General features: G+C 41.4%; 1 pseudogene; it reads left to right on the forward strand.

The window, feature by feature from the left end:
* The first annotated feature begins 7153 nt into the window (after window positions 1-7153).
* On the forward strand, window positions 7154-38008 carry LOC148040614 (uncharacterized; annotated as a pseudogene).
* Window positions 38009-72089: the final 34081 nt, after the last annotated feature.

The following is a 72089-nucleotide window of genomic DNA, read 5'->3' on the forward strand; positions in this document are numbered from 1 at the left end:
TTTCAATCTCTATACAACTTCACAATCCCTTTTAGATTCAAAATCCTATGACCAAGATGATAGCTTAGTCAAGTAACACTTCTAAGGTGATAGCTTAGACCCAAACACTTCATCCAAAAGCTTCAGTGATTGTAATGCATCAATCTTTGCATAAACATTATATGTAGGAGCTTAAAATAGGCATGCCAGGGACCATATACCACACTTGAATCAAATCACTCCTCCAAAGAACTGTGAATTCTCTAAGCAAAGGCTTCCAAACCCTTGTATTTTTAGGATAAAACTATTGTACTCTTTCACCTATAGCAGTAGGAAAAGAGAGATCCAAATCTGCCCAAAAAATGCCCCTTTTTGGATACTCAACATGCTATAATTACAACACTTCAGCCCTACAAATCTCTATGTAATACTAATATAACAATCCCATATATCACCCCACTTTGTGCCATACATACATAGAAATTTTCACTTGTGTTTGGTCTTCATTTTCCTTTCTTTTCTAGTGTTTGAGTTCTTACAAAAAGCATGTCAAAATTTGGACTCCCCCTATTGTGAGACTTGCCTTGTCTATTGGCACCTAGAATAAGCCCATCTTTTGCATTAAAAATGTAGGGTATCCTTGGAGACATTGGACACATCAAACATCACTTAAACTTTAGTCCTAGATACTAAAATGATCACTTTGATGTTTGGCAAGGGATACATGACATATTTAATTGAACTCACGTGTGAAGGGATACATGACCACTTTGATGTTTGGCAAGGGATACATGACATATTTGATTGAACTCACATGTGAAATGGCTTTTAAAAACCCTTCACATACACTAGTATATCAAGTACAACTCTCATGGACATTGACATACACATCCCATAGTTATACACATGAAATCTTGGTAGGAATAGATATCTTTTAAGATTTCAACTTGTAGACACGCAATGTCATGACATGCATGCCTACATTCATAGACTACTCATGATCAATCCTACCACCCCTCTAGTTAAGCTCTAAGAAGTCTCTAGATTAACGCCTTTACTTTTTCTCTTTTCGTGAATAATAATATTTGTATTTTGTATAAACTGAATAAGAATCCACATGTGAATTCCAATTAGTCTTTTTTCTGTGATAATTCTCACTAGATTATTCAATTGTGTTTTAGGAATCTCTCCCTTGCTGGCTCATAAGCCATGACCCTATTAAAATATTATGACATCTCATTAGTTTAGAACATTGGCTATCTCTAGTTCCTCTGCATAGATACGTAAAAACCTAGATATGTTCATTTCAACAATTTATTTAAAACTCTACAATTACTTCTTGCAAATCTTTGCTTACTACCTCTTCATGTTTGATAATCTCATATGTGTAGATAAAATCCCTACTTGATAACTCTTACTCTAACAACCTCTTAGTATGGTTTCTTGTATTTCACTTCTGGAATTGGCCTTTCACATTAGGTTTGCCAATTTTTAGGGAGGGGAGCTAGAGTGTTAGGCCTAAAGCCAATGGGATCTTGATAATATGAATTTATAGATGAGAGACAAAAGAAACTATAGGCAATAGAAGCATGCAAGAGAGAAATCAAAGTATATCTTGTATTACTTGCAAATAACCTTTGTTTCAATATTTGTACAACTTCACTATCATTTTCAAACTTATAATCCTATGACCAAGATGATAGTTTAGTCAAATAACACTTATAAGGTGATACCTTAAACCCAAAAAATTCAATCTTAAAGACTATGATACATTAATCTTTGCATAGACAATGTATAGAGGACCTTAAAATAGGCTACCTACAATCCTATGACACACTTGAATGAAATCATCCCAAAGAATAGTGAATTCTCTAAGCCAAGTCTTCCAAACTCTTGTATTTTTAGCATAAAGTCCTTGTACTCACTCACCTATAGTACTAGGAAAAGAGAGATCCAAATCTTCCCACAAAATCCCCCTTTTCGAGCACTCAACATGTAAGAGAGCACCATAATCAAGGAAAAACCATATGCAAACTTAATTATAGGACTTCAACCCTACAATATGCATCCACCATATATAGCAATTCTTGCCTTGCTTTCCTTTGTTTTTCTTATGTTCAATTTCTTACAAAAATTATGTCAAAAGCTAGAGTCCATGCCTATGATTTTTGCCTTGTTTGTTGGCACCCAAAACATGCCCATTTTTTGCACCAAAAAATTCAAGGGTAGCCTTGGAGACAATGGATATCTTAAACCTCACTTAAACTTTGGTCATAGACACTAAAATGACCACTTAGATGTCCAAAAAGGGATATATGATATATTTGATTGAATTGACATGTGAAATGATTTAAAAACTCTTGGCATCCACTAACATATCAAACACAACTCTCATGGACAATGATAGACACATCCCATTGTTATACATATTAGATCTTGGTAGGAATAGGGACTATGTAAGGTTTCAATTCATAGGCATGGAGTGTCATGCCACCATGAAGGTACTCTTTCACAATTCCACTTGTATATGTGCCATGGTGTTGTAGGAGAGCCTAGATTCGATTACAATAATAGTGAGGTTGATTACTTGAGTAACAACTATCTTACATACCATGTGGAGGAGAAGATATGTTTCCAATCCCCTCAAATATCAAAAGTAGAAGAGATGAATATGCTAGAAAGGTCAAGGACGAGACCCGATGCTCCGAAGGAGAAATATAAGGGCGAGTCCAATACAATGAATTTAATATGCATAGGGGAGGCTATGGATACCCCCATCAAAGATCTAGGATGGAGAATAAGGAGAAAGAAGTAAGTTCTAATAGTACCAAGGATAAGAAAAATGCAAAAGAAGAATTGAATATGTCAAAAGAAGTTGAAGTGATCTAGGAGAAAGTTCAAGACATGTCATTTTCCATTACGAGAGAGCTGATCAATTTGTGACCTAAAGAGGGATCTACTTGGCAAGAAGGTGCATGCAACATATGATCAACTCATGGAATTTAATTATCCTAAGTTATAAACTTCTAAAGGAGGTTATTAAATCACATGATCAACCGAATAGGGATAATGCATACACATGGCATGGAGAATTTCTCTTATTTATCTAGTGATAGAGACTTGGCATGGTGGAATCATGTGTCTAGTTTACATTGATAGAGTTGCTCATGTATGTGTGAGCACAAGCCTCTATGCAAAGAGCACACAAAGACTATACTTTGGACATGACACGCCTTGTAGGGTTCGAATTTAGACTTGCCAATCACTAAAGATCAACACTAGGGGATATTGTGTTTGTAATCCATATCTTTTCTCAAGACTTGTGGAAGCTATAAATGCCAATATTCTTTGATCATCTCCTCTACATTGTCTATATTTCAAGAAATCTCAATTTCAGGAACCTATGCTACAAGTTATCATGTTGCCATAATTCAAAGCTAAGAGAAAGGAGAAGGAATAGAGAAAAGCATTGGAGCAAGGGTTGACAATGTTGGATATGGAAGAAGGATCAAAAGAACATTTGGAGGGATGATATGGTAGAGAACATCAAGATGCAACCATTCTAAAGCATCTAGTGACCTTACTCACCAAATGTAGCATTGTAGCATGAGTTAATGATTGGAGTTGTGGGTAGAGAAAAGGTACCAACATAGGTTAAGGGAGAGAGAGGCCAAAGAAAATAAGTTGTTGGGAACATAGTATTTCTTTAATCTCCCAGTGCATGATGCCAAATCTAAATTTCCAAATACTTTTATGTCATAAGATACATCATGAACTACACAAGTGACCATCCCAACATGAGGAATATCTCCCCAAGTAGTAAACAACTTATTACATGAAGTAAGGTACATTCAGGCAATAATAGCAAAGAACCAATAAATATTAGCAAAAGATTAACAACTTATGGCTGTATGTATCTCGATGAGCATACTTTGAACAATGAACATTGGTTATTATATAATTTATTTTGAAGCCATGCCCTTGTCAAAATGCTGGTGGCAATATGGTTTTGCAAGTGGTGGTCACTTGTGAGCCACTGCAGTTTCTTCTTGTGTAGATGTATCGTTATGAGTGTTAGAAATTTATAGTTGAGAGCATCAATGTTTACAATAAAATTTTTACAAGCAAAAGCATCCACGTAAATAGGGATCAAAGTATTGATGCAAATATGCACAAGTTCATGTCCATGTGTGCTAATCATCCTCTTTTGAATATTGGGGCCCAGTAAAATTGGTTGGTGGCTACTCGCAAAAGCATCACGAGGTGTTAATACCGATTCTATGTATCGTAGGGTTTAAGATGAGATAAAAAGAATAGTTGTCACCATAATCATATGGATCATAAAATTTTTACACATTTTAAAGATAAGGTATTCTCTTTTCAAGCTATCCAATATCAATTGAGTCATGTCTTCTTCCAAAGGTTGCTCAAGGGACGACCCACCTCCCATCTTGCAGTCTTGATCTTCATTTCCTACCTTGTTAGATAAGACATGATGTAATGTTGAGATGAGTAGATTATCTAATGTTGATAATACTTATCATCCTTTTCTTACAACGATGCCCAAGCCTAAGTGTAAACTAAGTCTTATTGTGTGTCACAAGTGAACGAAAATCCCCCGAATCTATGGGCACTAGATTGAGACATCTCATCATGATAAGGAATTAAACATGCAAGTTTGATTGGATTTATCATGCTTCTCGATTTTCAATGGAAAAGATGACATAGCATCTCTTAGAGGGCAATTTCTAGCAACACTCAATTTCACATTCCAAATGAAATCCACGATGATCCTAATAATACGTAGGACGAAGCTTGTCAACACGTTGGATATATAGGCCAATAAATGGTTCAATAGAGTATCATGTGATGTTTCCCATTATGACCCTTCTCTCCCAAGTGAGTTACGTAGCTTTTTCCAATACATTAGAATTACATGCATCAGGCTCACGTAAAGAATCGGCCTCCTTGCCTATGTGGCAAGGAGGCCCACCATCTTTTCTCCTTCCTAAGGGCCTAGGCATTTCACCCTCTCACCACCGTTTTACCTCCTTGAGACACCGTGATGTTGGTCCCACCTTGCCCCATTCCTGCTCCATCTAAGTATTCCGTTAGCTCATTGAATGCACGTCCCTCCTCTCTCTCTCTCATCTGCCACATTTCCCTCTGCATATTCCACAATCTCCATATTCCATCTCTCTGCGTCCCTCCCTTTCAACCGCCACATTTCCCTCCCTCTCTATTCTCTCGCAATCCCTACGCCTCCATCTTTTATGTGTGCCTCCCAGCCGAGTCCCCCTCTTCCTCTCACAAACGACCGAGAGGTTTGGAGCTGCATTCGAGTCCATCTGCCCACCACCACAGAGCAAAGGACGTTGGTTGTATAGGTCAGCGTGCTACTGGGACTGCTTGTACATGTAATCTGGATGTGGTGATTTGTCAAAGTTTCCCTTGGTCGATTTTCTTGTCGATGTACATATAGTCTAGATTAGGGCGTGTTTTCTTTTGTTGTAAGCAATTGTGTTGATTCCCTATAACTTCCTACAATTGAATATACAGAATATATCGCAGACTATGATGCATAAAAGTGATGACTGTAGTTGTTTTTTTTTTTAATGAGCTCTATATCGTTCAATGAAGCAAGTAAACCAGAGCATGAATATAAGCTGTAAGAGTGTATGTATTGTGAGCTATAAGAATGTATGCAATGAATGCATATAAGGTACTCACAAAACTATTAAAGATATATAGCATAAAGTGTGCCGAGTTTTAATTTCATGTCATCAGCTATGAACAATAGATACACCACTATATGTAGCTAAACTACATCAATCTATGTATTACAAGAATCAACATTACTCTATCACATTATGGATCATAAAAAAATGTTTGTACTGTAGGAATATATGCTACTGATTTTAAGCTACTACGGTGAAAGTTATGCACATAACTATTAACGATGCAAAGCATGAAATGTAATCAAAGTTGTAACTATATTTCATGTACTATGAGCAATAGATACATCACTATATGTAGTTAGACTACATCAATGTATATGCTACAAGAAATAAAGTTCCTCTATTACATTTCGTATTTGCTCATATAAGAATGTGTATATTATAAGTATTATATTAGGTAACCACAAAATCATTAATGATGCACAACATGAAGTTCAAAGTTATTAATGTATGACACAAGAGAGAGAGAGAGAGAGAGAGAGAGCAAGAGAGAGTCGAGCTTGCACTAATGTATTCCTTTTTTACACTACAATAATATGTAAACTTGTCATACTTTATAGAACAAACAACTTTAGAGGAAAGAAAGATTTAGTCTATATAATAAAATATATTGATGGGATAACTTTACTTTTGTGCAGATACATAGCCCATATTCTCACTCTCTTCTGCTAAATATGGCAAGCCCACAATCCCCAACATTGCCTGTTGGCATATTCAGCACAAAGCATTTACAATGGTAGCTCGTTTATGACGAGAGATCCAAATATAAGGTTTTGAGAAGGGAAATTATTCCATGGTGTCGAGTAAATGATTTTGAACAAGGGGAAGGAAAAAATATTAAATTTCCTACAAATTTCAAAAAGTAATCTCACCATCGACGACAACCAAATGAATTGAAAAACCCATTAGACAACACATGGATAGAGAAGATCACGTAAGTGTATATAATTGTTTTGCTACTTATATTGATTTCCTTATTATTTGACCACACCTATAGCTACAACATTCATTTCCTACAAAAACAGATTTTGGTGTGCTTATGGTCCTAAGGACACTCGAAATGTGGAAGTTTTATGTCCTAATGACATCTTGACCAGTCAAGGACAACCAAGAAAACGCCAACCACGCAAAACAATGGGATAGCTTAACAAGGGTTATTTGTGTCATTTTATAGTGACTCGCCTATCCCATGACACTAGTTGGCATTTATCTCATTTATCAATCCATATCATATTGATGATGCAGATATGATTTGTCATGGCATTGCAATGGAGGATTTAAATGTCAATTCACATTCCTTATTTTCCCCATGGATATCACTAGAGAAAAAAATATGGGTGTCCAGTATGTTATACAAAGGTTTTTCACGGCAACAAGTATTGGAGTGTCACATTCAATATGTGAATCAGTGCCAAAGCAACAATCCAAATCATCCTATGGAAAGAGATGACTTTCTCTCCATCCAAGATATTATGAATATATCTAAGAAGCTTGCCATTGACCAATATCAATTACATGACAATGATGCTGAAAGCACAAAGAGATGGTGCATTGAAAATAAGGAAATGACCTTTGTGTATCAGGAACAAAATCTTTCTACTGATAAGGATTTCATATTGGGGATTCAAACACCATGGCAACGAGATATGTGTGATAGACATGGAAATGGCAGCTTATTAGTAATGGATTCAACATTTGGTACAAACAAGTATAAGGTAATTTATTAATATTATTCTTGCGTACTTATAGTTTTTACTTCTCAAAAATTTATGCATTTTGCTTATATTTGAAACTTGCATTTGACAGTTCAATTTATACACAATCCTTGTATTTGACTCCCACCGAAATGGTGTCCCAATTGCTTGGGTGTTAACCTCAAGTGCAACATTTGAGGTAAACAAAATTTGGCTCACAAAGTTTAGGGATCACATGCTAGATTTTCACAAATCATGGAAGCCAACACCTTTTTTGGTGGATGATGCTAAAAGAGAGATAGATGCTTTAAGGCACATTTCACATGCATGCATCCTTTTGGAAAACATTTAATTCATGGACTAAAAGCATTACATTTTTTACAAATGTATTGTGTGTAGGGTTGTCTTTAATTTTCCTATTTATTTGTGCCTATGGCATGTTCGTCGTTGTTGGTTAAAGCATCTTATTAAAAAAGTCCCTGAATGGCCAAAAAGAGCTGCGATTTTCCAAGCTCTAGGCAATATTATGAATATGAAAGGTGAATGCAAGGCAACAAATGTGGCTATAAAGGAGGAAGCAAGGGATATGATAGATATATTTAAAAAGGAGTTTGAAGATGAGATAAGATTCTTGCACTACTTCAAAACATATTGGGGGCCCAAGATTGGTGAGGACTCCTAATTATCTATTTCAGATTACTTTGTTATATTTTCATTTTTATACATATTTTAAATAGTTGTATTATGTGTGTGTTGCAAGGTATGTGGATACGTGCAGCACGTACACTTCCACATTCCAATCAAGACACCAATGGTGCTATAGAGGCATAACATGGCACTTTAAAGTACAAATTCTTAGGTAGCTCAAAGAGATTGACTGGCAGACGAGTGGATTGGCTCCTTCATAAATTGACAAGTTCAGCTCTTCCATATTATTGGTATGTGCAAGCTATGAAAGAAAGTGGATTTGTGAGAAACAATAACATTGAAAAGATAGTGGCCAACTCATATGAGAGGGCTTTGAATATTCCGGTCGTGTATGTTAGATTCGAAATGAATGGTGCAAGGGCTTCATGTGCGTATGTAAGAAGCATGTCCAAAGACACTATTGAATACACAGTTTATAATGCGGATTGTCAATGGGCATGTTGTACATGCAAGTGGGCAAAGTTGGGGAACATATGTAAGCATCAAATCAAGGTGCTACTTCTTTTAGGGGTACCAAATACTAAAGTGGTGGCACAATGTATGGACTTATATAGAGGCGTGGAACCAAGAGGAAAATTTAAAGGACTTATAAGTAACTCTCATGTGATACAGGATGAGGTTGCACATGATCCTTACACGGCAACCACGCTGCTGGATGTGGATAATCTCCAAGACATGGATACAACTATGATTAATATCTCCCATGAAGACACCCACCCATCCACAACATTGCAACATCTATGCCACGATGTATTTGATTTGGTGGGGGGTGACATGGAGCTTATTTTTGAGGTATGTTCTTCTGTGAAGATGATGTTGAGCCAACTTCGAGCTTTGAAAGCTCTAGAGAAGATATGTGCAGTACACAAGCTTTTGTGCCCACCAATGATGGATTTGGAAATACCATACAACGAGCTAAGCCTTTCATTGAAAAACGGCTAACTAAAAGAAGAGTTTCTAGATTGGTAGAATCACCCACAACATCATCATTCATGGCTCCACCCAAAACCAAACAGCCCTCAATGCAAGAGAAGCTTGATGCTAGAGCCACGAAAGAAGATGAAGAAGCCCATGCCTCCAAATAGGAGGAATGCTACATTGTTATATTCTTATGGTACTCTTATTAAATTATGAAATATTTGAGCTTTTATTCTCTATGTCTTTAAGCATGTGTATTAGCCCTATCAAGTTTTAATGATATATATATATATATATATATAAATGAGAGAAGAGAGAAGGGAGACGTAGAATGTATGCAAGAGAGGGAGAGAGAGAGTTTTGAGTTGTGCATGCCTGCGTCTGTGTGTGCGTGAAGTAAGCTTAAAAAGAGAGAGAGAGAGAGAGAGAGAGAGAGAGGGGGGGGGATTTTGAGTGTGAGAGAATGAGTGAATGAGAGTCAGACAGTAATATTGAATGAAAGTAATATTTGACGCTAGCATTTTAATTGAGCTTGCGACGTGATCTCTCTCGCTCTCTTTCGCTCTCTCTCAAAAATGTTTGTGAAAAATGCCACGCTTGGGTTTTCCCTTATTTACCCCCTTTGCCTAAGTTCCATAAGTTTCTTACCCCCAAAGCCACACATCATGTCAGTTGCAAAATAGACTTAACAAGTTCTACTCCTAACTTAACCACAAAGTTTAGTTCTCAATACTTAAAACTTCTTGTAAAATATGTCAGTGTATTGATTAAGTCACCCATAATCATATCTCGTTATGTCCTATAGGTAGTGTATAAAACTTTACAAGGTACGGATAATCATCTACTTTGAGACCTTAGACCAAAATTCCCGTATTACAATGCATCTATCTCCATGTTTAAAAGTACATGTATCTTTGCGGGAACAACATTTTGAAATATGTTAACACATGAGAATCCATGTTTTCCTTGACATTTACTACCATGCTCGAAGACTCAAGAAAACACTCATTTACAAAGCATTTATCTATGTGGAAAAGTTGTGGGGAATTCAACAATGATGAAAACCCCGAACTGTAGTCTAAGGAAGGATGACAAACCATGATATCTTAACCTAGAAATCTCAACTATGACAGCTACTTCTTTCTCCGACTACTAAGGATAAAGAAATAGATAACAATGGAAAAGGGAAAGGAATAACACAACCATTGAATAATGAAGCTTCATGAATCATTGGTGAAGAGAAAAGAACCAACATAAAGCATATCTTTTTTGCAAAGTAGTAATGCAACTATTGACTAATAAAAAGCATATCTTTTTTGCAAAGTAATAATGCAACTATTGACTAATAAAGCTTCATGAATCATTGGTGAAGAGAAAAGAACCAACATAAAGCATATATTTTCTATCTATGAAAGAAGAAGTGGCAAAGAAGAAAAGCAAGAGCTCCTCATATGTGTGGATTGAGGTTTTCCATCTTATGAAATATCAATCAATTTTTCTTAAGTTTCTTTCGAGTCTTCCAAATAGTATATTTGGATGCAATTTGTAGTAGAAGGGTTTAAAATTATAGCACATCTAGTCTCATATATTTGATTGAGATAAACAAAATTTTCCATGTGAGTTTGAACACTATTGATATAGTGACAATGCACTATTAGTTGCATATATAAACATATAATAGAGCTATATAGTTTTATGACAGTACATGGGTTTTGCAAGGCACATTAAGGGATTAGAGAAGATGTCTACATCTTGAGATGCTAGGTCCCCTCCACATCCTTAAGCCTTCTTATTGTCTAGTGATATATAGATGACAAAACTTTACATTTATATTATTACTCACGATGGTTAGATCAAAATATAACATTTAGTGGAGAGGAAGGGAAATGTGGCGGATAAAAGGGAGGGAGGCATAGAGATGGAATATGGAAATTGTAGAATATACGGAGGGAAATGTGGCAGATGAGAGAGAGGTGCATTCAATGAGCTAACGGAGAGAGGGGCATTCAATGAGCTAACGGAATACTCAGACGGAGCAGGAATGGGGCGGGGTGGGACCAGCATCACGGCATCTCGAGGAGGTAAAACGGTGGTGAGACTGTGAAACGCCTGGGCCCTTCGGAAGGAGAAAAGATAGTGGGCCTCCTTGCCGATTCTTAACGTGAGCCCATGCATCATATGGCACCCCAATCAAAATGATTGGGGAGTTTTCATATTTTTGTCAAGTAGACGGAGCTACAAAAGGAAGCGTTCGGAGGGGCTAACGGAGCGACACTTACGGATGCATTGTGGGTAACCTTCCGACTACACGGCCTCTACCCATGGCAGCCCCTACCCCATCCTCAAGGCCGTCCACCCCACTAGCGGCGACGTGTGCGGCAGTCTCCACCTGAGCAACGAGATATTTCGCCTTCCCCCGCCCCTTCCTCCACGCCATCAACTGCAGTGCTGGTCAAGGTGCCTCGACTGCCACCTGCTTCCCTAATTGATTGGCGTACATATAAACTCGCAATTGTGTGACTACTTGTCTCCTAATTGGCTCTCCTTCACAACAGAAAAGTTCATAGAATTGCTTTCACAGGGCAGTCTCCAATTCCTCGAATACACATCATTTGTGTTAACTAGAAGCACACTCAGGCTCAAAGGCATACACGATCATGTGGGCACTCTTGCTTCTATAGAATTTATTGTGACCTTTCATCTTGCAACAATGCATTTCTCCTCTTCTATGCAACCCATTTAGTCGAATCTCAAAGGGTCTTATTCAGCTCGTATAAGCATGTCTTATGGTCATTTGTGTATATTGTTAAACATGTACAAGACATGATTCTATAGTCTATTAGATCGAACAAAATAATACTAGAAGCAAATCAACAAAATATATAATCTGAAGAAACACTAACATAGTAATCTAGTAAACAAAAAATACCCACATTTACCTTTTAAAAGAGGAGCAAAACTCTTTTCCTTCTTCCAGCTTGGCTATACACCCATGGAACGGTCCTTCGTTGTCCCTCCTTTGAGCTTCTGTCTTGAACTATGAAGGGAGAAAAGGTAACGAAAAATAATATCTTGGTTATTTCTTGGCTCTGAGGATGGCAAGAAGAAGAAGAAGGATGGGAACAAAAAGAAAATTCAAAATGCATAAAAATAATATTTCTAAAAATGCTATGAGAAGAAAGAAAAATACATTATTCTTCTTTGAGTGTGCTTGCACACTGCACACAAATGGTCCTTCAATAGCACATGAGGGTTTTGTTATCCCTTTATGCAAGGTACTTCTCTAACCTAGATCAAGCAAATATAAACTTTAGTAATTGATTCTATTTCTTATCCTTAACTACACCATCTAGATATTACATATATTACTTTAGTTGGTTGTGTAAAGTCATCCTAAGATTATCTAGCCTTGGATCGAGCATGGCCTTCTCCAACCAATACAAGATATAGGCCTTATACCAACGTTAAAAGCGACGAAAATGTTCATAAAGAAATTTTCCCTCGTCGTCATAAAAAGCGTTGTTATTGCCGACGCCATAGAACAGTTGGTATCAACGTCGTTATCAGCGTCACTATTTGCATCGACGCAAATAACGATGCTGATAATGACGCTTTGCGACGATGTTTGCGACGCTAATGGCAACACGTATAGTAAATTTGCGACGCTAATAGCGACGGTAACAGGAAAAAAAATTTGTGGCAAGGCAGCTTGTTGCCCTGCCACATATAGCACTATGTGCTTTATTTGGGCCATACAAAATAGTTTCAGAAATGTGTACAATGCTCGTGTAGATAAAAGCAAAGTATACTTAAATCATAACACTGATACATGAAATAAATACATGATCGCATAATAAAAGCGACCGGTACAATCATGTCAAGATACTACTTCTACATAGAAAATGTCTACACAGATCACGTGACCAAAAAAGAAGGGTGTGTGAGCTCTAGGGATCCAAGGGCGAGCTATACATCAAAACTATCCGAAACCTCATTTCGCCGCAAGGGAGCATCAAACGGACTCTGCAATAAAAGAAACAACTACACATCAGTCCACCATACAATAATGTATTCTAATTAAATATAGTAACTACGGACAAGATAGATGAGTGCTTATAGGGCCGCCACGTCTATATAATCGGTCGATCAATGCAGTGAGACCGTGCCTCTCTGCATATCGAGTCTCAAGGCGGGTGGAATCGCGATTTGTAATGGAGTGCTGTAAAGAAAACAAAATACAACTCTTAGAAACACAATTGTCAGTACAAAGGATATTGCAAAAAAATAAGCAAGCAAAACAAAAGAAAAACTTACAAAGTCCTCCAGATATGTCCTGTGGCCGCCACTCCCAAGATGATGGACCACTCTAGCCTCTAGTCGTACCCTCGCCACCTCGTGCTACTATCTCCAATGCCCTAGAAAATCTGTAGCCTTCTCCCTGAGTCGGCGCCAATTATCGTCCGCGTCTAGCCACTTGGGCTTTGAAGCCTCACTCTTGAGTGCCTTGCGTGCGTCCGATCGTTTGCGTGACATATATGCACCCATGCACTCTATCATCCAGCCCGTAGAAAACTTATCTGCTGTGGCTGGTATACCGGAAACTCCTCATGCAAGGATGCTACTATGTACTCGTTTCTCCCCTCGATATGTTCTTCCAATGATCCAAGATGTTGTGTCAAAAAACTTATTGGCACAACTCTCTCATGCAAGCCATCACCCTCCCCCCTCATCATTCATGATGATGGCTTCAGACCTATTATCTACAAGGTAGGCATACCCCGCTTGGATATGCGTAAGATAGGTCCTCTCCCACCTGCAACCATGCTCCTGGGCATATCCAGGAGACCCCTATACATTTGGTGTACTTATCGGGGTAGTATCTATCGGAGTAGCACCCCTGTAGCACCCATAGGGGTGCCACTTGCGAACGGCTGAGAAAAAGCTAGAGTGAGTGGAGTAGACATCCCCACAGGTGTGACAAATCCCAGAGGTGACGCAACTCCAGCAGCATAATAAGACAGAGACACCGTATCCGTGCCTCCACAGTAACCACCTAAGCCATGCTCTCTCCAACCACCACGAGAGCGAGGAGTAGCACCAGTATCGCGAGTCGACCGTGGGCTCACTGCATCCGGATCTCTGAAGCATCCCCCTGAACCACTCCCTCCGTCTGGCCTAAGTTTGGAGCATTGACCTCGTCTGCTAGAAACTGAAGCATCAGATCGCATTGAAGTAGATATAATAGAGTGGCCTAACGGTGTCCGAGATAGCTCCTGGTCCACCATGTCTTTGAATCTTGTCATCTGATCTAGAGACATACGCATGAAGATCTCTTGTAGCTCCTCATTGGTCATCCCTCAACTCATCCTGATGATCTAAATATCCACAAAGGTCACCTGCACAAACAAATAATGATGTTAGAATAATCAATATAAATCATACAAAGCACGGTAATATAAATCTTTAAAAAATAATCTTACTTCAAATGCATATCTTATGTACCCTTATAAGTGATTCGTCAACAAATTGAGTAGGTGGATGCTCCAAGTATGAAGTATCATATGCTCCCATGTCAATCTCCTGACACAACTCCGCATACACTGGAAGGTCAATAGACATGTCACCACAAAAGGATGAGTCCACCTCATTCTCAAAGAATTCTTGGACTCCTATATTTCCATCATTGTTACCCGATGCTGGCTCTTCTACATGCTCCAAGTTTTCGGTGGCCTCCATCCCTTGCAATATCCATCCCTCTATTTGCATATTGTTCTCATCTATGCTCGGAACATCGCTTTGATCATATACTCTCGCACTTCGGGGAGTTGAAGGTATAACATACCACCATCGAGGTTGTCGAGGGTTTGGATAAAAAATTACATGTTCACAATCACATACAAGAGAGATTTAACTATTGTAACATGTACCATGTCGTAATACAATTAAAAAACACATGAGTTCATGCACATGTTCACAATGGGCCGGCAACACAAATGTGTTGCTCAAATCCGTCCATTTTTTTCAGAATCTACTTCGAGAAATCCATATGGACCTTGTCGAACTATTGCTCCAACTCCTTCAAGTACTACTTTGAACCACTGCACATCAAATAGGATCATGGAGAAGCTACGGTAATCCATCGTGACAATACTTTGCAAGTTTTCAAAATACTCCATCTCATTTATATCCGTTACTTGTCATCAGCTCTCGTTCTCGAACCTTGAAATGATACCACAATCTCTTGTGGAGCGCATTTTGTCAATACTCTCCACATAGAAATGCCATCCGCGTGACCATGCTGCACTATATTTATTTTGTAATGTACATTGAAACACTCAATTAGTTGTCGCATATAAAATATACATACGAAAAATCCTAAACACGTCATCACCTTTAGACTACATCCCCTCGAGAATTCCCACTCCTCGGTTGAGACCTCCGCCCCTTCGTGAGACGCTATGGTGGTCAAAGCTCAATGCAACCATCGCATTGACATAAATCGCGACATCTCCTTCATGCCCTCGGGATATCGAATCAGTCAATAGCATGTACTACGTCAAAATTTAGATCTCACTTCCTCTCGATCTTTCCTAGCTTGTTGGTACCTAGTGAGCCACATCTCCATAGAGGCATGGTGCAACATACAAAAGCGATTCACTTTCTCCTCCATTGCAGTATCCATTATTTTTTCTACCCCATTTTCGACCACCACATCTCCAGTCAGTCTATCATCATCCTTCACCGACCATAGCATACTGTTATTTGACTCCACCATTGGTAGCCATTGTGAAATATGCACTAGTACCTCACACACCAACTAACCTTCACCCATGCTACCTTTTGGCCGAGCTCGTTGTCGCACAAAGCCTTTTAGGGTTTTCATGAAGCGCTCCAAGAAGAACATCCATTGCGTATGGACAGGTCCAGCAATCTCCACTTCATGTACAAGATGCACAAAAAGGTGAAATTGTATCGTAAGCATGCTGGTAGGCAGGTATTTCTCAAAGAGACAGACCGTCTCCATTGCTCCCCGCCTCGCCGATTCAATAGAGGACATCTTAATCTCCTTCTGTGAGATCTATTGCACTAAAGTTGATAACCTGTAAATTGCCCTGCGTATTTCTGGAGTAAGGCATCCTACGATCGCGATCAATAGTACGAACTGCCACTAAAGAGAAATCATTATGAACAATGACTACACTCCAAATAGCAAAATATGCAGGCCACTTTTAATCTTGGAGCCCCAAGAGAGATACCAAAGAAATAGGATTTCTACTGCAAGAAAATCTATCTTGTCATCATCAACAAGATTTTTTTAATTAGGGTTTATATTATCACAATGAAGAAAAGAACACCATGCACAACAAATCTTCATGCAGCATCATGTAGATCTCCCACGGATTTGATAGAATCAACCATATTCTTCATAATCTTCATAATCTCCATCAAAAGAACAAAGAACACAAAGGAATACACCATCTTTGAATGGAAATCAATCACACATTATTCATTTTCAATGTCTTCATTGTTCTCTCTCTCAATCTCTCATATACAATTACACTGTTTTCATAGGATTGACTATCTCTGACTCTCTCTCTCTCTCTCTATCAATAGTACATCATATCCTGACTACAATACTCAATAATAATTCTCAATAATCCTTCTTAGGTCGTGGATACACCTTCCAAAAGGTATATCTGGTATGAAAGGTCACCAGAGACTTCATAGTGTCCTGTGAGATCTGTCTTCTGTCACTATCTTCTGTAACCTTCTGTAAATCTTTAGCAGTTATTTCTTCACTTCAATTAGTTTGGATAGAGCTTCCATTCATCCTTTCCTAAGACAAAAACACTTCCCAAAATATCCACACATCCATCATAACACTCAACAGAAACAACAGAATAGAACCATAGAGCAACAGAAGTACAGAACAACAAAGCTACAGAAGCTTACAGAACTTCACAAAGATCAACAAAACCCATAAAAATCATAAAAACGAAAACAAAACCAATTCAATCTTTCATAAACCTCTTCACACCACTTCAATCATCTCTCAAAACATTCATTCAACCATCTCTAATACCAAAACAGAAACAAAACAGAAGAAAATCAGACCTTACAGAACCAAACATCCTCATCAAAAACCATAAAAAACCCTTCAAACTTATCCAAACCTTTCCAAACACTTCAAAATAAACAACCATTTATCATCAAAAACAACAAAAAATCAGCCCAAAAACCAACATATTTCACACTCAACAAATCCATTCGTAGTACAAACTTGACATATCTTATGCCAACATGGGATTTTAGCCCTAATAATTTGTCATCTTTAGAAAATGTATACCTGAGAGAACATATCATACCCATCGGTGTACGGATAGACTTGACTATTTGCTTCACAATGCGCTCTTCTTTAGTGGATAAAACCCAAGGAGCACGAGGTAGCTGCAAGCGACCATTAGCACTTGACTGTGGCCAAAGCACCTCCATCTTGCCTACCTTCTTCAAATCCATTTGTGCCCCTATAGTGTCTCTCTTTCCTGTGATGTGGTCCCATAGCAAGCTATCCATGTTCTTGAAAATATGCATGGGATCCAACAAGTGGTTGATATATAAGTGGGTCCAATATGGAAACTAGTAGAAAACTAAGAACCATCACATTCTGTTTGGATGTAACTCCGTGTGGACCATTTTCAGCTCGTACCAGCTTTGGGTATTCATACGTGTTGGAGGTCGTCCAAGAAAACCTTCCTTGAGTTCATGACCCTCTGGCACGAAAGCGGCGTGTCCTTGATATACCATTTTCTTCATGGTCCGTGACCTTCAGGAGTCTAACTGTGGCCCACACAATGGATATGCATGTTAACATGAGGTAACTAGACATGTCCCAATACCTCTATCTAGTGAATACAAACTTGAACGAGCTATGATATATATTACCAACGAGAATGAAACCCTACTTACATGAGCATTTTCCAAATCCTGGAAAGTCATGCATCGTCCACATGAAAATGCATCGATTATTGGTGGATCGTCAACCATTGCGCTTGCTCATATCTTGCACGGTGACCCTCTCCTCCCACAAAATCTTAAGCTCACCGACTAATGGATGAAGATACACGTCCATATTTTTAACTTTTTAGCGGCCAGGAATGAATAAGCTAAGGATGAGATGTCCTTTCTTCGTAGAAAGCCATGGAGGGATATTGTAGTTGACAAGGACTATAGGCCACACACTGTAAGAAGTTGAACACAGACCGAATGGGTTCCAGCATCCATTGCAAGACCGAGCCGAAGATTCCTTTGCTCTCGGGCAAAGCCTGGGAAGGTAGAGTCAATGTGGCTCCATGCGTGTGAATCAACTGATATTCATTGAACTCCATCTGTGGACCTATTCTGGAAAGTGTTTAAGAACTTTTTGAGGGATGGTTTGCCCTTGCAAGTCCTATCGATACCTGTGAGTACCACACTTTGGACATGTCTCCATAGTCTCATATTCTCCTCAAATTAGTATGCAATCATTGATACATCCATGGATGCTATTGTATTCCATGCTAAGCTTTCATAAAACATGTCACGAGACTCAAGCATGGTATTTGCAAGTGGTAATATATGATACTTCAATAACCTGAAAAAAAACCATAAAACACATTGAAAAAGTATAAAAAATTTTAATGATAGTGCCAAAAAGAAATCAACAAAGCATACGTACAAGGTACCTAATCAACTCAGTCATAGTTGCATCCCTCCACCCGTATTTTTCTTGCACACTTAGGAGTGCAACGAGTTTCTTCAGGTGAGATACTCGGCACATGGTGTAGATGCTTCCTCTCTAAGCGGATCAAAGGTCTTCACATCCATGGGTATCAATGCATCGATCATTGCCTCCATCTCAGGCTCCAAGATTGTAGGTAAGTCTTGAAGACTACCTGTCTCCTGTGGTATTGACAGTATAGATTGGGTAGTACCTTCCAAGTGGTGGATTGGCTCAAGCACTCCATCCATCATATACCTGCGAACTCTTCTAACTGGCCACAAAGGGTACACTCCTCCTTGGGATGACACGTCACCTCCATGGATAGAAAATTTACCAGCCACACTCAATCTTTTTGTATATGGTATTCAATTAGCTTGTGAATACAATGAATGATTGATATAAACTTTTCTTACCATTTTCTTAAAATCTAAGATCGCTTAATCAATGATCTCAGATTGAAACTCGCCGAAACGTTGTACGTGTTCTATAGCGTCGTACGTGTTCTATAGACAATCGACATTTTCGTCTAATTGCTAGTTTACATTGAGAGCAAGGACATGGGACATGCTGATTAAGATACGCCTCGCGATCTCGAACATCAGGACCTTCATCATTTTCCATTTTGTCTACGTTACGACAAACAATTTATTTTTTTAATCATTCTTTTTTTCTTTCTTAAATTGTTTGAGAATAGATTTCTTCTCTTGTAACTCAGCAAAAATTAACGTATGTAAAGTCTCCACCCACCTATAAATTAACATATGTCGGCGGAGTGTTTCCCGTCTTGCGGTATTGCACCAGACCTCGCTACCACTCTCTCTTTGTTTTTTATCCATTCATTCTCTCCTCTCCTTCCATCTCTCTTTATTTTTCTCTTTCTTTATTATGTTGTATGTTTATTCCCTCTCTCTCGTTCCTTCTTCTTTTTTGTCTTCCTCCCCCTCTCTCATTTCCTTTCACAAAACATATCTCTCTCTCTACTACCAATTTCCTTTTACAAAATATCTCTCTCTCTCTCTACCACTACCACTACCACTACAATAAACAAGAAATGAAGAAAAAATAACAACTACTACTACTACAACAACAAACAAGAAAAGAAGAAAAAACTACTACTACTATAACAACAACAACAAACAAGAAAACTAAACAATAATAAACAAGAAAATAAAAAATATATTACTACTACTACTACAACAACAACAACAACAAACAAGAAAACCACTACTACTACTACTATCACGATTACAACGACTATGTTTACGACTACGACCATGACTACCACTACCACTACCACTACCACTACCACTACCACTACCACTACCACTACCACTACCACTACCACTACCTCTACCTCTATCTCTACCTCTACCTCTACTACTACCACCACTTGTTGAGTGTTGAAATGACTTGTTTTTTGGCTGATTTTTGTTGTTTTTTAGAGCTGAATGGTTGATTTTATGAGATGATTGATTGATTTAGAAGTGGTTTGAGAATGTTTTGGATGATATTGATTGTATTTTGGAAGTTCATGATGTTTATTGGTGGTTCTGTGATGTTCTGATAGGTTCTGATAGGTTCTGTATACCTTCTGTTTTGCTTTGTTTTGCTCTGTTTTGCTCTGTTTTGTTCTGATTGTCTTCTGTAAGGAGGGATGGAGTATTGATTGATGAAAAATGAGATATTGTGAAAGTTTATTGAATGGTTTGTGAGAATTTGGAATGGTTTGAGAATGAGTTATGTGGTTTTGATGATCTTCTGTAACCTTCTGTAGGTCTTCTGTAGAGCTTCTGCTTCTGTTCTGTCTCTGTTCTGTTCTGTACTGTAGCTGTTCTGGTATTGTTCTGTAGATTGTTCTGTATGCTTCTGTATGTGTTCTGTGGAATGTATGTGTGACTTTGGGAAAGTTTTCTAGCCTTGGAAAGAGGTGAATACAAGTGCAAAAGAGCTGAAAGAAGTGGAAGAAGTAGCTGCTAAAGACTCAAGTAAAGACTAGAGTGAAGTGACAGTAGTGAGCTATGAAAAGACACTGTAGAGGCTCTAGTGACCCTTCATATCAGACATACCTCTTGGGAGGGATATCCACGACCTAAGAAGGATTATTGAGAGTGATTTTGAGAGATTGTAGTGAGGATATGATGTATTATTGATGGAGAGAGAGAGAGAGAGAGTCAGAGATAGCCAATTCTACTCAAACAAAGTGATTGTATATGAGAGATTGAGAGAGAAGACTATGAAGATATTGAAGATGAATACTATGTGATGTATTTCCATTCAAAGATGGTGTATTCCTTTGCTTTCTTTGTTCTATTGATGGATTTTATGAAGATATTGAAGAATATGGTTGATTCTATTAAAAACCGTGGGAGATCTACATAATGCTGCATGAAGATTTGTTGTGCCTAGTGTTCTTTTCTTCATTGTGATCATATGAAACATGATAAACAAGCTTGTTGATGTTACAAGATAGATTTTCTTGTAAGAGAATTTCCTTTTCTTTGGTGTTCCTTTTGGGGCTCCATGTTTTTGGTACGCAGCCGGGGAAGCTTGCCATCAACAAGCACCAGAAGAGGCTGAAAATGAAGGAAATGGCATTGCCAAGAAGAGAAGAATTCAATGGATGTTTGTAAAGTTCCTTCTTCCATTGAAGAGTTGGAATTCCTCATAATCAAAGCCACTTTCCACAAGAAGTTCATCCCACAATGGCGGAAACACATCACCATCATGATGCATGCTCTATGTAGTGGACAGTTTCCTCTTCCTGTTGAAGCAGCAGAAACTTGCATCTTGGTGGCAAATTGTTTGGGAATAAACTGAAGAGCAGAAACAGAGAGAATGACCATCCATGGAATATTTTCATTCATTGAGAAGTTTCCAGATAACATCAAGTGGGAGATTGTGAAGAAGCTTCAGGAGTCTTGGTCTGTAGAGGTTCACAAAGACAAGAAGGAAAAGAGTTGGAATTTGTTCGTGGATGCTCAACAGCAAGATACATGGGATGCTTGGTGCACTGATAATCTTCTGTTTGTTCAATTAGCAACCCACTAGAAGTTGGTAGACAGAGTGTTTTTCACAACATACACTGTTGAAACCATCAGAAGCTGGCATTACTATGATGATGGCACCACCACAATGCTCAGACGTATGCATTTTGACACCTTCAGAACCGAATACCTTCCCCTGTGCAGTGGCATGAAAGCAGAATTCAGGGACGTTGAAAAGAAAGAAGTAGAAGAAATGTTGGCAAGAGAGTCCTACAGAGACTGAGGCCTTCTGTTAACCCTCTGTGGAGCACTAACAACATAGTGGAGCCAACCCCCTGATGAATGACGCAATAAAGAGGCAAGCGTTAGAACGAGTCCAGAGGTACGTGAGAAGAGAGAAAGCAAAAATCAGAGCCGAGAGCGAGCTCGCAGCAGAAGCCGCCTTTGACGCCCTTGCGGAACTCTTTACAGAAGTCCCAATGGCACATCAAGCCCTTCCTCCTCCTGCTGGAGGTCCACTTCCAAGCCACATCCATCCTGGAAATATTGATGACAGGCCAGCGAATGTAGTCCCATTGCCAGTTTTTAAGGGAGAGTACAATGAAGACCCCGATCTTCATGTAGCAGAGTTTATGGTAGCCTGTGTGGCTAACAATGCGAGAACCCCTGAGCATTGGTTAGCAATATTTCCCGCCACTTTCAAGGGCGCGGCGTTTCAGTGGTATGAGAGACAAGCAGCAGGAACTTTTGGCACATGGGACGACCTGAAGTTGGCCTTCCTCACTAAATTCAGGCGTGAAGGTTTTGAAGAGCGGATGCGAGAGGAATTTATGAACCTAAGTCAGTCTTCTGGAGAAAGAGTGGAAGCTTATGTCTCACGAATGGAATCCATCCTGGAGAGATGGACTAACCATAATCTAGATGATGGCATTCAGAAGGGGGTGTTTCTTAGAGGATTACAACCAGAAGTCCGTAAGTTTGTGGAGCTGCAAAGACCAGCCACACTGCAAGCTGCAACAGAAGGAGCAAGACTGTATGATGAAGTGGAAGCTCGATTAGCGATGAATTCAGGAAGAGGAGTCCTACCTCCTCTGATGCCAGGAATGATGTACCCACCAAATGCAGTTCTAGGGACTGTTCCCTATCCCTACCAACAGATGCCCCCAGTATCACAGTATAGTGCACCAAATCCATAGTGGCCACAATCCATGCCTCAAATGATGGTTCAACCACAACAACAATGGTCCCAACCAATTTCCTCAATGCCAAATCAACAGCAACAGTGGAACCCTACCAACTGGAGTCAACAGCCAACAGTTTAAACAGGAGCTCTGAATCAGAACCAGAACAGAGATCCCTCTGTACCGGCCCAACCTGTTTATGCAGTGATTACAGAGACTCCTCAAAACCCTCCTGCCAATACGTCCGGAGGAGAAATCTTGAAGGACTACTTATCCAACTCAGTTGCCAACATCAAAAAGGAGTTGATGGATGTGATTACAGAACAACTACAGACGTTGAAAGTGAATACCGCTAGCATATCCAACGCTGCAGGAGCACGAAGAGATGTGATGCGGTCAAATACTTGGTGTGGTAAGTGTCATCAAGCAGGCCATTTAGCCACTGAATGTACACGAAAACCAACCATCCCTGCAGCCTTCTGTTCCTACTGTTTGCGGAAGAACCATACAGAGGACATTTGCTCTCTGAAAGAGATGCATGATAGGAGAAGAAAGGAAGAAGACGCAAGATTCAACTTGTTGGAATCCAAAATTACAACACAAGATATTGGACCCAAGCCTAGAGAGTTTGGTCCTAATTTCGGACCCAGAAGATTTCCCTCTCAAAGTTACAGAGGAAGACAGTTTGGCGGTGGTCAGAGATCAGAAGTGGAATGTTACAGATGCGGAGAAAAGGGACACATCTCACCAAATTGTCCAAATCCTCGAAGGTCAGTGGATTACAAGCCCTTATGCAGTCGATGCAAAGGAGAAGGCCACACTGCAAAGGACTATCCAAGCCCAGCCCCAGTGAAAAACAGTGCTACTGATAGTCCGGCCAAGGCCCAAGAGCCTACCTCCAATTTAGTGGAATTGGAAGTTGCTGCCATAACGCGAGCAAAGCAGAAGGAACCACCTATCCAGAAAGAAAATAACCCTCCAACCAGAACAGTAAAGTTCAATCTTCCACCAGAAGAACAGAACAGAACAGAGCCTAACAGTGCCGTACAGAGCCCTACAGTGCCACAGAGAGTTACAGAGACAGTTGCAGAGACGGGACCAGAGGTCCAGGAGACAGAAGAGGAGGAAGTGCCACAAGTGGCAAAAGAAGTTCCTGTAATTCCTCTGTTGGAAGAAAGAGGGAAAATGAAAATGGGTGTTGCCCCATTCCCTAATCGGTTAGAGAAGCCAGTGGATCCTATTAAGGAATACGATCTGGTCAGAGATCTAGATACCTTTAAACCAAACCTCACATTCCGACAATTATTGATGTTGTCTCCCAGTTGCCGGAAAAGGTTCAAAAGTATACTGACAAGAAGACGTGGTTTAAGGATTGCTCCCTCAATAGCAACAAAGTCCAACAAGGCTCCAGAGCCTGTAAAAGAAGTGGATGTGGCTAATGCTTTCCTAGATCCGGGTACTCCAGAGACTGGCATATGGATAGAAGGTTGCTTTATTTCAAATGCACTGATTGATGGTGGTTCATCAGTAAATATTATGACGGATGTTACAATGAAGGATTTAGGCCTACAAGGTGTGCAACCCACCCAATGGCTCATCAGACTGGCGGATCAGAGTAGAATCAAGCCGTTGGGCATTCTCCCATATGTGAAGACTACAGTGGCTGGAAAAGATTATTGGCTAATCGATCTGGTGGTGAAGCCAAACTCTTATGGTACATCCTATCCTCTGTTATTGGGCAGACCATGGCTTTTTGAAGCCCGAGCAAGGACAGATTGGTTCAAAGGAACCTTGACCTTGGGTAGAGGGCCCAATAAAGTGGTGCTGAAACTGTATGGTTCTCAAAAAGGACATGGATCCACCTCCTTGGAATTATCTTCTGACTCCCCTAATGAGGCTACGGATGGAACATCAGCAGACGAAGATGCTGTCCAATAGATCCTTCCCAAGAAAACAGTGGCACATTCCTTAACAGTGGATACTGTAAGCCGACTTCCAAAAGATGCAAAGCCATTATCAATGGGTGAATACTTCCTGCCTGAACCGGGAATGACTTCTGAAATCACTTCCGATAGTGAGATAGAAGCATGGATGTACTGCTCTCCCTGTTACATGGCCATAGCAGAAACAAAGATAGAGACAGGAGAGGAAACAGAGAATCTGTTCTTCTGTTACAGAGCTCCTACAGAAGCAGAAGCAAAAGCAGAGACAGAGACAGAGACAGAAGAGGATGAATATGATATGGACGAAGAAGATTATGAAAGTGAAACGGAAGAATCTATCCCACCTGAAGAGGATACATTTGACGAAGAAGTTTCAGAGGCATCAGAAGTAGACGAGCTCATACTATGGGACAGAATGGTGATGGTACCATTTGGTCTAGTAAATGGATCTTCTCATCTGCAAAATCTTTATAAGAAATGGATTAAGAAGAATAAGCCGTCTTTCAGCAGTGGCTCATGCCGTCCTAACCCATCCTTGCCAAAGAAAGATGATGATGATGCACCATGCCAACAAGTTCAAATCCCACCAACCCAACAGGTATCAGAGGGTCCCTGTTATGTGACGTTCCTGGATGTGTCTTCAGAAGAGGAGTCTTCAAGCCAAGAGGTAATTAGTTTTGAAACCAAACCCGAAATGGCTCTAATCCCATTTCAACGTCTTAAAGAGCAACCTAAGTCTCCACCAAAAGAAGAAGTTGGTTCTAGTGGGACATCAGAAGAGGACACCATTTCCTTGAAGGAGTCGGATCTGTACCCAGAAGCGGTCCGCGGGACCTTCATCCCTGAAGTAGAAGGTGAACGGCAGTTAACCTTTGTGGATGCAGAAGGCACTGAACGCCACTTGAAGGTGGGTAGAAGTCTCCCAGAAGAGGAGTTGTCAACCTTGCACAACTTGTTGAAAGAAAATTTGGACGTGTTTGCATAGTCCTACAAAGACCTAAAGGGGATTGATCCCACAATATGTCAACATCATATTGACTTGGAGCCTGATGCCAAGCCAGTACGGCAACGACAGAGGTGAATGAACCCGAATTATTCCACATTGGTGAAAGCAGAGCTGCTGAAGCTTTTGGAAGCCGAGTTCATCTATCCAGTGGCAAATAGTGAATGGGTTTCACCCATCATGGTTGTACCCAAGAAGAATGGCAAATTGCGAATATGTGTGGATTTCCGAAAGCTTAATACCAAGATGAAGAAGGATCACTTTCCTATCCCTTTCACAGACCAACTATTGGACACAGTGGCAGGACATGAACTTTATTCCCTTCTGGATGGATTCAGCGGATACAACCAAGTCCAAATAGCAGAAGAAGACCAATCCAAAACAACCTTCACCACAGAATGGGGAACCTACGCTTACCGAGTGATGCCATTTGGACTCTGCAATGCCCCTGCTACTTTCCAACGAGTCATGATGGCCGCATTTCAAAATCATCTGCACGACTTTATTGAGGTATATTTGGATGACTTCTGTGTTTATAGTTTGATCCGTGAACACTGGGAACACCTGGAACAATGCTTTGACCGATGCCGGGAGTATGGGATTTCCCTCAACCCCGACAAATGCATCTTTGGGGTTTCTTCTGGAGTCCTGTTGGGCCACATTGTCTCTGCACAAGGGATATCAACAGACCCTGCAAAGATCGAAAAGATTGTAGCTCTGACAGCACCCACCAACCTCAAACAGTTGAGGGGATTCCTAGGCCATGTGGGTTACTACAGAAGGTTTATAGCCCATTTTGCGACAAAGGCAACTTCCTTGCACAAGCTTCTGAGAAAATATGCAGAGTTTACTTGGACGGAAGAATGTGACAAAGCCTTCCACACTCTGAAGCAGTGTCTGATTGAGGCACCCATTCTACAACCTCCTGATTGGACGAAAGAGTTCCACGTACACACTGATGCATCAATTGAAGGCTTAGGTGCTGTCCTCTGCTAAAAGGGCTCCTCGAAGTTGGATCAACCGATCTATTATGCAAGCCGAAAAGTCACTGATAGGGAACGGAACTATACAGTGACAGAGCTGGAGTGCTTGGCAATGGTGTTTGCCCTGGAGAAGTTTTGCCACTATCTCCTATCCACCCACTTTAAATTTTATGTGGATCATGAGGCCCTGTCCTTCTTGATGAACAAAGCAGATGTGAAAGGACGAATGATGAGATGGCTCATTTTATTCCAGGAGTTCGACTTTGAGGTGATTACTAAGCCTAGTCGTTCCCATGTTCTGGCTGATCATCTGTCGCGTATCCCACAAACTGCAGTTCCCTATTCTTGGTAGAAACTATAACTCCCTGGTGTGCAGACATTGCCAATCTGCTGGTAACCCAATAGTATCCTCCTGGTCTTTCTAGTCGGGAACGGAAGAAGCTTATGCTGGAATCAGCCCTCTACACCCTGCTAGGCGGTGCACTGTACAAGAAAGGCAAAGATGAAGTGCTCAGAAGATGTGTTGCATGATATGAGATTGGGATTGTTCTGAAGGCTTGCCATGACGAGCCATGTGGAGGTCACTTTGCAGGAGAAACTGTCAAGATTGTAGGAGAGAAGGAAGGAGTCTCGCTTGAAGCTTTCTTGCTTGCACAATGCGGGAAGATACACAAGGGTGGAGGCTGAAAATAGTTTTCCTCTTCTTAGTTGTGTAAGCCAAAAGAACTCAAGTACAAAGAAATAGAAGAACCCTATATATGGGTCTCAAACCAAACTCAACTAACTAAGGTGGCATATTAACTGAGCCACGAACTAGAGTAGATAAGGATAGCTATCATGTAGCTATTATTCATGGGCGGTGTACCAACCGCGTCTGCAACTGACAAGTCGGTGACATAAATACACAACAGTCACCCTAGCGTATCACGAGTGGAGCTCGATATCTCAATACTCCCCCTCGAGCTCAATCCCAATTCCTGCACACCAAGTAGATCTCTGAACTTGCGCAGCTTCTCTGCGCCCAATGCCTTCGTGAATATGTCAGCTACCTGATCCTCTGTGCTGACATAAACTAGATCAATAAGACCTAGTAAAACCCTCTCTCGCACATAGTGATAATGCACCTCAATGTGCTTTGTTCTAGCATGATAAACTGGGTTATTTGCCAAGTGTATACTACTCATGTTGTCACAATAAATGACAACTGGTCCATCTGTAGACTGATGCATATCATAAAGTAGCTTATGCAACCAAGCTACCTCACATGCAGCCATTGCTGCACCCCTGTACTCAGCCTCTGTGCTTGACAAGGCAACTGTAGGCTGTTTCTTGCTGCTCCAAGTGACTGCAGCACTCCCAAAAGAGAACACATATCCACTGGTAGATCGTCTATCAGAAATACTACCAGCCCAATCAGCATCAGTGTATCCATACAACTGTATCTGAACCCCAGTCTCATAAAATAGTCCATACTGCAATGTGGACTTCACATACCTGAGTATGCGTCTAGCCGCATCCAAATGTGGTTTCCTTGGAGCCTGCATAAACTGACTTACCAATCCAACAGCATAGCTCAAATCTGGCCTGGTAATAGTCATATAAATCAAACTTCCTACTATGCGTCTGTACATAGTAGGGTCTTCTAGAAGCTCACCTGCATCTGTGCTCAGCTTCACATTTTGCTCCAAAGGAACTGAAATAGGCTTACAGCCTGTCATCCCATATTTGGACAGCATGTCCAATCCATACTACCTCTGCAAGAGCTGTATCCCACTTGGTGATCTAATCACCTCAATGCCCAAGAAATAACACAGCTCTCCCAAATCCTTCATCTCAAACTTCTACTTCAATAGCATTTTCACATGAAGGATATCTTCATCACTGTCACCTGTCATAATCAAATCATCAACATAAATGACAAGTAGCATAATACATTTCTCTGTTTTTCTCACATAAAGTGAGAAATCTGCCTTGGAAATCTGAAAGCCAATAGTGACAAGATACTGTTCTATCTTGTCAGACCATGCTCTAGGTGCTTGCTTCAAGCCATACAAAGCTTTCTTCAACCTACAAACAAACTCAGGATGAACAGCATGCACATAACCTGGTGGCTGCTCCATATAGACCTCTTCTTGCAAATCACCATGCAAGAAGGCATTCTTTACATCCATCTGATGTAAAGACCATCCCTTTGATGCAGCCATAGCAATGACTGCTCTTACAGTTGCCATCCTTGGAACTGGATTGAATGTTTCTTCATAGTCAATGCCATATGTTTGTCCATACCCCTTGACTACTAATCTTGCCTTGTATCTGTTCACAGAACCATCTGCATTGTGCTTCACCTTATAAACACACTTACAGCCAATGGCATTCTTACCTTTAGGCAAAGGTACTAACTCCCATGTAGCATTTGCTTCCAAGGCATCCATTTCTTCATCCATGGCTTTCTCCCATTTTTCTTTTCCCATGGCTTGCTCAAAAGATGTGGGTTCTGGTTCCTGTATCACTTTGACCATATATGCATAGTGAATGGCTGTAAATCCATCATATTTCAGCCTATCCACAGGATACCTAGCTCTCGTAGACCTGCGCAAAGTAGATTCACTCCCAGGTGCTCTCAAAACATCCGTGGTCTTCCTTACTCCAGGTGTAACAATAGAAGGAATACCCAACTCATCATCAATGCTCTATTCTGAGCCACTGGATTCACCATCCACATAAGAGTGACCTGCATTCACATCAAACATGGGCTGATCAACCTTCTCTTTTCCTTTTCGTGATACCTGCATACCACTATCTGCATTGCTTTGAGAAGATTCTCCTGATCTCAATCTGCCTGTCCACGGCGAAGAATGTGAACCACTGCTAGAGGACGCTCCAGGTCCACTAATATTTTGTGACTGCTGCTGTGAATTCTGTGCAGCATTACCATTTTGTGCATCTACATCATCAATCACATTTACTGGTTTATACCAGCTACTCATCTCATCAAAAACAACATCTCTGCTCACTGTAAACTTACGAGTAGAAGGGTTATAGCATCTATACCCTTTTTGCTGCTGCAGAGAGTAACCAATAAAGATGCACTTCTCAACTTTTGGATCCAACTTGGATCTCAACTCATCTGGCACATGTACATAGGCAATGCAACAAAAAATTTTCAAATGAGAAATATCTGGTTTCCTACCAGTATACCTCTCCTCTGGAGTCATCCCATGTATTGCTACAGTGGGAGTCATGTTCATTATATAGACTGATGTAGCAACTGCTTCAGCCCAATAAAAATCTGGCAAGTCTTTTTCATTGAGCATGGCACGAGATACCTCTCCAATATGCCTATTTTTTCTTTCTGCAATTCCATTTTATTGTGGGGTATAACTGCATGAATATTGCTGCTTTATGCCATGCTCCTGTAAGAACTTTGCAAACTCATTTGAGAGGTACTCTCCTCCTCCATCTGACCTTAGGCATTTTATTTGCAGACCTGTTTCTTTTTCAGCCATAGCTTTAAGGGTTTTGAAATGCCCAAAAACTTCACTTTTCTTTTTCATAAAATACACCCAAACTTTTTTGCTATAGTCATCAATAAAAGTGATAAAATAATGACAGCCTCCAAGAGATGCAGCTTTAGTAGTCCACACATCAGAGTGGATTAATTCCAATGGCTTCTCACTCTCTTGAACATGTCTAGGAAATGGTTTCCTTGCCTGTTTTCCAAACTGACAGGCTTCACATACCTTATGCATTTTTGCAACCTTGAATTTTGGCAATCCTACAACAATATTTTGGGCCTGCATTGATTTAAGTCGTTGTACATTTACATGACCAATGCGTTTATGCCAGATATCAATATCTGCAACTACACCGGTCCCATGTGCAAACATTGCTGCACTCAATTCAGACATGTCTGCATCCAACGTAAACATTCTGCCCTTCTTCTTTTCTTTTGCTATCAAGCGACCTTTATTTTTCATATCCTCAACAAAGCATCCATGAGGATTAAATCTGACCTACAAGCCCTGCTCAACCATTTGACCGACAGAAACCAGATTCTTGGTGATATTCGGGACATGAAATACATCGGACAGGTATTTCTTTTTCCCATCCTGCATAGACAAGGGAATTTTTCCAATCTGCACAATAGGATGTGCAGTATCATCACCAGTCTCCACAAATCCTGGTTTTTCCATTTTCCTTGCATCCTCCATCCATTCTGCATGACCTGTCATGTGGTTTGATGCACCTGAGTCAGCATACCATACATCATTGCTTTCTTCTGCACTTGTCACAGAATTGTTCATGTGCTACACCATGAACAAATGCTCATTTCTGTCATCACCATGTCTACTAGAAGATGCATAATTCCCTTGTTGCAGTTTTCCATTCATGATGTCATTCTGCTTTTTATAGCAGTCTTTAGCCATATGACCCATTTTACCACAGTAGTAGCATTCAACATTACTGTTTGCATTTTGACCTCTTTGCCATCCACCACGACCTCTTTGGCTCCCCCTGCCTCTAGAGTTACCACGTCCTCCTCCATAGGACTGGTTTTCTTGAGTTTGCTGCATATTCTGATTTCTGCCACGGCCTCCAAATCGGCCTCCTCTACCTCTGCCTCTACCTCTTCCAGCATTTGAGTAGAAGACAGCTTCTTTTGAAGTTCCTCCTGAAGAAGATGCACCACCATTTCTTTGCTCCTCAGAAATTAGAAGAGCAATCAGCTCCTCAAAATCAGGAAATCTTTCACGAACTGAAATGGATGTCCGAAACTGTGCATAATCCTTTCCTAGACCATTCAAGGTCATAGAAACTAAATCATCATCTTCCACTGGCGACCCGATGGAAGCCAGTGCATCTGCAATCTTCTTCACTTTCATGTGGTAGTCATTGATGCTCATATTTTCTCTTTGCACATTATGCAACTCTTGCTTGAGCTGCATTTTCCTAGCTTGCATATTTGTGCTATACATCTTTGACAAAGTATCCCATGCCTCCTTTGGCGTACTTGCATCCTGAATATGCACAATCATAGAGTCTGAAATGCTGATAGACAGCCAGTACATAACTTCCCTGGCTCTCTCATGCCATGTTTTAAATGCTTGCATTTGCTGTTGATTGGGAACATCAGGAAGAACTGGTTCTTCTTCATTTCCTGCAACAAATTCCCAATATCCTTTTTCCATAAGAAAATTCGTCATTCTAAACTTCCATGCTTGGAAGCTGTTCTTGTCAAGCTTTTCAGTGACAATCTGTGAAAGAGAATCACATGCCATTACAGAACACTGCAAAAAATTCTGTCACTGCAAAAAACACAGCTTCACCCTCACAAGGGAAAATCTGCAAAACTGGCGAAAGTGGTATTTGACCACACAGTCACTTCCTAGTGACGATTTTGCATAAACAGGAACCAAGGATGATTCTGTAACTCCCAATGTCTCTGCGCACAAGCATACGATGCAATTTCTACAGTAATTTTTCACTGACCTGTAGAACAGTGGCTGCACAGCATAAAACTGGCCTTTTCCTGAGTACGTGCAGAAAACTTTCGCCTCCAAAACAGGCCCCGAAATGGCCTCAAATCAAAAAAACAAGGTCGCCGTGGGCTAAAGCCCTCGCCCGCAGCATATACTACCCTCTTGCTTCACCGCGAAGGGCGTCTCAACCTGAGACAATGCACTCCTGCACTTTCCGACTGTGCTATCTGCAGAGATCTGCTCCCAAAACAGAAAATGAAAGCAACACTGCTCCTCTTACCAGAACACCACGAGCTTGGCTTGCTTTCTTGAGCTCCTTATCACGAACAAGGCTCTGATACCATGTCAAGATTGTAGGAGAGAAGGAAGGAGTCTCCCTTGAAGCTTTCTTGCTTGCACAATGGGGGAAGACACACAAGGGTGGAGGCTGAAAACAGTTTTCCTCTTCTTAGTTGTGTAAGCCAAAAGAACTCAAGTACAAAGAAATAGAATAACCCTATATATGGGTCTCAAACCAAACTCAACTAACTAAAGTGGCATACTAACTGAGCCACGAACTAGAGTAGATAAGGATAGCTATCATGTAGCTATTATTCATGGGCGGTGTACCAACCGCGTCTGCAACTGACAAGTCGGTGACATAAATACACAACAGTCACCCTGGCGTATCACGAGTGGAGCTCGATATCTCAACAGAAGCTACAGCTAGGAAGGCTCTACTAGCAGGATATTGGTGGCCTACCATTCACAAAGATTCCTATGATTATTGTAAAAGATATGATGCTTGTCAAAGAATGGGGAAACCCACCAAGACAAGTGCCATGCCACTGCAACCTATCCTTCCGTTGAAGCCATTTGAGAAGTGGGGCATCGACTTCGTAGGTCATATCGATCCTCCCACCAGAAGGAAACAGAACCGATACATCCTTGTATGTACAGATTATGTCACAAATTGGTGTGAAGCTAAAGCTCTAAAGCGGGACGATGGTAACAGCGTGGCCCTGTTCATGTACGAGAATATCATCACCCGTTTTGGCAGTCCCTTAGAGCTAGTAAGTGACAGAGGCACTCATTTTCTCAACAAAGTCATGGAAGAGTTGACAGAGTTGTATAAGATCCGCCATCGCAAGACCACTCCTTATTACCCCAGAGCCAACGACCAAGTCGAAGTCACCAATCGCATCCTCTGCTCGATTCTGACAAAAACAATCACCGCACATCGTCGTGATTGGGACGATCGACTTACAGAGGCCCTCTGGGCATACAGAACCTCCCATAAAGCAGCAACAGGACAGACACCCTTCCAGTTGGTGTATGGTACAAAAGCTGTTTTTCCTGTTGAATTGGAACTACCCTCTTTGAGAGTGGCCATCAAAGAGCGTTTGGGGGATGATAATTCACTGCAACGCCGTCTCTTGCACTTGAAATGTTTGGACGAAATTCGTAGGATGGCTCTACAGTGCATGGAAGCCACGCAAGCTCGACATAAGGCTTACCATGATAGCTTCATCAAGCACAAGGAGTTCAAAGAAGGTGATTTGGTCCTAGCTTATGATTCACGCTTTGGCAAGTTTCCTGGCAAGCTCCAACAGCGGTGGATGGGCCCCTATAAGGTACTTGTAGTCAACCCTAATGGCTCTGTCCAAGTGCAGACCGTTGATGCCTCTGATGATCCCTTTTTTATCAATGGATATCGCCTGAAGAAGTACTTCCCTCCTTGGGGATCTTGACAATTACGGACACTTGATCCTTTCCCTCGTTGGCGCGGCACTGTAATTCTTATGATGCTACTTCTGATAGTCGTTCTTCAATCACTCCTGATGAAATGGACGCAACCCTTTGTCCCCTCAAACCCCCCTTCCAGCCTTGATCTCTTATCCTTTATTTTCCACCAGCATCAGTGGCGAGGTTGGTTCTGACAAATGGTAGTTCTACCATTCCCTTGCTCAAAAAAATTTTTTTTTTAAAACAAAACAAAACAATACATATCGGTCATGGGAGAAAAGGACTGAGGTCCCTGTCATGCCAACCTATTCTTCGAGAAAAGGTGGAAACACCCTCCGGAATAGGGGAAAACAAGAAAAAGAAAAAAAGAAAAAGAAGAAAAAAAAACAAACAAACAAATCTGTTATGAGAGAAAAGGAAGCAATTCCCTATCATAGCAGGCCTCGTTCCAAGAAAAGGTGATCAACACCCTTGGGCGAGAAGCTGACTGTGGAAAAGGTGGTAACACCCAGCAGTCCAGAAAGTGGATTCATTAATTGATATCCCCAGGATCCAATTCCGAAGCTACCTCCCTTGGTATGCTGCGTCCTGGGTCTCTCTGCAAAGTGACTACCTATCCTCTAGCAGATGACATGTTCCTGTCCGATACAACGTTCGATTTGGTGGCTACCTCCCTGGGTACGCCTCTTCAATGACTGATGACACGATCTTCATCGACAAACAATCGAGTGATGTGAGCTTTCATCCTAACCGGATGGAGAAGTGAGTACGGTTGCCCTTTGTAACTATCAACAGAGAGTGAGACAGAGGGTGGGGCGAGAGACCAGTCTTTTCCCTTTAAATCAAATGAGAGGTGAGAAGTGTGAATGAAGTGTTGCACGCACGGGATGGGCCTCTCAATGCACAAAGCACAATTTGTTTCTGTGCACTGCACCATAAGGCTCCCTTGCCTTCCTTCTTGCACCGTATGCCGGCACAGGGCGGGATGCATTGTTGCACCATCAAATGCGCACAAGGCATACAACCTTTGCACAAGTGACCGTGAGGATTACATCAACGGGTTTCAGGAAAAGGCTGCCCTCCTGTATCTACCAACAGAGAGTGAGACAGAGGGTGGGTTGAGTTTGACTGGAGTTTCTTCAATCACTTACTGAGAGGTGCGTTTGAGGGACGTTACGACACTTGGAGTCAGGTATGTTCCAGTTTCCCTGTGCACCCACGGGATGGGTCTTTACCGTCATCACAAGCCACGCCACCCTGTTCTGTACACTGCACTGTAAGGCTCCCTTGTCTTCCTCCTTGCACTTATGCCAGACGGGTTGGACGCACTACTGCACCAACAACTGTGCACCCTGGCATACTCTTTCTGCACCCTTTCCCCCCTTGTCGATTCTTCAATCGGATACGAGATATGGGTTTCAATCCTTATTCCTCGAGTGATATTAGTCATGGGGCGAGTGACTGTTCTTTCATTCCAATTGAGTGACTGTGAGTTGAGTGTAGTATCCCTCATCATCATCGACGAATTTCCTGCGATTCCTTCCATCAGCTACCTCCCTGGGTACTGCCGCATGGTCCCTGCCATAACGGACGTGTGCCGAGCAGATGTCTTGGTCCCTCCAGCGCCAACAACCACACTGGACGTGCCATCGACACTCAACCTTGCTTCTTGACGAAACGGACCAAGTTTTTCTAACCCCACACCTTCTGTTTCTTTGTGACAGTCATGTTTTAAGTGTGGGGAAGTTAGTGGATGGTCTGTGGCGTGGTCCTAGGTCCCTGTTGCTCGGTTAACCCTATCCGTTAAGGTCTTAAGTGTGGGGATGCGTCCCTGCGCGTCTATATTGCATATCCCTCTGCATATGCCTTAACCTGCTCATGCATGATTGCCATGACTTGCTTTTACCCTCATGGGGTCCCTTCCCACCCACCCAGTTATGTTCCACCCACCCTTGTGGCTGTTCCCTTGCAGTTTTCCTTCATTCCTTGATTTCGAGGTCCTACTATGTGAATGCACCCTACGTTCACCAAAGTCCAAATCCACTCTTATAACCATGTTCCTCCCGTTGAATTGACCATTTTTCCTTTTTACCTACCCCTATTCCGGTGCACAGTTTTTGAGTTATTAATTTTTGAAGCATTTTGCGTAATTTCGCCGGTTTTCCATGTGAACGTGCTTTTCTTGCTTCGGAACCCTGCTCTGACATCATAGCCCTGCCAACCACTTTTCCCCTGACATTTTTCCTTTTTACTCCGAGTCATTTTGCTACACGGTTTGTCCACTATTAATTTTCCGGGTGTTTACGACTTTTTCATGCGTATTTTTGACATTTTTCCATGTGAACGTGCCCTGTTTGCATCGGAATTCCCATTTGATTTGACAGCTGTGTCCCCTGTGCCTTCCCCCACCTTTTTCCTTTTTCCTCCATCCTCTTTCAACTTTCGGATTTTTACTTATTAAATTTTTAGTGAGTTTTCGGGCACCTTTTTGGACTTTTTTGCATGTGAACCCCTCCTATTTCCGTCGGAATTGCGGTTTAACATGATAACCCTGTGCCACTCCTTCCTGCGGACATTTTTCCTTCTTACTGCGTGTCATTCCGGCGCACGGTTTGTCCGATATTAATTTCAGATCCCCTTTTCGGGTTTGTTTTTTGGGTTTTTCCCATGTGAACGCGTCTTATCTCAGTCGGAATTATGTTTTGATGAGATAGGATTTTTGAGCACATCTTTCTGCATAGTTTTCCTTTTTTCTACACCTCATTCCGATGCACGGATTTTTTTATATTAATTTTTACTTGCATTTTTGGTTCGTTTTTTGGGTTTTTTGCACGTGACCGCCCTTTACCCCTCCCGGAATCTCCGTCATATATTTTTCTTCTGTTCCCCCTGTCGTCCTGTCCACTTTTTGTTTTTACGCTCTTTCGTTTCGACGTGCGGATTGGGAGTTATTCATTTTTCTTTATTTTTACGTGTATTCGCGCGCCCGTTTTGCGCGTGAACGTGCCCTTTTTTCGATTTTACCCGTCTCCACGTGCCCCGGTCATGTCCGCCTGACCCATATCGTCATCCCGGTGCCATTTCAATCCCGTCACGGTATATTTTTTTTTACCCCGCCCCGCGCATGAGCGCGGGACGGGGGTACGCGCCCATTTCTCCCCCCCCACCCCCTACCCTACCCTACCCTATTCCACCCTTACCCTTTTCTTGGGTACCCCCCACCCCCCTTGTCCCTGCCCATCCTCCCCCCTTGGGCACCCTCCCCTATCTCCCTCCTACCCTCCTTTCTCTCTCCCCGTCCCCCAACCATCTCCCTCCCTCTCTCCCTTCCCTCCCGCTCTGTGTGTCTCCTCCTCCCCTCCATCTCCACCTCTCTTCCATTCCCTTCTCCTCCACCTCTTTCCTCTCCTGCTTCCCCCTCTTTCTCTTCTCCCCTCCTTCCCCTCCCTCCTGCCCTCGCCGGGCGCTCCAGTCGCCCGCCTCCTGACGTCGTCCTGCCAGCATCAAAGCCGCCCGCCCGGCCTCGTGCTTCCGCCCCTGCCCTCGCCGACGTCCTTCGCCAGCTTCGCGGCCACGTCGTCTACCCGCCCCCTGCAACGTCGCCTGCTCCAGCCCGCCTCCGCTTGTGACGCCCACGGCCACACCGTCAGCGCCGTCCGAGACGCCTCCTTCGCCGTCACAGCACTCGAGCTGCCGCCCTACCCTGCGGTGCCCCGTGAGTCCGCCCCCTTCACCCTGCTTGCCGTTGCAGTAGCCGCTCGAGACGCCCCCGTCGTCAGCGCGCCGTCTGCCCGCCTCTCGGCCGCCCTCGTCCTCGTCCGCAGTGCCCGCATCTGCCGCCCTCTGCGCCTGTCGCCTCGCCCCCAGGTCCCAGCCGCTGCCGCCCTCCTCGCGCCCACCCACCCCTGTTGACGCCTACACACCGCCGTCGCGCCGCCGCGCCCAACGCCCGAGCCGCTCCCCGGCCGTGCCACCAACCCTCCCCTCTTCCTCCTCTTCCTCCTCCTCCTCCTCCTCCCTTCCTAACTTAGGTTAGTTTCACTAGCCTACCAGTCATCTAACTAACCTAACATTAGTTGCCCTAATTCACATTAGTTAGGTTCACTAATTTAACCTAACCCCCTAATTAACCTTAGTTAGGTTAGTTCTAACACTAACCCTAACCCTAACTAGGACTACTAACCCTAACCCTAACTAGGACTACTAACCCTAACCCTAACTAGGACTACTAACCCTAACCCTAACCCACCTTAGGTTACCTAACCCCCTTTAGGTTAGTTTCTACTAACTGGACTTATCTGACTTATCCAACCTGACTAACCTTACTTGACTTGACTTGGGCAGACTACCATGACTTACCCAGACTAACCAGACTTAACTGACTTATTTCTAATTGACTTATTTGATTAACATGATTTATGTGATTTCATTAATTTCTCCATTAATTTTTCCATTAAAAAAATTCAAAAAAATTTCTAAAAATTCCCTTTGCTTTTTGCCAATTTTTGGGAGTTTGTCTGCTGGAAATTACCTACCCTAAAATTTCTGAAAATTAAATATTTCCTAATTCATCCCCTAACTTGCCAATAAATGTAGAAAATTCATTTAAAAATAGTAAAAAATTCTTAAAAAATTCTAAAAATTTCTAAAAAATTCCCCTCACCTCCCTTGATCATTTTCCATCTATTCAACCATAAATAATCACAACTTAACACCAAAAAAAATAATAATAAAATAAAAAAAATAAAAATCAACAACCAACACAAACCAAATCCACACATCTGCTAAGGTGTTGTCGTTGTTGTTTCATCAGTGATCTTTACTTTTCCTTTACTGGATTCACTTCTTTTGGGAGACTCTTCCGTGCGCATTTCTACATTATATACACACCCCTTCCAGGTATTTATTTTATGTGCTTTATTTATTTTCATTTCCCCCTTAATCACAAATTAATTGTTAAAATGAACTCTTTATTCACTCACAGTTTCCACGCGCATTCGCACTAAACACACATACTTTTTATTTAAAATAAACCCGCCTTCACTTAGCACGCGCTACGTGCGCTAAAGAGGCACTTCAATTTTTATTTAAAATGAACCAGCCGTCACATGAGCACGCGCTGGCAAAAAAGCGCTCCACATCACCTTAAATTATAATCAATGAACTTGCATTTAGAGACCCAGTCGGGTATCGAAGTCCGGGATTCGAATAAAAGCACCGTTTTAACCTAATAATTGGTAATTTAATTTATAATAAGGAACCGTCGTTTTCTTGCTAAGGTTTATCACCTAATAAAAATTCACCCATTCTTAATAATTTATTAAAATCAACTCTTCATTAAATTAATTCCCCCTCACTGCACTTAATTCCCCTTTTTAATGAACCGTTTCGTGGGATGGGTATGCGTAGTCATTAGAGTTATTTTCCATGGTCCAGTCTTGGTTTATCACCGATGTAGTATTGATATGTGTCGGATATGGTATTGTTTTGGTTTCCTATCTTTGTTACGGTTACGAGTACGGTATGCAGTTTTTTCTTTTATTGCCTGATACGGGGTTCAGGGTGTTTGTCTGATGCATCGCATGAAGCTTTCGGTCGCATTTGTCTCAAGGTCATGTCAAATTTTTTCTAGGATGTGGTTTGCTTGGGGTTAGTTGGTCGAGTCACGTTTTCTTGTTTGGTTATTCTCTTATCCTTGGTTTTTGTCTTTGCTTTGCAGGCATTCTCCTTGATTGTCTGTGTTTGTGGTGTGTGTGTAACCATCTGAATGGCGCCTTCTCATGCTCCTCCCCCTATCCAGTACGTCCCATTAGTTAGTCGGGATTACTCTTCCCTACTTACTTTTGAGCCCCTCACAAAGGCGGGCCTTGCTGCTTTTGTGGCTACTTCTTTTCCCCTGCTTCCAGAGGATCCGTCGTTATGTGATGAGTTCCTGGCCTCTTACAGCAAGAAGACAGGACTAGTCCAAGGCATTTCTATGACTTTGACATCTCGAGGCTTAGGGAAGGCTCTGTCTCTACCCTTCAAAGGTGAACCTTTTGTGTCCACTCGTCAGCTCTTCTCTAATGAAGAGATTCTAAAGCTGTTGCAAAAGCAGACAAGGGAAATCATCGATGTTAAGAAGGTGATAAACTCTTCAAGAGTTTCCTTTTCTATGATCACTGATCCCGTATGGAAGACGATCTGTCAGTTTCTCCAGGACAGGTTTATGCCTGCCAAAATGCCATCCCACTATTTGTCCAAAGAGATTTTTACAGCTTCCAGGATGGTGTTGAAAGGAGTTGCTATTGATTGGAGCACTTACCTCCTCACTAAAATGGATCAGCATTTCGTCAAAGTCACCAGAGGTAATGTTACCAATGTCACATATGGATCATATTTGTCTGCCTTCTTGACCTATTCAGGTTTACAGAAGACTATGCCTCCACCTCCTCCATTAGATCCAGTACCTCCTCCTCCACCTTTAGATGAGTCGGAACCTATTGACATAGAGGATGATGATTCTCCGCCTCCCCTGGTCATACAGCGCAAACGCTTGAAGAGGGTAGCGGATAAAGCTCCTTCCGTACTTCCTTCAGTACCCATCCCTACAACTTCTGGCAGTGAACTCCCTGGGTATCTCACTTGCAATAACCTGTTCAGAGCACATCGAGACGGATCATTGGACATCTCAGTTCCCTCCCTGAACAATCTAGTCTCCGAAGATGCCATTCCTTTCCTCTGCAAGGATATTCAAAGTTCCATTGAGTTATCAGTGACAGCCTGTGTTCAACAGCTGTACGCGTCCTTTTATGAAGAGCTCATGCAGTCCAAAGACCAGTTGCATAAGGCAACATCTGAGTTAGCTTCTGCTAAAGATACCCTAGTAGATTTGTTTAAGCAAATGGAACAGCAAACCCAACTGGTTGCCACCCAAAGCGATGAGATTTCTTCTTTGAAGTCCCAGTTACTAGAGGCTCAATCCTAGGTTACTAGCCTTTCAGAGGAGGAGAAAATGTCCAGAGAAGCGAAGGAGTTCCAAGCTATCTTAGATGAAAAACTTTTAGCTTTACAGATTGCTAATGACACAGTGGCATCCCAAGTCTCCCAAATCCAATAGTTGCAAGATCAACTTGCAAAGTCCCGCTCTGTTCCTCCAAGCCCTCCTGTTCCATTAATTCCTTCTCTTTCACAACAGGACTTGGCTGCTCTTTAGAGACAGGCTACTTTGTGCCCTCTATTCCAAGATAAAGTGGAACGATTGCAGTCCAGAATGGACTTATTATGGTCTACCTTTGAACAGTTTCAGGAATATGTCTTACCAGACCATTCTTTCTTTGTCCACTACCACTTACAGAAGTTGGTCTTCTATATGAAGCTTTCCACGATAGATTTACCTTTTCCAGAGGATGGCTGGAGTGGGGCTTGGTCTGCTGAGTTGTTGACAGAGGTAGTCAGAATGGTCTTTGAAGATTCTGTCACCCCAGAAACCATGTTGATGTCATACATGTATCTACGCGGAGATTTGTTAATTCCAGATGAGGTGGATATGGCATGGTATGTGGGGGATGTGGTCTTACAGGCTGTTTTGTATGTCAATCATTTGGAGTTGCGCATAACTGACATGTTCCAAAGTTATTCCTCCAAAGTGGCTGATTGTCATGATAATTCGTGGCATCCCATGATTGATTCGGTGGTCCTAAATCAAAGACAAAACACCACTCCTACCTTTGCCCAGAGTACTAATCAACTGAGGATGGATCTCTTAGCCTATCTTTCAAAACATAATCCATTTGATGCTACCTTCTTTGATGCCTATCATAGACGATCTCTCTTAGGACCTTCTGTTCCTACCCTCCTCTATTACCAACAAATGGCTCACCGCTATGCTATATATCTTTCCCTTTGTCAATCTAATTCCACAACTATTTTACCCCTTCTTTTCCAACCTTCATCTTTCCCTCAAATTCCCATTTTTACATACTGTTCCTTTATTGAGGATAGGGTATTTTCCCCTTCTCCGCCCTGTTCTTCTCCCTCCATTAATGTACCCTCCACATTTCCTATTTATCAGTTAACACCGTTCCTTAGTGAGTCCTTACAAATTTCTGTCACTCCTTCTTTAACCTTTTCTTCCTTTTATGATTTTTCCTATCCTTCCCTACATCCACTCTTCCTTATTCCACTACCCTCTCCTAACACTTCTATATCTCAACCACCTCAGTTGGTTAGTGACTGTGACGGGTTTGATAATCAGATTTCCAGAAGAAGGGGATGGAGTTCGGATGATTGCCTTAGAGGACCTCAGATCAATTGGCCAGTAATTCCAGGAGAATGGACAGCTTCCAGTCAAGCTTATCAGAACTACGTTCATTTTGCCCAGCAGTATTCACAGTCTGCAAATCCTTCAGTGAGATTAACTGCTCACTTTGCTTGGTACCTGGCGTATATGCATAGGCACTCTCATAATGATTCCAAGCCTATTCCAAAGTTGTGCATGAATGTCAATGTAAGCATTGATTCTCAACAACTGGATATATTGTATTTTCATGCCCTCTGTTTGCCTAGCAGATATTTGGTCTTGTTGGAAAGGATGTGCTGTCTCCAATTTTTTCAAAATCCTCCTAAAAACTTTGTAGATGAATCCTTATCTATGGATCGTTTCCGACAACATCAATCTTTTAAGAGGGATCATCTTCATTGATACCTTTCCAATGTATAATGGAAGCTTTTTAATGCAAAACTCTCTTTTTGAAGAAGTCATTCAGATGGTTGTGTTGTGTATTAGTGTTTGTGTTGTGAGTTCATTTATGTAATACGAATGTGGTGATTTCCTATTGGATTTCGTGTACGAGCTACATTTTGGAGAATTGCGGTGATGGGGTCGTGGTTGGAGAGTTGAAGCTGATGCTGATGAAGAAGAAGCAAACTCTTATATCCTTTACAAATTTGTTGTGATTTTCTTGTTTGATAAGAAGTGTTAATGTATAAAGAGTTTTCCTTTCTTTGTATTTTTATATCAGAAACAGGTTATAAGTTGGGGTCGTGGTGGATGAATTCTTTTTTAGAAGATATTGAAGATCAAAGTTGAGCTTTTCAATGAACTTGTATTTCCTTTTTCCTGGGTCGCGAGGACGCTTCCTTATTAAGTGTGGGGATATGTTGAGTGTTGAAATGACTTGTTTTTTGGCTGATTTTTGTTGTTTTTGAGAGCTGAATGGTTGATTTTATGAGATGATTGATTGATTTAGAAGTGGTTTGAGAATGTTTTGGATGATATTGATTGTATTTTAGAATTTCATGATGTTTATTGGTGGTTCTGTGATGTTCTGATAGGTTCTGACAGGTTCTGTATACCTTCTGTTTTGCTATGTTTTGGTCTGTTTTGTTCTGATTGTCTTCTGTAAGGAGGGATGGAGTATTGATTGATGAAGAATGAGATATTGTGAAAGTTTATTGAATGGTTTGTGAGAATTTGGAATGGTTTGAGAATGAGTTATGTGGTTTTGATGATCTTCTGTAACCTTCTGTAGGTCTTCTGTAGAGCTTCTGCTTCTGTTCTGTTCTGTACTGTAGCTGTTCTGGTACTGTTCTGTAGACTGTTCTGTATGCTTCTGTATGTGTTCTGTGGAATGTATGTGTGACTTTGGGAAAGTTTTCTAGCCTTGGAAAGAGGTGAATGCAAGTGTAAAAGAGCTTAAAGAAGTGGAAGAAGTAGTTGCTAATGCTAAAGACTCAAGTAAAGACTAGAGTGAAGTGACAGTAGTGAGCTATGAAAAGACACTGTAGAGGCTCTGGTGACCCTTCATATCAGACATACCTCTTGGGAGGGGTATCCACGACCTAAGAAGGATTATTGAGAGTGATTTTGAGAGATTGTAGTGAGGATATGATGTATTATTGATGGAGAGAGAGAGAGAGAGAGAGTCAAAGATAGCCAATTCTACTCAAACAGAGTGATTGTATATGAGAGATTGAGAGAGAAGACTATGAAGATATTGAAGATGAATACTATGTGATGTATTTCCATTCAAAGATGGTGTATTCCTTTGCTTTCTTTGTTCTATTGATGGATTTTATGAAGATATTGAAGAATATGGTTGATTCTATTAAAAACCATGGGAGATCTACATAATGCTGCATGAAGATTTGTTGTGCCTGGTGTTATTTTCTTCATTGTGATCATATGAAACATGATAAACAAGCTTGTTGATGTTACAAGATAGATTTTCTTGCAAGAGAATTTCCTTTTCTTTGGTGTTCCTCTTGGGGCTCCACCACTGCCACCACCACCACTACCACTATAATAAATAAGAAAAGAAAAAACAACAACAACAATAACTACTACTACTACTATAATAACAACAAACAAGAAAAGAAGAAAAAACTACTACTACTACTACTACTACTACTACTACTACTACAAACAATAAAAATAAACAACAATAAACAAAAAAATAAAAAATATATTACTACTACTACTACTACTACTACTACTACTACTACTACTACTACTACTACTACAAACAAGAAAATCACTACTACTACTACTACCACGACTACGATGACTATGATTACAACTATGACCATGACTACCATTACCACTACCACTACCACTACCACTATCACTATCACTATCACTACCACCACCACCACCACCACCACCACTACCACTATAATAAATAAGAAAAGAAGAAACAACAACAACTACTACTACTACTACTATTACTACAATAACAACAAACAAGAAAAGAAGAAAAAACTACTACTACAAAAAAAAAAACACAAGAAAACTAAATAACAATAAACAATAAAAGAAAAAAAACTACTACTATTACAACAACAATAAATAAGGAAACTACTATTACTACTACTAGTACTACTACGACAATCACGACTACGATGACTACGACCACAACTACGACTACTACAACAAAAACAAACTAGAAGAGAAGAAATTAAACAACTACTACTATCACTACCACTACCACTACTACTACTACGACTGCCATAACAACAACAAATAGGAAAATAAGAAATTAAACAATAGCTACCACTACCGCTACCACTGTCACTACCATTACCACTACTGCTACTATGACAACCACAAAAACAACATACAAGAAAATAAAAATATAAACAACAACTACCGCTATTGCTACCACTACCACTACCACTACCACTACCACTACTAATACTACTACTACTACTACCATGACTACGACTAGCACAACAACAACAAATAAGAAAAAAGAAGAAGAAGAAATAAAACAACAACAATAACAACAACCTCTCCCTCCCTCTCTCTCTCCCTCCCTTCCTCCCTCTCCTTCTCTTTCTCTCTTTCCCTATTATGTTTAATGTTTTCTCCCTCTCTCTCGTTCCTTCTTTCCTTTTCTCTCTTTCTCTCGTTCCTCTTCCTCTCTCAATATACATGATTTTTAACAAAAATAAGTAAAAGAAAAAGAGAAAAAAAAAACAAAGCAAGAAGAAACAATGCACTCACCGTAAAGGCCTAAGGATGGATTCAGGGCTCATCTTCGCGACGGTGGCTCCTTTTTGCACTCCGTACACTTTATCCTCTTCTTTACGAACACTGGTGATGGTGGTGAGAAGCTTTCCTTCTCCCTCTCTCTCTTTCTCTCCCTCTCCCTCTCAAATGCAAGATGGAGTTCGCTCTCCCTTTCACTCTCTCTTTTGTTTGTTTGTGCAAAATAACATGCTCGGGTTTCAACCCGCGTTTTTTCATCTGAGCATCGTCGCTATTTGCATCGCTATTAGCATCGCATTTGTAACACAAATAGCGATGTTACTATTTTGCGTCAAAAAGTGCCGTCATTATGCCTCTGTATCCTTGCAGTGAACTCCCACCATGGCAATATTACTACAACTTTGAGTTATAAGCCACTACTCTGCCCATGGCTATTTGATGCAACATGGCCTCCTCCAACTTCAATAATGCCACCTTCTCCACAAGAATCGATGGCGATAACCCTACCTACATCTTCAAAGTTGACATGGTTCTCATGTCCACCCCATCTTGCCTAAAGCATTGCATTTTTTATTTCCAAGGGTAATTGATGTTTGTGTGATAGAGTTCAATGTACCTGTGTTGGCTTATGTGATCGATGTGTGATAGAGTTCAATGTATCTATGTTGGCCTATGTGATAGAGTTCAATGTATCTATGTTGGCATGTGTGATCAATGTCATCTCCTAGAGCAATGATGTTCCCAGCGAAACTTGGGAACCTTATATGTTCCTTTCTGGTATTAACAATGTGATTGATGATCTACTCAACCTATAGTAGAGGAGTGTGTTTGGCACTAGTCTTGCTAGCATTAAAATCACATCATGAGATGCATGGCTATGCTTGCACATATTCAACAAATGACAACTGCAAGTTTTAATAAATTTTTAAAGGTATTGATGAGTGTAATTCTAATAGGAATTTAAATGCTCTTTTACATCCACTTTGTCTATAATTTTATGCACTAACAGTATTAGAAAATAGAGTGTGACACTAGAATAGTGAAGGTGAAAGTGATATAGTATTTGAGAATTTCTCTAATACAATATTAGAAAATAGAATGCATGAATATAAAATGCACATATGAATGCTACTTACTCTACTCTATTGCACTACTCATTGAGTAGTTATCACTGAGTTGAAAGGTGAGAAAAAGGTGGAAGCATGAGCAAGAGCAAGCAAGAGCAAGCAAGAGCTATGGTCGATAGAGCGAGATATATATATATATATGTATGTATGTATATATATATGTATATATATATATATATGTATATATATATATATATACATATATATATATATATATATATATATATATATATATACATATATATATATATATACATATATATATACATATATATATATATATATATATATATATATATATATATATATATATATATATACCATATGTGGGAAATGTAATAGTCACAATGTGTGACTAGCCTTCCCTTATTCAATAGTCACTAAAAGAATGAAGAATGAAGTGACAATCATAGGCAACCACTAGTTGCACTATACAGGTGTGTGGGTATAGTGCACAATGAGTAAATGTGGAAGACTAGGCAGAACCACCTTCACCCCCAGTAACCTCATAGTTTAAGACAAATGTACCTTAGTGAGGAGTTTAAAAAAAAAAAGAAAAGTACAACTTGTATATGGAGTACAATAGGATGAGGAAATACATCATCTCATCCTTTGCCTATCAACTTCCTAAGGAAGGCATGTCATTCCACTGGGAGACTTTTAGAGAGGAAATCTGTAGGGTCTATATCTATATATGTTGTCACAAGCTCAATGGACTTGTCCTCCACTACCTCCCTAATAAAGTGATATTGCACTATAGTATTCTTTGTCTTCTCATGGAAGACTGGATTACAGGCCATCTAAATGCAATTCATTGAATTTGAATGTAGTGTAAGAGTCACAGTCGTACCGATCTGCAACTAGATAGCCCAACTATAGGGTTTCCTTTGCAAGCCTTAGTGGCTGTGATGTACTTAGCCTCAGTAGAATACAAGGTTGTGCATTTATGCACCTTGGACATCAAAGAGAGAGCACCTCTAGCATAGATAAAGATATATCTATAGGTGGACTTTCTATTTTCAACATATCCTACATAATCCAAGTTGGTGTAACCCACAACTCCTATATCCTAGCCACCATAGAAAATGAACATATTTGATGTGCCTTTCATGTATCACATGATACCCTTTATGGCATTCCAATGTCATTTGAATACAATATTAGAGAATCTAGGAATTTTTCAAGTCCCAATTTTAAATAAGTGATAAATATTTGATGATATGCCTAAATCTTAATTTATATTTAAAAGTGGGATTTGGGAAGGTAGCTTATAGCTTTTAGGATAGACTCCACCTTTAAGTAAGATAATAAGATTTGACCATGTGGTCAAATAATAAAGATATCAAGGGTTCTTAAAGTGCATGGAAATTTTCAAATTCTGGAGCCCCAAGAGGAACACCAAGGAAAAGGGGATTCTACTGCAAGAAAATCTATCTTCTAACATCAACAAGCTTTTATTTCATTCTTTGGATCATCAAAACAAAGGAAACAACAAATCTTCATGCATCATCATACTAGGTATCTCCCACGAATTTGATAGAATCAACCATAATCTTCAACATCTTTATAAAATCCATCAATATAACAAATAACACAAAAGAATACACCATCTTTGAATGGAAATCAATCACATAGTATTCATCTTCAATGTCTTCTTAGTTCTCTCTCTCAATCTCTCACACATAGTTACACTGTTTTGATAGAATTGACTATCTCTGACTCTCTATTTCTCACTCTCTCAATAGTATATCATCTCCTCACTACAATACTCTCATAATAACTCTCAATAATCCTTCTTAGGTCGTGGATGCACCTCCCAAGAGGTATGTCTGATATGAAGAGGCACCAGAGCCACTATAGCGTCTCTTCACAGCTCACTACTGTCACTCTCACTCAGTCTTCTCTTCAGTCTTCAGCAGCTACTTTTTCTATTTGTTTTAGCTCTTTTGAACTTAGATTCATCCTTTCCAAAAGTTAGAAAACTTTCCCAAGGTCACACATACATTCTACAGAACACTTACAGAAGATCTATAGAACAGTACAGTAGAGTACTAGAGCAGCTACAGAACAGTTATAGAGCAGAGATAGAGCAGAGATAGAGGCTATACAGAAGGTTTACAGAGGGTTACAGAAGGTCATCAGAACCTCATAACTTATACTCAAACCGAATCAAACCATCAAAAACTATTCAATAGGCTTTCAAAAGATCTCAATCTTCATCAATCATCAATCCATGCTTCAAACATAAGAAAATCAGAACAAAACAAAAGCTATATAGAAGGTATATAGAACCAATCAGAATCTCAACAAAACCTATCAGAACATCACAGAGATTCATATCTCTACTGAAAATCATCATGAACTTCCAAAACATAATCAATATCATCCAAAACACTCTCAAACACTCCTTTAACAACCATACATCACTGTAAATCCATCAAAAATCAATCATTCAGACCTAAAAAACAACAAAAATCAGTCAAAAATTCAGCCTTTTTTCACTCTCAACATATCCCCACACTTAGAAAGGAAGCGTCCTTGCGACCTAAGGAAAAGAATAATATAAGTTCACTAAAGAGCTAAATTTTATCTTCCGTAGGATCTTCAATAATCTCGCCAAACCACGACCTCAACTTATCACATGTATTTCTAGAAAAAACTACTAAAGGAAAACTTCATTATTCATTAACTCATCCGATTAATCATTTAAAAAGTCATAACAAATTTGTAAAGGATATAAGAGGTTCTTCTTCAGCTTTCCACCATAGGCTTTCCATCCATCGTCAGCAGTTTGAAAAGAGCTCTCGAACAAATTATTCTCAATCAAAATGATCTCATCACATACAATTATTACAACACACACAAACACTAACACAACCATCTGAATGACACCTCCAAAAAGAGAGATATATATCATTAAGAATCATCCAAAATACTTTGCAAAGGCATCAGTGAAGGTGATCCCTTTTGAAGGCTTGGTGGTTTCGAAAATGATCCATGGAGAAGGACTCATCCACAAATGTCTTTGGAGGATTTTGAAAGAACTGCATGCAACACATCCTTTCTAACAAAACAAGGTATCTGCTAGGTAGACATAGGGCATGAAAATATAGGAAATCCAACTGTTGGGAATCAATGTTCACATTGACATTCATACAAAGTTTTGGAATGGCCTTTTGATCATTATGGGAATGCCTATGCATGTATGCTAGATACCAAGAAAAATGAGCTGTCAATCTCACTGAAGGATCTATAGATCGTGAATATTGGTGAGCAAAATGGATGTAATCCTGGTATGCTTGACTAGCAGTTGTCCAGTCCCCTGGAATTATTAGCCAGTTTGTCTGTGGTCCCTGTGAGAGAATCAGTCGAGCTCTATCCTCTTCTTCTTGGAATCTGCTAATCAAATCCTTCGTACTCACTAACCAACTGAGGGGGTTGAGAAATAGAAGTGGTAGGAGATGGAAGTGGAATAAGTAAAAGAGGATGAAGAGATAGGTAGGCAAAGTCATAAAAGGAGGAATAAGATAAAGAAGGAGTAGCTGAAAATTTAAGTGAATTAGTTAGGAAATGTGTCAATTGATAAACAGAAAAAGTAGAAGGTATATGGATAGATGGTGAAGGACATGGTGGAGAAGGGGAAAATACTCGATCTTCGATAAAAGAACAATAGGTAAATATAGGAATTTGAGGAAAACCATGAGGTTGGAAAAGAAGAGGTAAGATAACTACTGAATTGGTTTGATAAAGGAAAATATAAGTATCATAGCGATGAGTCATTTGTTGATAGTATAATAGGCTAGGAACAGAGGACCTAAGACAGATCTTCTCTGATAGGCATAAAAAAAGGTTGAATCAAATGGATGTTTTTGGAACGATAAGCTAGGAGATCCACCCTCAATTGGTTATTGCTCTGTACATAAGTAGAAGTTGTATTATGACGTTTATTCAGGACCACAGAATCAATCATTGAATGCCATGAATTGTCAGGGCAAGTAGACACTTTTAAGGAATAACACTGAAACATGTCATCTATCTGCAACTCCAAATAGTTGACATACAAAACAGCTTGCAAAACCACATCCCCCACATACCAGGCTAGAGCTACTTTATCTGAAATCAACAGATCACCTCGTAGATACATGTAAAAAAGCAACATGATATCCATCGTCACAAAATCTTCAAACACCATACGGTCAGAAACTCAGAAGACCAAGCCCCACTCCAACTATCCTCTGGAAGAGGAAGATCCATCGTTGAAAGCTTCATATAAAAGGCCAACTTCTGCAACTGATAGTGAACAAAGAAAGAATGGTCCGGAGGAACATACTCCTGAAAGTGGTCAAATGTAGACCATAACAAATCCATCATGGACTGTAATCTTTCCACTTTATCTTGAAATAATGGACACAATGTGGCCTGTCTCTGGAGAACTGCCAAGTCCTGCTTAGATATAGAAGGAATCATAGGAACATTGGGGCTTGGAGGAACGGACCGTGACTGTGCCAATTGGTCTTGCAACTGCTTAATCTGGGAAGCTTGTGATTCCACTGTATTATGAGCAGTCTATAAGGTTGACAGTTTTGCATCTAAAAGAGTCTGAAACTCCCGAGCTTCTTTAGACATTCTCTCTTTCTGCTCCGAGATTTTAGTGACCTCTGACTGAGCTTCTGTTAACTGAATCTTCAAAGAAGATATTTCTTCTCTCTAGGTCTCAATCATTTGGGTCTGCTGCTCCATCTGCTTAAAGAGATTTGCAAGTGTGTATTTAGCAGCAGAGGCTAACTCTAAGGTTACCTTATGCAACTGGTCTTTGAACTGCATCAGTTCTTCATAGAAAGAAGCATACAGCTGTTGAGCATAAGCTATCATTGAAAGTTCAATCAAACTCTGGATGTCATTACAAAGGAATGGAATAGCATCTCCTGACACTAAACTGTTCAGTGAAGGGACTGATATTTCCAAGAAACCCTCTCTATGTGCCTTGAATAAATTGTTACATGTAAGGTAAGCAGGGAGTTCACTGCCAGAGGTAGCAAGAATTGTGATTAAAGGAATAACTAAGGGAGTTTTATCTGCCACACGCTTCAAGCACTTTCATTGAATGACCAATGGAAGAGGGGAATCAAGATCCTCTATGTCAATAGGTTTTGACTCTTCTGGAGGTGGAGGGGGAGGTACTGGATCAGATGGAGGAGGTGGTAGCACACCCTTCTTTAGACCCGAGTATGTCAAGAAAGCATATAAGTAGGAACCATAGGTAACATTTGTGACATTTCCTCTAGTTACTTTGACAAAATGTTTTTCCATCTTTGTAAGTAGGTAAGTACTCCAATCAATAGCCACCCCTTTTAACACCATCCTGGAAGCTGTGAAGAGCTCTTTGGACAATTAATGGGATGGTGTTTTAGAAGGCATAAACCTGTCTTGCAGAAACTGGCAGACTAACTTCCAAAGAGGATCAGTGATCATGAAAAAAGATACTCCTGAAGTGTTTATCACTTTCTTGACATCTAGAATCTCTTTGGTCTGCTTCTGTAACAACTTGAAAATCTCATCATTGGAGAATAATTATCTAGTTGTAACAAAGGGCTCTCCTTTGTAGGGAAGAGCCAAAGTCTTTCCTAACCCTCGGGGTGTCAATACCATGGAAGCACCATGAACTAGGCCCAAATTCTTGCTGTATGATGCAAGGAACTCACCACACAGGGATGGATCATCTGGAATCAATGGGAATGAAGTAGCCACGAAAGTTGCAAGTCCTGCTTTCGCTATAGGCTCAAAAGCCAGCAGGGAAGAATAATCCCTACTAATCAACGGGACATACTGGATAGGAGGAGGAGCGTGAGATGCCATTCGGATGGAAAACACACACACCACAAACACACACAATCACAAAGAATGCCTGCAAAACAACCAAAAGGTTATAAAAAAGAAATCAATCAAAAGAAGAACACACATATACGTAACTAACCAATTTACCACCCCAAACAACCCACATCCTTAAAAAAAATCGGTATGACCTCTATACATATGCAACCAAAAACTTCATGCGATGCAACAACAGGCACCCAAAACCCCGTATCAAGCAAAAAGAGAGAAAAAAAAACTGCAAACCGTACCCGTAATCGTAGCACATAAGCAAACCAGAATACCATAAAAATCTAAATTAGGACTTGACCATAGCCTAAACCAACAATCTCAACTTAGAGGACTTTATGCACCCATTCCACGAAGCGTGTTTATTAAAAAGGGAAAAAAAATGCAATGAGGGAAAGTGGTTTTAATGAAGGGTTCATTTTAAGAAATTATTAACAATGGGTGACTTATTATTAGGTTATAAACCTTAATAAAAAAACGGCAATTCATTCTTAAAATTTTAATTACAATTTATGAGGGTGAAGCGGTGCTTTATCGAAACTCGGACTACGATTCCCAGACTGGGGTCTCTAAATGCAAATTCATTAATTCAAAATTCATTGTGATGTGGAGCGCTTTTCTGCCAGCGCGTCCTTTTTTGTGACGACTGGTTCATTTTTATTAAAAATTAAGGCGCCTCTTAAGCGCACGTAGTGCGTGCAAAGTGAACAACTGGTTGATTTTAAATTATTAGAAACTGTGTGTTTAGTGTGAATGTGCATGGAAAAGTGGGTGAATATAGTTCATTTTAGTAATTAATTATGGTTAAGGGATAATAAAAATAAATGAAGCTAAAAAATAAATACTTAGTAGGGGTGTGTAGGCAAAGACTGAGGGTGCACGAAGTAGTCCCCAAATGTAAGGAATCCCGTAAACAAAAAACCACTGACTAGAAAAAAATAAAGCACCTTAGTGTTTTTGTTGGATTTTTATTTTAATTTTAATTTTTATTGTGTTGTTTATTTATGGTTTTTTATTTTTTAAAAATTGTATTTTAGGTGTGTTTGTATTTTGTACAGTGTTTGGCTTGGTTCATTTGTTTTGTTATTTTGTTTTTATTTTTTAATAATTAAATCAAAATATAGGACACATGAATATGTTGTGAAGTGTAAGGGTGGAATTTCAGCAATCCGGCAAGTGTCAACAATGTGTTGTAATTTATCCGTGATTTTTCAGTTGATTTTTGGAATTTAAAATGAATTCTCATGAGGTGAAGTATCAAAATTAGATTTTTGGCTTCAAATAATATTTTGGGCATTTATGAAAATATTTCTAATTGAGAAACTATTGGCAAAAGATGCAAGGGGATTTGTGGATTTTTTTGGAATTTTTTTAGAAGTATTTCTAAATTTTTACTAATTTTTAATGAATTTTACTCATTTTATAAGTATTTTTGAAGGAATTTTAAATTTTTAAATTTTTTGCAATTTATTTTCTTGAATTTCCACTTTAAAAAATACTCCAAATGATTTCAGCAATGTTGGAAAATTTTTAGAATTTTTTGGGGTAATTTTTTTGAATTTTAAATAAATTTTAATGAATTTTTAGATTTTTGGTGTTTTATATTTATTTTTATGTGTTTTTATATGTTTTTAGGGTTTTTTGGGGGTTTCGAAGTACCCGTCACTGCATAGGAACGGCTGCTAATGACTGCAATTGCATAATAATGGCTGCAACCATCGCACAAAGAAGCCTAACGCGCGTCCCCGCGCGTGAACGCACACGAACAACACAAACACACACATGGAGTCTCACGCGCACTTGCACGTGAACCACGACGATGGTGAGGGAGAAGGCGGATTGGGGGCAGTGGGTGGGGGACATAGGAGTAGTGTTCTTGTCGCTCTTTGTGTGGTGTTTGGTGTCTTTTTAGTTTCTCTCTGCCTGGGTGTTTGTCGTACAGAGGGGGGCAGAGGAACCGGGGCCAGGAGGATGGGAAGGGCTGCGGATTTGGAGGTTAGGAAAGAGGCAGGGGGAATTGTGGGTTTGGGTAGGAGTGAAGGGGGGCTAAGGGGGAGGTGGGGTAATGGGGGGGGTTGGGTCTGGTGAGAGGGGGGTTGGTTGGGTGAATAGTGGGGGTGTGGTTAGTTGGGGGGGGGGGGAAGGTGGGTGGGATGGCAGGCGGGAGGGGGAGGAGGGAGGGGAGAGTTAGCAGGGGAGAAACCAAGAAGAACAAGAGGAGAAAGAAGGGGAGGAGACACAAGAGATGGAGTGCGGCGGCAGAGGGGGCGAGTAGGGTGGCGATGGCTGCCTCGGCGGCGACGGCGGCGTCCTCTGTGGCAGGTGGTGGCGTCGACAACAGGCAGCGATGGCGGCGTCCTCTGCGGCATGAGGCAGCGGAAGGGCGGGGAGTAGGGCGGCTAGAGGAGAAGATGGCCGGGGGGGGGGAGAGAAGAAGGAGGAGAAGAAGGGAGATGGTAGGGGGGAGGAGGAGGGACAGAGGTCGGAGGGAGAGGGTGGGAGGGTAGAGGGAAGTAGGGAGAGGATAAGGTCGGGGAAAAATAGGTAGTTTGAAGGGACGAACATGACTGTAAGGTTGAATTGGGACCCCGGTGAACGTAGGGCGCATTCACATGGAAAAATTACAAAACAAAGAATAATGGCAAATGGTCAAGGAACAACTCCGGGGACGGGGGGAAATAGAACGGAGAAGTGGGGAAGGGACCCCATTAGGGTAAAATGAAGTCAAGGCGTAGATATATGATCAGACAAGGTATATGCATGGGGATATGCATCATAGACGCGCAGGGATGCGTCCCCATACTTAAAACCTTAGTAGGAAGGGTAAACCGAACAAGAAGGACCTAGGACCACACATCAGACCAACCACAAACGTCCCCACACTTAAGACATAACCGTCATTGAAAACCAGAAGGTGTAGGGTTAGAGAACTTGGCCCATATTGCCGAGGAGGAATGTCAACTATTGAGGTTCTGTCTTGTGTCATTGTCGGCTACAGGAGGTACCCAGGTGTCTTCACAATACACGTCCTTTGTCCTTCGTGGTAGGGACCAAGCGGCAACACCCAGGGAGGTAGATGGTTGAAGGAATCGCTGGAAATTTGTCGATGACGAGGAATATTGCACTTAACTCACGATCACTCAAATGGATTGAAAGAGCAGTCACCCGCCCCATTACTAACATCACTCGAGGAAATAATGATGAAACCCAGAGCTCACACCCAGTTTAGGAATCGACAAGGGGATGGTGCAGAGAGAGTATGCTAGGGTGCACAATTAATGGTTCATAAGTGCATCCAACCCATCTTGCATAGGTGTAAGGAGAAAGGCCAGGGAGCCTTGTAGTACAGTGTACAGAACAGAATGACGTGCCGTATGCTGATGGCAGAAACCCATCTCGTGGGTGTATAGGGGAACACAAATGTACCTAATTCCAATTGTCGTAACGTCCCTCAATCCTCACCTCTCGATAATTGATTGAAGAAACTCCAGTCACACTCACCCCACCCTCTGTCTCACGCTTTGTTGAAAGATACAAAGGGCAGCCCATTCGTGAAACCCATTGATGTAATCCTCACTGTCACTTGTGCAGAGATTGTATGCCTTGTAGACATTTGATGGTGCAACTGTGCATCCCGCCCTGTGCCGGCATACAGTGCAAGAAGGAAGGTCAAGGAGCCTTAAGGTGCAGTACATAGGAACAAATCGTGGAGGCAGCCTACAAATCTCATACTTCAATGACTTGTAAGAAGAGTCTATGTTAAGAAGGGCAGACTGACTGATATTGGAGAGATAGTGCACGAAGAGAGGTGGCTTCAAATTACGTTGCTGGAAAGGTTCTGCTGGTGAGTTAGCTATCCTGAACTGCGGGGTGTTGCCACCTTTTCCACAGTTAGCTTCTCGCCCAAGGGTGTTTCCACCTTTTCTCGGAATGAGGCCTGTTATGACACGGAATTTCTTCCTTTTCTCCTATAACAGTTTGTTTGTTTTTCTTTTTCTTTTTCTTTTTCTTCATTTTTCTTTTTTTTTGTTTTTTCCGTTAAGAAAGAGAATGGTAGAAATACCATGTATCAGGACCAACCTCGTCACCGTTGTTAGATCAGACGAGAAGAGAACAAGGTCAGGTGAGATATTTTTGCGAAGGATTAGCAGAACCAGACCGCTTTATGAAGAGAATCATAAGGGCTATTAGAAGCACAACGAGAAGGACAGTGCGACGCCCAAAAGGGAAAGGGTAGGTCGACTGTGATTGTCAAGATCCCCACGGAGGGAAGTACATCTTCCGGCAATAGCCATTGAGGAGGAAAGGGTCATTAGAGCCATCAACAGTCTGCACCTGAACAGAGCCATTAGGATTGATAGCAAGTACCTTGTACGGGTCCATCCACTGTTGTTGAAGCTTGCCAAATCTCAAACCATAGGCTAGGACAAGATCGCCTTCTTTGAACTTCTTGTGCTTGATAAAACTATCATGATAGGCCTTGTGTCGCACTTGAGTAGTTTCCATGCTTGTAGGGCCGTCCGTCGTATCGCATCCAAGCATTCCAAGTGCAAGAGACAGCGTTGAAGTGACTCATTATCTCCCAAGCATTCTTTAACTGCCACTTGCAAAGAGGGCAATTCCAGCTCAACAGGGAAGACGACTTCTGTACCATACACTAGCTGGAAAGGGGATTGTCCTATAGCTGCCTTATGGGAGGTTCTGTATGCCCAGAGGGCCTCTGTAAGTCAATCGTCCTAGTCGCGACAATGTGCGATAATTGTTCTTGTCAGAATCGAGCAAAGGACGTGATTGGTGACTTCAACTTGGCCGTTGGCTCTGGGATAATAAGGAGTGGACTTACGTGGCGGATCTTATACAGCTCTGTCAACTCCTCCAAGATTTTGTTAAGGAAATGAGTACCTCTATCACTTACCAACTTGGGGGGACTGCCAAAATGAGTGATAATATTCTCGTATATAAACAGGGCTACGCTATTGCTATCGTCCTGCTTCGGGGCTTTAGCTTCACACCACTTTGTGACATAATTCGTACATACTAAGATGTATCTGTTCTGCTTCCGTCTGGTGGGTGGATCAATGGGACCCACAAAATCAATCCCCTACTTCTCGAACGGCTTTAGGGGAAGAATGGGTTGCAGTGGCATGGCACTTGTTTTGGTGGGTTTCCCCATTATAAGGTTGGCTCGCCCTCGTCCCACGTGAATGCGTGAGGCAAGGAAAAAAAATTTTGCAATGGGGGAACCCGCAGGGTAGGGATGTCCACACGCAAGTTGAAGATGCTACGAGGCATCGCGAGGCGCTTAACTCGAAAACGTGCATGTTTACGCGCGATGGGAGAGACGTGACATACGTAAATGGAAATAAAAATTAATAAAATATAAACCAGACACCGGATCAAAAAACTATTAAAAGGACAAATGGACCAAGAGACGAGAGAAAAAGGACGTAAAAATGTGACAGGGGGTCCGAGGCAAAATTAGGGTGTTCACATGGGAAAAACACAAGAAACAGACCCGAAAACACATACGTGTGTTAATATCGGAAAATTCACGCGTCAGAACGAAGTGGAAAAAGAAGGAAAAATGTGCAGAATACGTGTCCAACAACCTACCATGGCAAAACACAATTTCAATGGAGATATGATGCATTCACATGGGAAAAACTCTAAAAACGGACCCAAAAATGGACTCGGAAATTAATATGGGAAGAACCGTGCACCGAAATAGAGGACAGTAAAAAAAAAGTCCAAAAGAAAGGGATTCACAAGGATGGTGCATCAAAACTTAGTTGGAAGGGAATTAGGAGGGTTTCATATGGGAAAAACACAAAAAACACACCCAAAAACACTTGGAAAATTTAATAACTAAAAATCCGGCAGTCCAAAGAGGGGGGAGGAAAAAGGAAAAAGTGGAAGAAAGGCTAGCCGGGTACGGTTGTCAAATCAAACTAGAATTCCGATGCAAATAGAGTAGGTTCATATGAAAAAATGTGAAAAATAAGCACGAAAAGGGTCCGAAAATCTGCTAAAATTAATAACGGATGAACCGTGCATCAAAATGACACGAGTAAAAGGGAAAAATGTTAGGGGGAATGGGAAGGACAGGGTTGGCATATTAGATTAGGGTTCCAAAGCAAGAAACATGCGTTCACATGGAAAACCATTCAATTTACGGGAATTGCTTCAAAAATTAATAACTTTAGAACCGTCTGTCCAAACAGGGGTTGGTAAAAAGGAAAAATAGGCAATTAAAAGGGATGAACACGGCTATAAGATTGGATTGGAATTCCAGTGAACATAGGATGCGTTCACATGAAAAAATCACAAAACAAAAAATAAAGGCAAACGGTCAAGAAATATCTCAGAGGATAGAGAGAAATAGAATGGAGAAGTGGGGAAGGGACCCCATCAGGGTAAAATGAAGTCAGGGCATAGATATATGATCACACAGGGTATATGCATGGGGATATGCGTCATAGACACGCAGGGACGCGTCTCCACACTTAAAACCTTAGTAGGAAGGGTAAACTGAACAAGAAGAACCTAGGACCACACATCAGACCAATCACGAACGTCCCCATACTTAAGACATAACCGTCATTGAAAAACAGAAGGTCTAGGATTAGAAAACTTGGCCCATATTGCCGAGGAGGAATGTCAACTATCGAGGTTGCATCTTGTGTCATTGTCGGCTACAGGAGGTACCCACGTGTCTTCACAATACACGTCCTTCATCCTTTGTGGCAGGGACCAAGTGACAACACCCAGGGAGGTAGCTGGTTCAAGGAATCACAAGAAATTCATCGATGACAAGGAATATTGCACTCAACTCACGATTACTCAAATGGATTGAAAGAGCACTCACTCGCCCCATCACTAACATCACTCAAAGAAATAATGATGAAACCTAGAGCTCACACCTAGTTTAGGAATCGACAAGGGGATGGTGCAGAGAGAGTATGCCAGGGTGCACAATTAATGGTGCATCAGTGCGTCCAACCCGTCTGGCATAAGTGTAAGGAGAAAGGCTAGGGAGCCTTGTAGTGCAGTGTACAGAACAGAATGATGTGTCTTGTGCTGATGGCAAAAACCCATCCTGTGGGTGCATAGGGGAACAAAAACGTACCTGACTCTGATTGTCGTAATGTCCCTCAATCCTCACCTCTCGATAATTGATTGAAGAAACTCCAGTCACACTCACTCCACCCTCTGTCTCATGCTTTGTTGAAAGATACAGAGGGCAGTCCATTCCTGAAACTCATTGATGTAATCCTCACTGTCACTTGTGCATAGGTTGTATGCCTTGTGCACATTTGATGGTGCAACTGTGCATCCCACCCTATGCCGGCATACAGTGCAAGAAGGAAGGTCAGGGAGCCTTAAGGTGCAGTGCACAGGAACAAATCGTGCATTGTACATTGAGAGGCCCATCTCGTGCGTGCAACACTCCGTTCACACATCTCACCTCTCATTTGATTTAAAGGGAAAGATTGGTCACTCACCTCACCCTCTGTCTCACTCTCTGATAGATACAGAGGGCAACCCATACTCACGTCCCAATCCTGTTAGGATGAAAGCTCGCATCACTCAAGGGGTTGGTGATGAAGATCATGGCGGCTGTTGTTGTCATTAGGATCTTGAAGACGAGGTGTACCTAGGGAGGCAACCTACAAATCTCATACTTTAATGACTTGTAAGAAGAGTCGTCTGTTAAGAAGAGTAGACGGACTGATATTGCAGAGACAACGTACCAAGGGAGGTGGCTTCAAATTACGTTGCTGGAAAGGTTCTGCTGGTGAGTCAGCTATCCTGAACTGCGGGGTGTTGCCATCTTTTCCACAGTCAGCTTCTCGCCCAAGGGTGTTTCCACCTTTTCTTGGAACGAGGCCTGCTATGAAAGGGAATTTCTTCCTTTTCTCCCATAACAGTTTGTTTGTTTTTGTTTTTGTTTTTGTTTTTTTCTTTTTGTTTTTTTCTTTTTTTTTCGTTAAGAATGAGAATGGTAGAAATACCATGTATCAGGACCAACCTCGCCACTGTTGTTGGATCAGATGAGAAGAGAACAAGGTCGGGTTGAGATGTTTTTGTGAGGGATTAGCAGAACGAGACCGCCTCATGAGGAGAATCATAAGGGCTATCAGAAGCACGCCAAGAAGGACAGTGCGATGCCCAGTAGGGAAAGGGTAGATTGACTGTGATTGTTAAGATCCCCAAGGAGGGAAGTACATCTTCAGGCAATAGCCATTAATGAGGAAAGGGTCATTAGAGGCATCAACGGTCTGCATCTGAACAGAGCCATTAGGGTTGATAGCAAGTACCTTCTACAGGCCCGTCGTTGTTGAAGCTTGCCAAGAAACTTGTTAAATCTTGAATCATAGACTAGGACAAGATCACTTTCTTTGAACTCCTTGTGCTTGATGAAACTGTCATGATAGGCCTTGTGTCGCGCTTGAGTAACTTCCATGCACTGTAGGGCCATCCGTCGTATCTCATCCAAGCATTCCAAGTGTAGGAGATGGCATTGAAGTGACTCATCATCTCCCAAGTGCTCTTTAACTGCCACTCATAAAGAGGGCAATTCCAGCTCAATAGGGAAGACGACTTCTGTACCATACACTAGCTGGAAAGGGGTCTGTTGTCCTGTAGTTGCCTTATGGAAGGTTCTCTGTGCCCAGAGGACCTCTGTAAGTCGATCGTCCCAGTCACGAACGATGTGTGGCAATCTTTCTTTTCAGAATCGAGCAGAGGATGCAATTGGTGACTTCAACTTGGCTGTTGGCTCTGGAATAATAAGGAGTGGACTTAGAATGGCGTATCTTATACAACTCTGTCAGCTCCTCCAGGATTTTGTTAAGGAAATGAGTACCTCTATCACTTACCAACTCGAGAGGACTGTCAAAATGAGTGATAATATTCTCGTACATGAACATGGCTACATTGTTGCCATTGTTCCGCTTCAGGGCTTTAGCTTCACACCACTTTGTGACATAATCCATACATACTAAGATGTATCTGTTTTGCTTCCATCTGGTGGGTGGATCCATGGGATCCACAAAATCAATCCCCCACTTCTAGAACGGATTTAGGGGAAGAATGGGTTGCAGTAGCATGGCACTTGTTTTGGTGGGTTTTCCCATTCGCTGACAAGCATCACATCTCTTGCAGTAGTCATATGCATCCTTGTGGAGGGTCAGCCACCAGTATCCTACTAACAGAGCCTTCCTGGATGTCACTTCTCCTGTGAAGTGTCCACCACATGGTTCGTCATGTCATGCTTTCAATACTATGCAGATTTCATTCCTTGCAACACATCTTCGCAGCACTTCATCTTTGCCTCTGTTGTACAGTGCACCGCCTAGCAAAGTGTAGGGGGCTGATTCTAACAAAAGCTTCTTCTTCTCACGGCTTGAGATGCCAGGAGGATACTGTTGAGTTGCCAGGAGGTTGGCTATGTCTCCATACCAGGGAGTAACTGTTTCAACTAGAAACAAGGAAGCATCAGGAAGGTCCGTGTCATCCTATTCCTCTTCCTCTGTTTGAGGGATCCGTGATAGATGATTGGCTAGGACATGGAAACAGCCAGGCTTAATGACCATTTCAAAGTCAAACTTCTCAAATGGGAGCAACTATCTCATCAATCATCCTTTGACATCTGCTTTGTTCATCAGGAAGGAGAAGGCTTCATGATCCACGTAGAACTTGAAATGCATTGACAATAGATAGTGTCGAAACTTCTCTAGTGCAAACACCATTGCAACATTCAAGCTCTATCATTGTGTAGTTTTGTTCCCTATCAGTGACCTTTTGGCTTGCATAATATATAGGTTGATCTAATTTAGAGGGGCCCTTTTGACATAGGACAACACCTAGCCCTTCAATTGATGCATCTGTGTGCACATGGAACTCCTTCGTCCAATCAGGAGGTTGTAAAATAGGTGCTTGGATAAGGCACTATTTTAGGGTATTAAAGGCTTCTTCATAGTCATCAATCCAAAGAAAATCCACATCTTTTTTTAGGAGCTTGTGCAGGGGGGCTGCCTTGGTTGCAAAATGTGCAATAAATCTTCTGTAGTAGTCCACATGGCCAAGAAATCCTCTCAATTGCTTGAGGTTTGTTGGTGCTATCAAAATGGAAATCTTTTCAATCTTCGATGGGTTTGTTGCAATCCCTTGTGCAGAGACAATATGGCCCAAAAGAACTCCTGATGAGACACCAAAGACACATTTATCGAGGTTGAGAGAGATCCCATACTCTTGGCATCTGTCAAAACATTGCTCTAGGTGTCCCTAGTGCTCTTGGATCAAACTATAGCAGAGTCATCAAGATACACCTCTAGGTGTCCCTAGTGCTCTTGGATCATTACTCGTTGGAAGGTGGCAAGAGCATTACAGAGCCCAAATGGCATCACTCTATCGGCATAGGTCTCCCATTCTATGGTGAAGGTTGTTTTAGATTGGTCCTCTTCTGGGATTTGGACTTGATTATATCCGCTGAATCCATCCAAGAGGGAATATAGGTCATGGCCTACCACTGTGTCCAGTAAAAGGGATAGGGAAATGATCATTCTTCATCTTCGAATTGAGCTTTCGAAAGTCCACACATATTCGAAGCTTCTCGTTCTTCTTGGGTACTACCACAATGGGCGAAACCCATTAACTGTTAGCCACGGGATAAATGAAATTTGCTTCAAGAAGTTTTAATAATTGAGCCTTCACCAGAGCAGAGTAATTAGGATTCATACGCCTTTGTCTTTGCCTTACAGGTTTGGCAGCAAGCTTTAGGTCAATGTGATGTTTACATACTATGGGATCAATCCCCTTTAGATCTTTATATAACCAAGCAAACACATCTAAGTTCTCCTTTACTAAGTCTCGCAAGACCACTAGTTCTTCTTCTGGAAGATTGAGATCCACTTTCAAGTGACGTTCACTACCGTCAGTATGTAGGAATGCTATTTGTCTTTCACTTTCACTTCGTGGATAAATGTCCCATGGATTTCTTAGGTCTGACTCTTTCAAGAGAGCAGTATCCTCGTCTGATGTTTCGCTAGAACCAGTGTTCTCCTTTTGAACATATGACTCATTTTTCTGTTGAGGTTACTGGAAGGGTATCAGAGCTTTGTTTACTTTTATGTGAGTGGTAATTTCTTCTGGACTTAGGGATTCATCTTCCGAGGATGCATCCATGAATGTCACATAGCACGGACCTTCTAGAAGCTGAGGCTTTGATGGCTCTAGCTTTTGTTGGCAGGGAGCATCATCATCATCGTTTCTCTAGACTGAACAATTAGGGTGACAGGAGCCACTAGTGAACTTAATTTTTATGCTTTTAATCCATTGCTTATATAGATTCTGCATACTTTGTGGTCCATTGGTCAACCCAAATGGAACCGTGGTCATTCCATCCAACACCCTAAGATATTTGGCCTCTGAGGTCTCTGTAGGGACATCAACAAGATCATCCACTATCAGAGGAAATTCTTCATCTGCACTTTCATAACCCGTTTCATTTTCTTCCTCATCATTTTCATCCTCTTCCTCTAGAGGCTCCGTCTCTGCTTCTATAGAGGCTCTGTAGAAGAAGAACAGATCTTCTACCTCTATATCTGCTTCTGCTTCTGTCTCACAGCTTCTGACTCTTTCAATGAAATCATATAGGGTTTGGACAATTCGAGGAGATATGACCCTTTTCTCCATACCTATAACATTCCACCTCTGATCTTTGACCATTGCGAGACTGTCATCCTCTCTAACTTTGAGAGAGAAACCTCCTTGGACCAAAATTAGGACCAAATTCCCTAGGCTTTGGTCCAATATCCTGTGTTGTCATTTTGGATTCTAGCAAGTTGAATCTTGCATTTTCATCCTTTTGTCTTTGTTCACGCATCTCTTTCAGAGAGCAAATATCCTCTGTATGGTTCTTCCGCAAACAGTAGGAACAAAAGGCTCCATGAATGGTTGGTTTTCAGGTACATTCAGTGGCTAAATGTTCCGCTTGATGACACTTTTCACACCATGTATTAGAGCGCATCACATCTCTTCCAGCTCCCACAGGAGTGGATATATTGGTGGTATTCACCTTCAACGTCTGTAGCTGCTTTGTAATCACATCCAGAAGCTCTTTCTTGATACTTGCAACTGAGTTGGATAAGTAGTTCTTCAGATTTTCACCTCCTGAAGTACTTGTAGTAGGGTTTTGGGAAGCTTCTGTAATTACTGCATACATTGGTTAGGTCGATCCAGAGGGTCCTCTATTCTGATTCTGATTCAGAGCTCCTGCTGAGACTTGGGGTTGTTGATTCCAGTTGGTAGGATTCCACTATTGTTGAGTCGCCATTGGAGGAATTGTTTGAGGCCACTGTTGTTGTGGTTGAACCATCATTTGAGACACTATCGTCTGTGGTGACCACACTGGATTAGGTGCATTATATTGCGGCATTGTTTGCATCTGGGGATAGGGGTAGGGAACTATCCTTGGAACTATATTTGGTGGGTATACCATTCCTGGCATGGGAGGAGGTAAGACTCCTCTTCCTGGAATCATTGACAGCCTTGCTTCAACTTTGTCATACAATCTTGCACCTTCCACTGCAGCTTGCAGATTGATTGGTCTTCTCAATTCCACGAACTTGCAAACTTCTGGTTGTAGGCCCCTGAGAAACACTCCTTTTTGGATATCTTCATCCAAATGATGGTTAGTCCATCTCTTCAGGATGGATTCCATTCGCGAGACATAAGCTTCTACTCTTTCTCCAGAGGATTGAATTAGGCTTACTATTTCAAGTGTTTCAAGCCGAGCATTAATGGCTACCTCTCACATAGCCGACGTGCTATCCATCTCTACAGGTGTAGTGAGCTTACCTCCATGCCCGATCGAGTTGCCTCCTCTCCGGAGCACTCCGATAGCTCCATAATCCAAGTGCAAGCTTCAAGTGAGCTCCATCCTCAAGCTCCCTCCTCCAACCTCCATTGCCACGAGCAAGAGAAGAGAAGAGAAGAGAAGAGAAGAGAAGAGAAAAAAGAAGAAGATGGAGAGATTTTCCACTACAGTCCCTCGCCCTCACACACTCACTCCCTCACACTCTCACACTCCCTCTCTCAAGCAAGCAAGAACAACAAGAAGAAGAAGAGAGCTACTTTTGGCTACACACAAGAATGAGCTTCTCATTCACCTTTCAACTTTATATACAAAACCCTAAATCCCTTTTGGGTAGTCATCCCCTTCTCCCCTTTTTTACATGGCCGGCCCTTTTTCCCATTGTCCTTCTATCTTCCTAGCTTCCTTCCTACTGCCCATCTACCTTTACAAATTGCACGACCGACGCTCTTGAAATAAATCATGGTACACCTTGCGCTCTTTTACAAGAGTGTTGATATGTGCTTTTTCTTGTGCACATTTTTTCCTGATTTAGGATTTTTCTACACTTCTTATGTTTTCAGATTCTTCTTGGTATGCCTTCCTCTTCCATTTCACTTTTGCCTTGGCCTTGTCTTCTACTTTAGATTTTTTGGATTTTCTACCTTGTTTGTTTGAGGGTTAACATTATCCCCCTCCTAGACGAGTGTCGGTCCCATGGCACTCTCTATCTTCGGGGAGCTCATGTAAATAAAGGCAAAATGTACTTAAATCATAACACTAATACATAAAATAAATACATGATCGCATAATAAAAGCGACTGGTACAATCATGGCAAGATACTACTACTACATAGAAAATGTCTACATAGATCACGTGACCAAAAAAGAAGGGTGTGTGAGCTCTAGGGATCTAAGGGCGAGCTATAGATCATCGCCATCCAAAACCTCGTCCCGTCGCAAAGGAACATTAAACGGACTCTGTAAAAAAAGAAACAACTACACATTAGTCCACCATACAGTAATGTATTCTAATTAAATATGGTAACTATGGACAAGATAGATGAGTGACTTACAAGGCCGTCGCGTCCATACAATCAGTCGATCAATGCAATGAGACCATGCCTCTCTGCATATCGAGTCTCAAGGCCGGTGGGATAGCGATTTGTAATGGAGTGCTGCAAAGAAAACAAAATACAACTATTAGAAACACAATTGTCAGTACAAAGGATATTGCAAAAAAATAAGCAAGCAAAACAAAAGGAAAACTTACAAAGTCCTCTAGATATGCCCTATAGCCACCACTCCCAAGATGATGGACCACTCCGGCCTCTAGTCATGCCCTCGCCACCTCGCGCTACTATCTCCAATGCCCTAGAGAATTTGTAGCCTTCTCCATGAGTTGTCGCCAATCGTCAGCATCTAGCCACTCGAGCTTTGAAGCCCCACTCTTGCATGCCTTGCGTGCGTCCGATCGTCTGTGTGACATATATGCATGCATGCACTCTATCATCCAGCCCGTAGAAAACCTATCTGCTGCGGTTGGTATACCGGAAACTCCTCATGCAAGGATGCTACTATGTAGTCATTTCTCCCCTCAGGTATGTTCTTCCAATGATCCAAGACATTGTGCCGAAAAACTTATTGGCACAACTCTCTCATACGAGCCATCACCCTCCTCCCCTCATTATTCATGATAGAGGCTCCTGATCTATCATCTACAAGGTAGGCGTACCCCTCTAGAGTATGTCTAAGATGGGTTCTCTCCAACGTGCGACCATGCTCCTGGGCATATCCAGGAGACCCTCGTACATATGGTGTACCTAACAAGGTAGTATCTATCGGAGTAGCACCCATATGGGTGCCACCTGTAGATGGCTGAGCAAAAGTCGGGGAGTGAGTGGAGTAGACGTCCTCACATGTGTGACAAATCTCGGAGGTGACGCAACTCCAGTAGAACAACGAGACGGAGACACTGCGTCTGTGCCTCCACAACAACCACCTGAGCCATGCTCTCTCAAACCGCCATGAGAGCGAGGAGTAGCACCTGTATCCCAAGCTGACCATGGGCTCACTGCATTCGGATCTTTGCAGCATCACCCTAAACCACTCCCTCTGTCTGGCCCAAGTCTGGAGCACCAACCTCGTTTGCTAGAAATTGAAGTATCAAATCACACCGAAGTAGATCTAATAGAGCGGCCTGACAGTGTCCAAGACAGCTCTTGGTCTATCATGTCTCTGAATCTCGCCATCTGATCTGGAGACATACGCCTGAAGATCTCCTGCAGCTCCTCATTGCTCATCCCTCAACTCATCCTAATGATATAAATATCCACAATGGTCACCTGCAAAAATAAATAATGATGTTAGCATAATCAATATAAATCATACAAAGCATGGTAATATAAATCTTAAAAAAATGATCTTACTTAAAATGCATATCTTATGTACCCTTATAAGCGATTCATCAACGAATTGAGTAGGTGGATGCTCCAAGTATGAAGTATCCTATGGTCCCATGTCAATCTCCTGACACAACTCTGCATACACTAGAAGGTCGATAGATATGTCACCACAAAAGGATGAGGCCACCTCGTTCTCAAAGAATTCTTGGACTCCTGTATTTCCATCTTTGTTACCCGATGCTGGCTCTTCTACATGCTCCATGATTTCGGTGGCCTCCACCCCTTGCAATATGGACCCCTCTATTTGCATATTGTCCTCATCTATGCTCGAAACATCGCTTTGATCATATACTCTCGCACTTCGAGGAGCTGAAGATATAACATACCACCATCAAGGTTATCGGGGGTTTGGATAGAAAATTACCTATTCACAATTACATACAAGAGAGATTTAACTATTGTAACATCTACCATGTCGTAATACAATTAGAAAATACATGAGTTCATGCACCTGTTCACAAATGGACCGGCAACATAAACGTGTCGTGCAAATCCGTCCATTTTTTTCAGAATCTATTTCAAAAAATCTAGATGGAGCTCGTCGAACTGTTGCTCTAGCTCCTTCAAGTACCACTTTGAACCACTACACATCAAATAGGATCATGGAGAAGCTACGGTAATCTATCGTGATAATACTTTGCAAGTTTCCAAAATACTCCATCTCATCTACAACCCTGTTTGGATCCATTGCTCGTCGTCGGCTCTCTTGCTCGATCCTTACCATGATACCACAATCTGTTGTGGAGCGCATTTTGTTAATACGCTCCACAAGGAAATGCCGTCCGTGTGACCATGCTACACTATATATTTTGTATCGTACATTGAAACTCTCAATTAGTTGTCGCATATAAAATATAGATACAAAAAACCCCAAACACGTCATCACCTTTGGACTACATCCCCTCGAGATTTCCCACTCCTCGGTTGAGACCTCCGCCCCTTCACCAGACGCTGTGGTCAAAGCTCCATGCAACCATCGCGTTGACATAAACGGCGGCATCTCCTCTATGCCCTCAAGATATCAAATTGTTTGATGCCACGTACTACTAAATCAAAATTCAGATCGCATTTCCTCTTGATCTTTCCTATCTTGCTGGTACCTAGTGAGGCACATCTCCATAGAGGCATGGTGCAACATACAAAAGCAATTCACTTTCTCCTCCATTGTAGCATCCATTTCTTTTTTCTACCCCATTTTCAACCACCACATCTCTGGTCAATCTATCATCGTCCTTCAGCGACCATAGCATACTGTTGTCTGAATCCACCGTTTGTAGCCATTGTGAAATATTCACTAGCACCTCAGACACCAACCAACCTTCAGCCATGCTACCTTCTGGCTGAGCTCGTTGTCGTACAAAGCCTTTTAGGGTTTTCATGAAGTGCTCCAAGAAGAACATCCATCGCATATGGATAGGTCCAATAATCTCCACTTCATCTACAAGATGTACAAGAAGGTGGATTTGAATCATGAGCATGCTAGAAGGCCAATATTTCTCAAAGAGACAGACCGTTTCCACTGCTCCCCGCCTCGCCGATTCAATAGAGGACGTCTTAATCTCCTTCTGTGAGATCTATTGCACTAAAGTCAATAACTTGTAAATTGCCCCGTATTTCTGGAGTAAGGCATCTTGCGATCGTGATCGGTAGTACAAACTACTACTAATGAGAAAGCATTATGAACAACGACTACACTCCAAATAGCAAAATATGCAGGCCACTTATAATCCATTCATAGTACAAACGCATCATGCTCGTCGGAGTGCGGATAGACTTGACTATTTGCTTCACAATGCGCTCTTCTTTAGTGGACAAAAACCCAAGGAGCGCAAGGTAGCTACAAGTGACCATCAGCACTCGACTGTGGCCAAAGCGCCTCCATCTTGCCTATCTCCTTCAAATCCATTCGTGCCCCTATAGTGTCTCTCTTTCCTGTGATGTCATCCCATAGCAAGCTGTCCACGTTCTTGAAAATATGTATGGGATCTAACAAGTGGTTGATTTATAATTGGGTCCAATATGGCAACTCGTAGAAAACTGAGAACGCTCGCATTCGGTTTAGATATTACTCCGTGTGGATCATTTTCAGCTCCTACCAGCTTTGGGCATTCATATGTGTTGGAGATCGTTCAAGAAAACCTTCCCTAAGTTCATGACCCTCTAGCAAGAAAGGGGTGTGTCCTTGATATACCATCTTCTTCATGGTTTGTGACCTTCGGGAGTCTAACTGTGGCCCACACAATGGACATACATGATAATCGGAGGTAACCAGACCTGTCCCAACATCTCTATCTAGTGAATACAAACTTGAATGAGCTATGATATATATTACCAAAGAGAACGGAAGCCTACTTATCTGAGCACTCTTCGAATCCTGGAAAGTCATGCATCCTTCATATGGAAATGGCTCGAATATTGGTGGACCGTCAACCATCACACTTACTCATATCTTGCACGATGACCCCCTCCTACAAAATCTTAAGCTCATCGACTAATGGATGAAGCTACACGTCCATATTTTGGACTTTGTAGCGGCCAGGAATGAGTAAGCTAAGGATGAGATGTCATTTCTTCGTTGAAAGCCATGGAGGGATATTGTAGTTGACAAGGACTATAGGCCACATACTATAAGAAGTTGAGTGCAGATCGAATGGGTTCACGCCATCCATTGTAAGACCAAGCCGAAGATTCATTTGCTCTCGGACAAAGCTTGGGAAGGTAGAGTCAATGTGGCTCCATGCACGCAAATCTGCTGATATTCGTTGAGCTCCATCTGTGGACCTATTCTGCACAGGCCACGTTGTCAAGCTCGCTATATCAGACGTACGAAACATGTGGTTTATGTGGGAGATAAGCAGAAAGTATTGAAGAACTTTTTGAGGGATGTTTTTCCCTTGCAAGTCCTATCGATACCTGTGAGCACCACACTTTGGACATGTCTCCATAGTCTCGTATTCTCCTCGAAAAAATATGCAATTATTGATACATGCATGGATGCTATTGTAGTCCATGCCAAGCTTTTGTAAAACATGTCATGCATCATCACAAGACTCAAGAATGGTATTAGCAAGTAGTAATAAAGGCTACTTCAGTAACCTGAAAAAAATCATAAAACACCTTGAAAAAGCACAAATGTATTTAATGATAGTTCTGAAAAGAAATCACTAAAGCGTACATACAAGGTACCTCATCAACTCGGTCACACTCGCATCGCTCCACCCGTATTTTGCTTGCACACTTAGGAGTGCAAGCACTGTCTTTAGGTGAGATACTCGGCACCCATCCTATAATGATATGGATGCTTCCTCTCTAAGCGGATTAGAAGTCTTGACATCCATGGGCATCAATGCATTGATCATTGCCTACATCTCAGGCTCCAAGCTTGTAGGTAAGTCTCGAAGGCTACCTATCTCCTTTGGTATTGATAGTATAGATTGGGTAGTACCTTCCAAGTGGTGGATTGGCTCAGGCACTCCATCCATCGCACGCCCACAAACTTCTCTAACTGGCTGCAAAGGGTGCACTCCTCCTTGGGACGAGACGTCACCTCCCTGGATAGAAAATTTGCCAGCCACACCGAATCTTTTTGTATATGGTATTTAATTAGCTTGCGAATACAATGAATGATTGATATAAACATTTCTCACCGTTTGCTCAAAATCTAAGATTGCCTGATCAATAATCTGAGATTGAAACTCGCCAAAGTATTGTGTACGTGTTCTATAGACAATCCACGTTTCGTCTAATTGCCAGCTTACATTGAGAGCAAGGACATGGGACACACTGATTAAGATACGCCTCATGATCTTGAACATCACGACCTTCATCATTTTCCATTTTGTTTATGTTATGACAAATAGTTTATTTTTGTTATCATACTTTTTTTCGTTACTAATTTATTTGAGAAGGGATTTCTTCTCTTGTAACTCAGGAAAAATCAACATATGTAAAGTCTCCACCAACCCACAAATTAATGTATGTCGGAGTGTTTTCCATCTCGTGGTATTGCACTGGACCTCATCGGATCTCGCCACCACTCTCTCTTTGTTTTTTATCCATTAATTCTCTTCTCTCCTTCCATCTCTCTCTCTTTTTCTCTTTCTTTATTATGCTATATGTTTATTCCCTCTCTCTCATTCCTTCTTCCTTTTTCTCTTCCTCCCCCTCTCTCATTTCCTTTAACAAAATATATATC

The sequence above is a fragment of the Lygodium microphyllum genome, chromosome 2 (assembly GCF_053477565.2).
Source record: "Lygodium microphyllum isolate KBCC chromosome 2, Lygodium_microphyllum_v1.1.10, whole genome shotgun sequence".
NCBI lineage: Eukaryota > Viridiplantae > Streptophyta > Polypodiopsida > Schizaeales > Lygodiaceae > Lygodium > Lygodium microphyllum.